Source organism: Cavia porcellus, unplaced genomic scaffold, assembly GCF_034190915.1.
Source record: "Cavia porcellus strain 051 isolate PalLab524CR breed Dunkin Hartley unplaced genomic scaffold, mCavPor4.1 scaffold_30, whole genome shotgun sequence".
In the NCBI taxonomy this organism is placed as follows: domain Eukaryota; kingdom Metazoa; phylum Chordata; class Mammalia; order Rodentia; family Caviidae; genus Cavia; species Cavia porcellus.
The window spans coordinates 18,186,945-18,247,892 of NW_026947513.1; the positions used below are offsets into that span (position 1 = coordinate 18,186,945).

Sequence of the window (60,948 nt, forward strand, 5' to 3'; positions counted from 1 at the left end):
GGGTAAAGTATTAATATCTTGCAAAACCTACACCTAGACAATTAGAGCAGAAAAAAGGAACCTATGGCTGATGTTGCTGGTAACAGTGGAAACACTGGGTTCATTAACTTTGAAAAGCCTTTTACTTCTAAACATAGACTTGACCCTTGAAGTAATATTTAACTTAAGAGAAGAGCATGAGATGGAACTTTATGCACAGAAAGAACGTGCTATTTTACCAAAAGAAAAGCCCCCAATTTAAGAAGATCAGGTGATTGGGCATGAAAAGTTTAAAGTTCAACATTCAGAAGAGGCTAGGAATCATTCATCTAAAGAAATGCATCCCTTGAGAATTCTTAAACTTCAGTATAATCCTGATACTGTCTAGCAAAAGTTTTATGACTTACCTGAAAGAAAGACATGGTTCAATGTAACATTTCTAAAGTAGAACAAATCATATCATATCATATCATATCATATCATGGGGAACATTTGTGGCTCAGAGCAATTTTACCTTGATATTAGAAGATTAAAGAGAAGTTTAGAGAGGTAATTTTGTAACATCTAATGTGTTAGCTGAAGTAATTAACACACAATGCAAGGAAAAAGTGGTGCACAGTGTAAAGAATATTGATAAGGGCATCTAATAAATTTCTACCTATCATAACCAGTGATCAAGAATCTCCCAAAATAGAAATTTTACCATATGTGCCTGATCCAATTAAAGTAACAATTGCAAAAATATTTATTATATGGCTTTAAAGACACAAGAGGTAGAGAAATTATTTCAGATATGATGGAACAGTCCATGCAAGGATACATACCTTTAATATGCCAAAAGCTAATGTCTCCCATTAAGTTAATCAACTCTACATTTAATACTGTTCAGGAAACAGATCGGGTAACTATAAATGGTAGCTAGGAAGATGATACAGTTTCTTCCAGAACTTTCACAGGAAGGTAGCATGTCCAAAATCTGATCATCAACTCAGCACAACCAGCAGTCAGCAGATATTAGTACTCCTAAGATGCTGGGGCCAAACTATAAAGAAAACTAGAAAAACAAAAGAAATTTCTGAGACTTCTGTAAGTGTCTATTATGATGTCAAAGGAAGATCTCAGAAACAGCACACACCTCAAAATTCTCCTACTTTTTGGAAAGAAAGGAATAAAAAAGAAAGTCATGAAGACATGTTAGAAAACGTTAATTCAGTGGAACAAGAAATACAGGTCCAGATAGAGAACCAGAGTTTAAAATCATTTCAGCCATTAACAGTTGCAACTGAGAAAACTTCTTTTAAAAAAGAAATAAAACTTTTGCCTGTTATATGAAAGACTACTAAAACAATTAAAAAATTTGTAGAGTATCAAGGAAGTACTGAAATTATAAATGATCTAAAAGCTTATAAAGTAGCAAATCCTCAGAAGACTATCAAAAGTTTCAGAAAGTCTAATTTAGAAGCTTCTGAAAATACAATGGATTACAAGCTGCCTGTTCAACATAAGAGAAGGATCAAAGAAAGATGTTAGTATTTTGGATATGATAGAAGAGTCTAAATTTGGTGCATCCCCACTAACTCTTCAAGCAGGATTTGATATGCCTGCCAAACTTAGGAAATATGGCAGCCCAAGGAAGATGAAGCCACTGGAAGATGTTGAATCTAAGAATGCAAGATGCAGTCTCAGACCTCCAGTTCCACAGAGAACAAACCCAGAAGACACTGAAATAGAAGACATTGAAATTCACACAACTGAACTTTCTGAAATGCTAGAAACTGAAATAAACCAATAACACCATGAAGGTATTGAAGAAATCAGATCAGAAGTAATATCTCAGGTAGAAAAAAAGAAATGACAAACATTATGAAAGAAATATTGAGACATAGATTAAAAATAGAGACGAATAAGCAAAGTATTAAAACTTTGAATGAACAATATAGGAAAGAATTAGAGTGCATGAAACAGATTCAAAGAGATATTCAAGAAATTAAAAATTCCAGGGAAAGCTGGCAAAACCACTTGAATGAAGCTGAAGATAGACTCTTGAAGACAGGATGGAAGCTAATGATAATGAAAGGAAAGAGTTCTTAAAAATAACAAGGAACCAGGGAACAACAATTCAACAGCTGCAAGATGACATAAAGAAAAACAATATAAGACTGATAAATGTCAATGAAACATCAAGAGTCAACACAAATGACATAAGAAGACTATTTTCAGAAGTAATAGCAGAAAATTTTTCAAGCATGGGGAAAGAATCTGATATACAGATAGTGAGGTATATAGAACTCTTATTAGCCATTACCAAGATAAACCTTCACCCATACATGTAATAATTAAGATTCCAGAAATTCAGCACAAGAGCAGAATACTAAAAGCTGTCAGAGAAAAGAAACAGTCACCTATAAAGGAAAACCTATCAGAATCACAGCAGACTTGTCAATACAAACCATCAAATCAAGAAGAGCTTACAGTGAAGTATTTTAAGTCCTGAAGGAAAACAACTTCTAACCCAGACTGATGTGCCCTGCAAAACTATCTTTCAAAATTGATGGATAAATATGACACTTTCATGACAAAAACAACAGAAGAAATTCATGACCACCAAAGCAACACTACAAAAATTACTGAAAGATATCTAGAAAGAGATAAAGGTGACTACAATTCCAAGCATAGCAGCAGAAAGAAACCACCAAGCAGGGCTAGCACTTAACAGAGAGAATAAGTGGAGAACCAACAGCAGAAAGGTAACATGACAAAGATAAATCAGTACAAATTCATTATAACCATCAAGGTAAATGGCCTCAACTCACTAATCAAAAGAAACAGACTGGCAGAATGGACTAAGAAACAAAATCCAACAGTATTCTCGGTACAAGAAACACATTTAACTTAAAAGGAAATTCATAGACTAAAAGTCAAAGGATGGAAAACAACATTCCATACAATAGGAACCCAGAAAAAAGCAGGGCTAGCTTTGCTGCTTGCAGACAATTTGAACTTCAAGCCAAGAATGATCAAAAGACATAAAGACGGTCACTAAATAATTGTTTGAGGAAAACTTCAAGAGAAATAAATATATATTCACCAAATATGGGAGCACTCAACTATGTAAAACAAACTTAATAGACACGAAAAATCAAATAAGCAATGATACAGTTAGAACACGGGAATTTAACATCCCATTGTCGCAAAGAGACAGATCAACCTGACAAAATAATCAGCAAGGAAATAACAGAACTGAATCAAACATGTGAGCAACTGGACCTAGTAGATGTGTACAGTGTTTCACCTTACAACAGCAGAATACATATTCTTCTAAGGTGTATATAGGTCATTCTCTAAAATAGACCATATAATATTTCATACTACATGCTTCAGTAAATACAAAAGAATTTAAATTATCCCATGCGTATTATCTGACCATAGCACAATAAAATTGGAAATTAATGACAAAAGAAATCACAAAAACTCCATAAACACATGGAAATTAAATAACACTCTCCTCAACAATCAATGGATCACAGAAGAAAGTAAAGAAGAAACTAAGCAATATCTACAATCAATGAAAAAGCAAATATAAATTACTAGAGCCTGTGGGACCCAATGAAAGCAGTCCTCAGAGGGAAATGTATAATGCTAAGTTCTCACATCAGGCAAATGGAAAGGAACACAAATAAACAACTTAATGCTGCACTTCAAACTTCTAGAAAAATTAGAGCAGGTTAATACCAAAGCCCAAAGAAAGGAGGAAATTATAAAGATTAGAGCAGAAATCAATATAATTGAGAATAGAAAGCAATACTAAGAGTTAATTAATGTAAGAGTTAGTTCTTTGAAAGAATAAATAAAATTGATAAGCCTCAAGACAACCTTATCAAAAGGAGGAAAGAAAAAATTCAAATCCACACAATAAGAACTGAAAAGGAGGAAATCCCAACAGACCAAGTGGAAATTCAGAAGATCATAAATACCTACTTTGAAAATTTGTACTCTCATAGGATGGAAAGCATAGAGGAAATGATTCCTGGAAACATGTGAATTACCAAAACTGGATCAAGAAAATAGAAAACTCCTGAATAGTCCAATATCAGTTAGTGAAATTTAAAATGTAATTAAAAACTTACCAACAAAAAACGGCCAGGTCCTGATGGCTTCACAGCTGAATCTTACAAGAAATTTAGGAAAAATTTAACACCAACACTCCTAAAACTCTTTAATGAAATTAAAAAGGAAGCAATTCTCCCTAGCTGACTCTTGGAGGCAAGTATTATCTTGACATCAAAACCAGAGAAAGACCCAATCAAAGAAGAAAACTACAGGCCAATCTCCCTAATAACCATAGATGCAAAAATTCTCAATAACATACTAGCAAACAGAATGCAGCAAACTGTCAAGAAGATTATATACCATGACCAAGGGGAGTTTACTCCAGGAATGCAGGGATGGTTCAACATACACAAATCAATAAACGCAATAAATCACGTTAACAGAGCCAAAAACAAAGATCACATGATCATCTCAATAGATGAAGAAAAAGTTGTTTTTACAAAATCCAACATTCCTTCATGGAAAAAACTCTAGAGAAAATAGGAATAGATGGTCTTTACCTCAATTTGATAAAAGCCATCTATGACAGACCAACAGCCAGCATCATACTAATTGAACAAAAACTGAAAGCTTTCACACTAAATTAGGAACAAGACAAGGATGTCCACTACCACCACTCCTATTCAATATAGTTCTAGAAACATTAGCCAGCACAATTATACAAGAGAGAGAGAAATTAAAGGAATATAGATAGGAAAGGAAAAAGTTAGAGTATCATTATTTGCAGATGACATGATACTTTACATAGAAGAACCCCAAAACTCCACCAACAGACTTCTAATTTAATAAGCAAATTCAGCAGTGTATCTGGGTACAAAATCAACATTGAAAAGTTAATATCATTCCTGTACAAAAATAACAAACTTACAAAAAATTAGGGAAACTACACCCTTAACAAAAGCACCCAAAAATATGAAATACTTAGGAATCAATCTAACAAAAGAAGTAAAAGATTTATACATTGAAAATTACAGTACTGTGAAAAAAGAGGATCTCAGATACTGGAAGGACAGACATTCCTTGCTCATGGATAGGAAGAACCAACATCTTGAAAATGACTACACTCCCAAAATTGTTATACAGATTTAATGCAATCCTGATGAAAATACCACTAACATACCTCACATATCTAGAAAAAACACTCCTAAAATTCATCTGAGACCAGAGGAGACTTAGAACAGAAAAGGCAATCCTGGGCAACAAAGGCAAGGCAGGAGGCATCACAATCCCTGACCTGAAATTAAACTACTAAACTGCTATAATAAAATCAATTGGTACTGGCAAATAAACAGACCTGAGGATCAATTGAAGACGATAGAAGATACAGATACAACTACAAATACACTCAGCCATGTTCTCTTTGACAAAGGGGCCAAATGTGTTCACTGGAAGAAAGATAGACTCTTCAATAAGCGATGCTGGAAAAATTGGCTTTCCACATGCTGAAGACTTAAATTTAGACCCATGTCTATCATCATGCACTAAACTAAAGTAAAAATGGACCAAAGATCTAAATATTAAGACAGAAACACAATTGACTAAATTGTGTTTTAGAAACCATAAACTAAATTGACTGCAAAACAAAGTAGGTAGAAATCTCAAGGACATAGGGTAAGCAGAGAGTTCATGAACAAAACCAACCCACATGGGAAGTACTTCAAATAATCAACAAAAGGGATCTCTTCTTATTAAAAAGTTTTTGCACATCCAAAAAAATCACCAATAGAGTGGAAAAAAACACCACATATTGGGAAAAGATTTTTGCCAACTGTCCCTCAGACAAAGGACATTTATCTAGAATGTATAAAGAATAGAAAAATATCATACCCCCAAATATAAAGACCCAATCCAAAAATGGGCATCTGAGATGAATACACAATGCTTAGAAGAAGAAATTCAAATGGCAAACAAATGTATGAAAAACTGTTCAACATCATTGGTCATTCAAGAAATGCAAATTAAATAACACTGAGATATAATCTCACTCCAGAAAGAATGACTATCATCAAGAAATCACCAGTAACAAATGCTGAGGAAAAAGGAACCCTCTACATTGTTTCTTGGAGTGTGGACTGGTAAAACCACTGTGGAAGTGAGTGTGGAGATTCCTCAAAAAACTAGGGTGAGAGCTTCCATTCAACCCAGCTATCCCTCTTCTGGGTATTTTCCCAGAAGACTTGAAGATATCATACCACAGCAATGTATGTACACCCATGTTATAGCTACACAATTTGAAATAGCCAGATCTTGGAAACAACCTAAATGCCCATCAACTTGAGGAATGGATTTTAAAAATGTGGCCTTTTTATACAATGGATTATTACTCAGCCACAAAAGAGGATCAACTAGAAGCTTTTATAGGTAAAAGGATACAACTAGAGACCATACTCATAAGTGAAATAAATCAGAGTCACATTGTATGGTCTCATTAGTGTAATGAGTGTAAGAAACTGAAAGGAAACAAGATCCGAAAATTTACAATAGATACTATGAAAGGAAAAGAAACTGCTCAAAGGGAATTAAATTGTTTGATCAATTCTGTACACCTGTATCTGATAGTAACTATTTTGAAGATAACAGTAAACAAGATAATATTCATGGTTAAATTCCTATCATCTTGTTTTGAAACCCTGTTATCACCATTGTTTTGTGGTTGTTGTTAATGTTGTTTGGCTTTCATTGTTGCTTTTTTGTTTGTTTTTTGCTTGATTGCATTTTGCTTTTTTGCCCTTCAAAATAAAAAGAAAGAGGGGACAATCAGACAGACATGTACCGCTGCCATAGAGGAGCGCAGGTGTAGCTATGCAGGCCAAGAGAAGAAGTAACCCTGCCTCCACATGCCCATGGCCATCGGGGAAGCCTTGGTGTAGCCATGCAGGTCTGGTGAAGCCTACTCTGTGCCCAACTACCTCCTCAGGAACCAGGTTTTGAGAAACTCAGGTGCCTGGCCCATTCTCCTATACCACAGAGAGGCAGCCAATTCAGGAAGCACCTGGGACCCCACTACTAGCTTGACTGGAGGAACCCAGGAAAATGTGGAGATAAAGGAGCAAAAGACAATTCAGACCTCCAGCCCACACAGAACAAGTCTGGGAGATACAGACATAGAATAAATTGGAAGTCACACACATGAAATTTCTGAAAGGATAGCAACTGACGTTAAAGAATAACTTCACGAGGCTGTAAAGGAATCAATCAGAAATAATATTTCAGGTAAAATAAGAAACTACAAACATAGTGAAAGAATAGCTGAGTATATCTGAAGAAGACAGATTTAAAAAGAGAAGCATAGAAAAATAATGGAAATCTTGAATGTACAATATAGGAAAGAATTACAAAACATGAAACATATTCAAATAGATATCCAGGAAGTTAAAAGCTCCATTGAAAGCTAGCAAAACTGCTTGAAAGAAACTGAAGATAAACTGTCTTGGAAACAGGATTTCAGTTAGTTATCATGAAAGGAAAGATCTCTTAAAAATAACAAGGAACCAGGAAACAACAATTCATTGGCTGCAAGATGATACAAAGAAAAATGATTTAAAACTGATAGGTGTCAGTGAAAAATCAGAAATCAAAACAAATGGCATAAAATGACAATTCAGAGAAGTAATAGCAGAAAACTTTCCAAACATGGGGAAAGGAGCTGGCATACGGATAAGTCAGGTATAAAGATCTCCAAACAGCCATAACCAAAATAAATAAGCATGTAATAAACAAGGTACCAGAAATTCAACACAAGAACAGAATGTTAATGACTGTTAGAGGAAAGAATCAGATCTCCTATAAATGAAAACCTATCTGAATCACAGCAAAGTTCTCAACACAAACCATCAAGTCCAGAAGAGCTTGGAATGTGTGAGTCAACACAATGCACTGGCTGACTGGGGAAAAACCAGACACAGCCCCTTCTGGGGCACAGGCAGGGAGACAAGAAGAGCCAATACTCCCCACCAGCACCCTAAGTGACCAGCTGGCCCCAAGAAGCACACGCTGTGATGATAGCTAATGAGGTAAAATACAACTCAATGCTTGTAGTGTTTAATGTTTCACTCACTTGGCAGGTTTAAAGCCAGTAATCTGATCATGCATTCAGAGAATAACAACGTGCAGTGTAGCACATACAGGAGATCACCTTCTGAAGTTGGTGGCCATTGTTGATTTCCTACTATCTTGTTTAAAAATCCTGTATCATTTTGATTGTTTTGTTTGGTTGAGTTTTACTCTGTTTCATCTTGTTTGACTTTGTTGTATCTGATGGCCTGTGTAGCTATTTTGAAGACAACAAGACATACTGTGGTAGTCATTTTGGATTTACTTTCATCTTGTTTTAGAGTTCTGTGTTACATTCATTGCTTTGTTTTTCCTAGTTCTGTTCTGTTTCTGTTTTGTTTGATTTTACTAGGTCTGAAGGTATAGGCAGCTATTTTGAAGGCAACAAGAAGAAGGATCATCTCTGTTTAGAAGTGCTGTGATACCAGGTAATCCAGGATAGAGTAGTAGGTTGATATAGCAAGATTGGTCATGGTTTGATCATCATTGAGCTGCATGATGGTTACATGGGGATCAATTTTAGTAACTATTCAGAACTGCCCTTAATAAAAAGCTTTGGAAGCACTGTCCCTTGGCTGGATAAAGAATTGCTGATAAGACATTTGGCAATTTCGGGAAGGCTTCCAAGGAAATGAGGACACCCACAGAAGAGGGTCCTCAGGTTGCTTGTGCTGAGGGAATGTGAAAACAAATGAAGTTATTTTGAGCACAGTCTTACATTACCAATGCCAGAGGTGGTCAACATTTGTTTTTCATCAAGTGTCAGTTATTATCACATGGAAACAGGCTACCAGAGTTCATCCCTTTCCTTCTATGAACACATAAAAATAGGCTGAGCGGAACAGGGACTTGAATGTTAGATTAAGCAATCCGGAGACCAGGATGAGAATTCTGACTCTGTCGTTAACCAGTGACATATCTAAAGATAGGCTCAAATTTTCTATGTCAGCAATTTATCATCTATAAAAAAGGAAGTCATAGTTCATCCACTAGATACAATTCTTCCTGGTCCAACCTACTGTTCTGTGTAGACTTCTACCTACGTGATGATAATAATTGTAGGGTCATGTGTGGAAAATTAATGATTTCAGGGCACTGTAATATGACTTTCAGGACCAGAAAGACCTTTAGTGTTGGCATATTTGTTGCAGAACATCCTGATAACTTCTTCTGTGCGTAGAGATTCCTCCAACCCACTTAGAGGGACTGTTTCCCACTCCACATGTAAAGCAGACAGAAGTAATTGATTCTCACGCTTTGCATTACAGCACAGTACCTAAGATCTTGTTGTCTGTGGAAAATTTATTTGCAATTTGGCAAGGTCCTTATTAAAAGTTACTCTTTCTTCTCTAGTAGATAGAAGAGTATTGAGAAGTATGCCTCTTGGTGTTTCTGAGAGAGGTTAAAAAAGCTCAGAATAGACCTCACTGTGGGTACATCATGCTCCATGTATAAAGTGCTCCCCCAGCTTTTGCACCATAGCAGAGACTTGGTGACAACCACCTTGACCACCATGGAGGATCCCATATGAACTCTGAGGCCCAGAAATGCCCATGACATGGAGAATCCACAGCCACCTTGGTACAAATGGAAAGACTCATCTGGAAAAACTGGCATTTAAGAGGAAAACAAGACTGACCAAGATTTGCCTCTTCTCTCACTCCGTGTAGACTACAATTTCTGCCTGATGTGATAAAGGGTTGGTCCGGGCAGAAAAGGGAGTCAACCCAAGTAGGCCAATCACAAACACCTGAAAAATGGGGACCCCACTGCTGCCCACTTGCTATGGTTTAAATGTGCTCCCTCTCAGAGGCACATGTGTTGAAAACATGGTCCCCAAAATCATGTGTACCTTGTTATTGAACTTCTCAGTCTAGGACCACGAGCTAAACAAACTTCTCTTCCTCATAAATTCCCAGAATATGGTGTTCAGCTGTACTGCAGCAGGACAGAGGACAGTATCCTTCCTCTCCTCTTCCCTGAGTCTTCTCTGTGCTCCATTTTCTCTCTGCCTTGTAGTAGGAGGAGGAAGAACAGAGCTATCTAAGGCAGATCTATCTAAGGAGCCTTTGCCAGCTGCCTCCTCATGTTCACCACTGCTGAGGCCCTGGCTCTGCATTCCCTGCACTTGAGTGCTTGGAGAAGCTCCCAGGAGCTGGCACTGGGGCAGCCTAGTTCACCACCCACTCATAGCCCACCTTACTTCCCTTTAGGCAGCTATTGGTTAGAAGTGGGTATTAACTTTTATGTTTTTACAGCTGATGTATATCTCCCTTTACGCTTAAAGCAACAGCACCTGGATATGTATTTTTTTCTTTTTTAAATTGAAGTAGAGCACACAGAAAATACCACATTCATAAAACTGCAGCTTAGTGAATTATAACTATAGGCAAACGCACCTGCAGAAATCCTGCTCAGGCCAAGAACAGGTTCAAAATCCCAAAAGGCAGGTTCTCTGCTTCCTGAAAGAAACCACTTTACTGACATCCATGAGTGATTTTTGTCTCCTTTAAGTTTCTTCTCCTCCTTCTTCTTCTTCTTTTCTTTTTCTTCTTCTTCTTCCTCCTCCTCCTCTTCTTCTTTTGTGAGTGTGAGTGTGTGTGTGTGCAGTACTAAGGATTGAATTCAGGGCCCCTACACTGACCTACATGCCCAAACCTTTTTTTAACATTTTATTTTGAGACAGTCTCCTTCAATTGTCCAGATTGCACTCTACCTCATTATCTTCCTGCCTCATCCTTCCAGGGTTCTTTATAGGTTTTACTCTTAAGACATTTTTTTTAATGCTAGTCATTGAAAGTATGGCCTGGCACTTGCTAAGCAAACACTCTACCACTGAACAACATCCTCAGCTCTTAATCTTAAAACATAAATATTTAAATATAATTTACATACAGTGACATTTACCCTTTGACAGTACAGTTCTGTTTTGTTGTGGCACTCAGGATCATACCCAGGGCTTTCACACTGAGCAACATTCCTGGTATTTATCACTTTTGTTTTGAGGCAAGGTCTTTCTATACAGCCCAGACTGGCTTCCATCTCACTGCGATCCTCCTCTCAGCTTCCGGAGTGCTGGGATTACAGGCGTGAACCACTACATGTGGCAATTTATTTTCAGGCAAGATCTCGCTGAATCACCAAATTCCCCAGTCTGGGCTCAAACCCGTGATCCCCTTGCTTCAGCCTCCCAGAGTGCTGAGATTACAAACCTGGTGCCACCATACCCAGCTCAGTCCTAAATAACTCATGAAGTTGTGCAGCCAAGATCTCAATTGAGACACCTTGCAGTTCCATCACTCCCAGATCTCTTGGTAGTCGACCTTTTCCCCCAGTCCCAGCTCCTGGAAGAAATTCACGATTTGTTTTCTTATAATTTTACCTATTCTGGGATTTCGTGTAAATTGATTGAACCTTGTTCCTCAGCTGGGGCGCCTCGGGGGACCCCTGGGGAAGAGGCCCAGGGCGCCAGGAGCCAGCCACAGCCCCTGAGCGCTCCCGCCCCCAGCGTCCCGCAGCTGGAGCCGCCCCGCGGCCACGTCACTTTCCCGCGGCCCCGCCCACCGGCCCGCCCACGGCCCCGCCCCGCCGGAAGGAGACCCGGCCTCCTCCCATTGGCAGCTGCACTTCGGGATGGCAGCGGCGGGGACCCCGGCGCCGGGCGGCATGGACGCGCGGCTGGAGCAGGAGACGGCCCGGTGGCTGCGCTGGGACAAGGTGAGGAACGCCCGGGGCTGTGAGCCCGCGGAGCGGCGGTGCGCGCGGCCGGGGCAGGGCTGTCCCGGGGCGGAGCCGGCCCCCCGGCCCCCCGGGACTGCAGAGCGGAGCGGGCGGTGGTCGGAGGGCGGCTGCTCCCCGCCGCGTGCCGGGAGCCGCGCGCCCTCGCCGCCCCGAGCCCGCTCGTGCTCTGTAGTCGCCGCGCCGCCCCGGGTCCCCGCGGTCCCGCCCACTTCCGTGCCTGGGTTTATTGCGGAACAGCTTTCCCTTGCATCTGTCAGGGTACCAGTCTCCCCCGAGGGGTGCTACAAACACCTGGGCTCTCGGGTGGGCCTCAGGAGACTCTGCTAAGCAGGTGACGGGGCTTTTGGAGGCACCATCATTGTTTCTCTGCTTACCCCTCGCTGAGATGCCGGGGAAAGAGGCGTCGCACCCAGCTCCGCCAGGGGCTCCCGGCCTCCGGTGCGGGCTCCTGCTTTTCTTTTGCGCGCGCTGTTTTCCCAGAATGTTCCTGCTTGCTCCCTTCTGCTGAGTTTGTTTCCAATACCGTTAGCCCTGTTTTGGGTGAGAATATGACTCACGTAGGCAGGCCTTCCAGGGCTCCTGCCTGCAGTTTATCTTCCCAAATACTGTATGGACAAACTGTCCTTTTCCTTCATAGCTCCTACTGCGACTGGAAAAACAAACAAGAACAACAGAACCCACGAACACGTGTCTGTGTCCAGGTCTGACTTTGTCCCATGCAGCCGGACAAGACCTGTACCCTTACTGGGGCCTGATCTTGATGCTCTGCTGGCCTCTGTTCAGATTCTTAATTGCTAGATAAATATTCCCTCATTTTCATTTTGCAGAGGGCTCCTAAGTACTATTTAGCAAACGCTGCCCGCCCTCACTAACTCTGTGGTCCATTGTGCCTGGTACAGTGCCCAGCACATAGTAGGTATCCGAAACCTTTATTGAATGAATGGAGACTGCAAGCTGTGAGCAGGGGTCCCCCTGGTCCCTTACTTGAATATCAGCCTCTCCCATTTCCAGAAAGCTATTGGCAACTCCTCAGGAACTGATCTTTTCCTAGAAGAATAACTTTGTGATTCTTAAAGGAAGGAAAATGTTTGCTTGCTGATAACTTGGTAACTTGGAGCATGAAGAGTACTTTTAAAGCCAGAGTTAGTAAGATTTTCCCTTTGAGGAAAAAAAAAAATAACTACCGCCAAGATACTACCGTATCTTTGTAGGGATGGTAGCTCTCTGGGTCAGAGAGAAGGGATGTGGTCAGCGTGGGTGCTTTCTTTTCCATTTTTTCTTTGGCTTGAGACAAGTGCTTCTCTGGGAAGGAACCTGTACATCCTCCTATGCTATTCGCAGCAGCGTTGCAGCTGTTAGCTGATTCTCCCCAAGGTTTCCAGCTGCTCCAGCTCTGTTTACCCGTACAACACTTTCTTTGGTCTGGTGCTTCAGTCTGTTTCGGTCACTCCCAGGGCTGCTGCCTTCCCAACTTTTCATTATCTCTGTCTGCTTTGTTTCTCTCAGGCTACTGGGTCTTTCCTACATACCCAAAGCAAATTAGGATTTTCCAACTCTACCTTATGAATCAGAGAATCTGGATACTGGGTGTGACCATGAAATCAACAGATATTTGTTGAACCTCTTTTATGTACCAGATCTGAGCCCTTCCTTGGGGGCACCTGACAATTTGATGGGTAAGACTGTGTCCTGTGATTAGTGTCTATTGCTTTTGGTCAAAAAGGTGTGGTTGTACTTGATTCCTGTTGAATCTGGAACCCTCTGGAAAGATGGGCTTAATTCCAGGAAGTCAAGGTTATTGCAATAGTATTTCAAAGTTTAATTACATGGCCACGTCCTGTCTGAGTGTTCATCTAAATGACTGATGACTATAAGACAGAGGTAAAGTACTACTTCTGTTGGTCCCCTGAATCCCTGAATTGAAAAATCCGATATGGAATTAATGTGGTCATCTACATTACAAAGGGCAATGTGCAATGAATTTAAATGATTCATGCTAGTGTTTGAAGCCATTAATGTAGTAGCAAAGAATCAAGTTAGTGTTTGTCTTGCAGTTGAAGGAAGTCCTTCTGTAGCATAAAACATTACAGACGTTTCCTATCTGTTGTTTGCCTGCCTCGTAGAGTTATTAAAGGATTCAAACCCAACCAGGTGTGCGAATGCCTTGTACAAATTACAAAGCAGGACAAAAACAAGGTTTTGATTTAAATCATGTAATCTGTGGCTCTGGGAAAATGTGACAGCATTAGGGAAGACAGTGAATATGTAATCACAACTAATTGCCAGGCAGGCAGGCACAGACAGGGAGAAGGGGAGAGCGAGACAGATCACATTAATTTCACTTAGAGCCTTAAAAACCATATAAGGGATGTTCTAGATTATTCCCATTTCACAGAGGAAATTGAGAATTCAGGGTGCTTAGATAGCCTGCCCATGCAGATACAGGTTCTGAGCGACGTGCCTAGGATTTCCAGCTAGGTATTGGACCTAGGTATTGGACCTACTCATTCCATTTCTCCAAAAGTACTTCTCTTGGGAGGGAAGAAAATTATAGTCACACTATAATGTCAAGCAGATCCCCCATTTCAGACTTCAAAAGCATCAGAAAACCGATATGTATTTTTTTTTTCCTAGAAGATGAGAATTATTGTGGGATTTTTTTTTTTTTCTGCAAGATTTTTGTTCTCTCACTCACCTGGCTGTATCTGCTATACACCTTTCTGTTTTACAGAATCCTTTAACTTTGGAGTCAGTGAAACAATTAATTGCGGCAGGTACGAAAGAAGAATTACAAGAATGTTTTGGGGCCCGAATGGAGTTTGGGACTGCTGGCCTTCGAGCGCCTATGGGCGCAGGGATTTCTCGTATGAATGACCTGACCATCATCCAGACTACACAGGTACCACGTTTTTATAGTTCTCAGTTACTCACAGTCCAGCCCTTGGCTCCTATTTTATAGACAGATCTAATTTGTTGTAATTATGGCCATGTCTTTGGAGTTGGATGACCACAAGGGAGTCATCACCATTTACTTACTACTCCAGAAAATGAAGAATGTGAAGTTGTTGAAGCAGTTTGGTTTCAAAATTCATAGTCAGCTAACCTTCCAGCCACTCATCATTTAAAATATTTATTGAGCACCTACTCTATGCTGGGCATTGCAGACATGTTATTAATGACTAGAACAGTTCCCTCATAGATATTTTGTCCTAGAAGAAGCTCATCTTATCATCTTTGTCTTGGTCAGATGCTAGTTGAAAAGACATCGCATCACCAAGAACCTGTCCCATTCAATTTTTAAACTGTGGCTATGGACTGAAATTATTACTTGCCTTAGTTTGTGGGTTTTATTGTCAGAGTTGAGACCAAACTTTTAGCAATAGAAATGAAGACAAAACAGATAGGCTACCACTGAGTACTGGGAAAAGTATTTATGAAGGAAATGAACTACAACAACTTAATTTCACAATTGCTGCAACTACTCAGGCTTATTAAAAATGAGCATCCCCTCAATTCTGGAAATGTGCCTAATGATGGCTGCATGATATCCCTGAGTGACAGGTGGAGTTGAGTGTCCTACTGAGACCCCAGTGAGGAAAACTGATATAAGGGTGCATAGTTACTCGGAGCCCTGGCAGTAAATTTAAGCTGCAGGGCTCCCTGGGAGGGAAGGCTGAGAATGGAAGTCTTGGAATCCTGTCCTGGTGTACGGATAGTTCAGGGACGTGCCTCCCAAGGTGACTTTCTGTTTCAGTTACTAGAGCTGTGCAGTAAATCACCCAAAACATGGTGGTTTTACAACTTCCATGTTTGTCTTGTTCGAACACCTGCAATTTGTGTAGAGCTCTGTGGAAACAGCTTATCTCATTCTGCCTGGTATCACCTGGGCAGTTTGGAGATTGGGATCATTTGAAGTCTTGAGCAATCACATGGCTGCAGGTATTGCTGGCTGTTGCCTGGGATCTTACTGGGGCTGAAAAACCTGCAGTGTGACCTGGGGCTTGCACACAGCGTGGTGAATAAGAGAGAGACAGATAGACGAATACAGAGCTGGAGAGAAAGCGTGTGCCAGGTGGAAGCTGCATTGACTTTCATGGCCGAGGATTGAAAGCCACATAAAGTCTCTTGTTTTCACCATATTCTGTTACAAGTCAGTCCCTGAGGCTGCTCATATTCAAAGAGGCAGGAATATAAACACCTGCTTCTCATTAAAAAAACATCAGTGTCATATTAAAAAAACATCAGTGTCATATTATAAGATGCATGACCATCTTTGGGCAATCCAGTTGGTCACAGCTGTTATTCCGCCTAATTATTAGAAGTTTTAAGAAATTTCAGATTAATGTAGGGCCTTTGTCCAGTATTTCTGTCTGCTTTCCAAAAATGAAGAAGTATATCTCTAGGAAGATCTTGCCAATTATTTTGCACACTCACACACACTCTGGAAGAACTGGTCTCTTCTGGTAGTGGGCCCTGTAGCAGTTAAGAATCCTGTAAAACCAAGACAAATAGATGGTTTAGAGGTCCTCTCATCCAGCCAGCCATCGCTGGGGATAATCTCTGCAGTATCCCCTGTCCAGGTGGTCACAAAGCCTCTACTAGGATACTCATTACTATCTCAGAAGTAATTTGACATTGGAGGGTTCCTGAGCTCAGGCCTCCGCCACCTTTGAGGAGCGCTCCCTGGCAGTGCTGACGTGTGACTATGCAGTCACTTATCTCTGTTCTGCTTTAACCGGTGGCGCCCATCCTGGGTATTTGGGTGTGGAGTCTCAACCTACTTTTGTCCTAAACACTGTTTGTCTGTTTTGGTTTAAGAAGCAGGTGTGTGTGAGTCAAGAACATCTTGACAAAACAGGGCGGAGACTGCGGGGAAACTTGGGGATCATTTGCCTCATTGCCAGAGGTTATAATTTGCTTCTGACAATTCAGGCCTATCTCATGCTCCATTTGTGACCCTTGTGTTTATATTACTTAATTTAGACTCCACTTGAAACTCACAGTCCTCCACAACAGCCCATTCTATCTTTACATCATTCTCGTTAAAAGATGTTTCATTACTTTGATCCAAAATCTGTGATTATGGAGCTTTTACATATGGATCTTTGTTGAAGCCATATAAACAGGTTTGCTTCTTGTGTTTTGTAATAATGTTTAGATTTCTAAAAACCTTCCCCACCAACGAATCATAGAGAGTAGGCATTTCCTTCCCTCTGTCAGCAGGCCCTGGAGCTTTTCAGAGAGTGCGGAGCTGGGTGGATTTGGCAAGGGTGCAGGCTTCTTGCCCCCTGCAACATTGGGGGCTCAGTGCAGGGGGTAGCCAGAGAGAGTGAGGGTTAGGGGTACTGGGGTAAGCCATAGAGAACCAGGCATGTGGGTGCCTTTCTGGGAACCCGCAAAATGCTTACAGGTGGGTCTTTATTTCCTTGAGGCTTTACTTTCATTCAGGAGTTCTGTCCAGTGCAGTGTGTCTCTCAGAGAAAAAATAATGGCCTTCTGAGTGAACACAGCTTGGACAACAAGGTTGTAAAGTGTCCCCCTACCAAAAATAACAGTTACACTGTTTATAAGAATCCCTTTAGCCAAAGGGAAATTAAACTCCTCCCTGAGCCACCTCTCGCCAGAAGCGGGTACAAAGCTCTGCTGCTCATGTGCCTGAAACTGGGCAAGCCACCATACCTCTCCGAGCCTCAGCTTTTCCATCCGTAATTTCCATCCATAATTGTGATTTCTTCACAAAGTTGATGTGAGGTGGGAGATAATGCCTGATACAGACAGTAGATAAAGATACTATTTTTTGTTGTTCAGTTTGTTTAATCACTGAGAAATTTTTTCCCTGTGCTATAATGTTGTCCTGTAAAAGCTGAGAAAACAGCATTTTTGCCCCATTTTTCTATGTCACATTTATAAGAGATGTGTTAAAACATAATCTGTTGGGGCTGGGGATTTAGCTCAGCGGCATAAGCGCTTGCCTTGCGAGCAGGCAGTCGTGAGTTCAATCCCTGGTACCAATAAAAATGAAAAAGACAAAAAAAAAATCTGTTTTAACCCCTGGGGTGTTGCAGGGATTTTGCAGGTACCTGGAGGAGCAGTTCAGTGACCTCCGACAGAGGGGTGTCGTGATTAGCTTCGATGCCCGAGCTCACCCCCCCAGTGGAGGCAGCAGCCGAAGGTAAGGGATGGGGACACTTTTAGGGAACAGTTGTTTAGCAGTTTGTTTTGCAAGTTTGTTTTTAGTCACCTTTTCAACGGCTTAACTTTAAATACATTACTTGCTACATTATTTAACTATACACACACAGAAAAAACTGTAAATTCTATTTGGTTCTGCCAAAAATATACTGTTTCTATGTTGATGTGAGAAAATAAGGTAATTTAGGCATTTAAAAGGTAATACTTACCTAAAGGGGAAAGATTTTTTTTTTAAACTGGCAGTATGTCTTGCTACCTTTCGGGTCATTTTTTTCTTCCACTGTTGATAAAATTCATGGTGGCTTCCGATTCTTGAACGCCCATCTGAGGCTGTAGTTTTGTTACATTCCAAGCCCCTTGGCTCCCCGGCATAGCCCTGAGCGGGGACGGGATGGCAGTGATGGTGGGGACAGCAGCAGCGTTGGGGTTGCAATGCAGGCGTTTCTGTGTTCACTGACTTAATCCTCACAACCACCAATGCGGTTTCCAGTCCTCACTTAGTACCCATGGCAGAATGGCTCCAAGACCCTTTCAAATACAAAATCTGTGGGTGTTCAAGTCCCTCGTGTAAAAAGGCATAGTATTTGCGTATACTCCTGTACACATCCTGCTGTGCACTTTAAACGAGTTCTGGGTTACTTACGGTACCTAAAAGATTCAAACAGTATATAAAAATTGTTCCAGGGTATCATTTAGAGAACTATAGTGAGAAAAAAGTTTGGAAACTGAAAGAATGGATATGGCTTTCCGAGGTCTAAACTACATACCAGACCGTCCCCCGTCCCCAAAAAAAGGCCTAATCAGAAAATAAACTCCAGCTCATTGATACCATGGTGATGGCCTAATTGTGCAGATTCTACCTCACTATTCTCTTTTTTGGTGATCACTCAGTAAGGCAGGTAAGCCAAGGGTCAGCCGATTAGAGTTGGCAGTTTGGATCTCTAGTTTTCTATGCTGATTTCCTGTTAGGTCTTATTTTTGGAGAAATATGTTAGAATAAACTAGCAACTCATCCATAGTTAGCTGGCTCTGCTGGTGCAGCACCTGCACGTACAGAGGACTGACTAACTGGACATCATAAGATGAGAGTAGCCACAGTTTATATATAGGAAGTCACCAGAAGTCAGCAGACTTTTCCTCTAAAAGGCAAACAGTTAACATCTTACATACTGTGAACCATATAGCAGCTTTTGACTTCTCTTATACCAGAGACACATTTTGTGAAAGAATTTGGAGTCCGGAAGTCACTTCATGTTGAGTCAAGGCATGCACAACATAGATCCCTCGCATTTGCAGTTCCCAGTAGGATTCGAGCTCCTATGAAACTCTAATGCCCTCCGCGATCTGACAGGAAACAGAGTTGTGGCAGTAACTCTCGTGATGGGGAGTGGCTGTCCATGAAAATTGGTTTCCCTGACTGGCCTCATTGCTCACTTCCTGTGGTGCCACCTGTTCCTGACCTAGCAGTGACCAGTACTGTTGGTCTGTGTTCCCGTCATTGGAGACCCCTGCTATACAGTCTGCATCCCGACTGCTCAGCTCTGCTGCATGCCCTGGAACCTCTGCATAGGCAGTTTGTACCTGGAGGGGCGTGGCAGGGTGTCAGAAAACTGTATACACGCTGCGGGCGCTGGTTTACCAACCGCTGCGCTTCACCGTGTTATATGACCCTCTTTTTCACTTGCATACTCTACTACTGTGACCATTAAAATGTTTTTTTTTAATCATTGCGGACTGTCACTAGTAATAAATTCTTAGATGTGAATGAAAAGCCTTACTATCTTTTCAGTGCTGTATGAATTTATAGAGTCCTGGTCTTGACCCATGTGAGCTTCAAATCTGAGAGAAGCACTGGTAGGGACAAACGTATGGCCACAAAAAAGGAAGCGTGGCCAGGGGAGAAAAGACCAGATGGCGGTCACCCCCAAGTTGAACCCAGGAGGACGCAGGGTTTTGGTCTTTAGCTAGCTTTTTGCTAGCAAGGCTAGAGAAAAGCTGTCACTCCAGAGTAGAGCATACACAAGCTACACAAGAGAGTGGCATAGAATAAGCCATGTTATCAGCTTGTCAGTTTATTATTGGTAATGGCACAGTTAGAACTACATCATGAGCATGTCCTGCCCCAGGGCAGATCATATCCTCAGGCCAGGACAGGCACGGTGTATCCATGTGGCAGAACTTCAGATATCTTGTCAGCGAGGTTAAAGGTACTTCTTGCTTTGGCCATGGAGCCATACTGTTGGCTTGAAGTGCCTGGCATTACTTACAGGTCAAAGACTCAGAGTCTGATAGGATGGGGTGGGGTGAGCTGAGGGCTACTCTATCACATACAAATGTCTCTGCAAGACATTTAGAGGTCATAATATAAATATGAAACCAATACAGAGCAAAACACATGTGACAGATGAATGAACACTTCCTAAAAAGTTTGAAACTATTGCAACATCAAAATTTTACTTAAGGAAATATTTAGTTTTCCAGTCTCCTGACTTCAAGTATTTAGTGGGAAACATAAGCTATAACTATTAAGCATTTGCAGAAAGCACACGGAATAGTTTTGGTGTACTTCGGTAACTACACATGTAGTTAAGGTAAACATATAGAGTGTCTCCTTTGCCAGCTTTCAGATAGGGCCTTGGAGATCACCTAAAGACAACATTTTATGAGGGTAAAGTGATGTGTCTTGTCGGAATTCAATCTGGATTTTATTCAGATTTTTATTAAAGTTATTTTGCTGAATTTTGGTGCCTTTATTTCTTGTCACTATATACAGGCAGATGTTTAACTCTTAAAATCATTTTGATATTTCTAACAACGGTAGAAACTTTAACACCTGTGTTGTTGAAGCAAGGGCAGACATCTTTGTGTTTTGGCCAGCTCATGGAATAGAGTTCACCAAAGCTAGCGCTCAGGAAATATTTGAGGAAGCCAGATGTGTTGGAACACACCTGTAATCCCTGCATTCAGAGCACGGAGGCAACCAAATCATAAGCCAGCCTGGACTATACAGCAAGACCAGTTTCACCAAAAAAAAAAAAAAGATACTTGCTGTGGAAGTTGAGAAAAATGTCTTTTTGAGGGTGCTGTAACCGACCTGTGTATGTGTCCATATGATTGTGTACCTCTGTGTGTGTGTGTGTGTGTGTGTGTGTGTGTGTATGAGTGTGTATACCAATATATCTTAGGTTTCAAATAAAACAACACCTGATCAGATTTTGGTGTATATGATGTGTACTGGATTGTGATGGGTTTAGGCCAGGGTTGTTCAGCGTCTGCATAATGGCATATGACTTCACTCTGGTTGGTTAGTTCTTGGTTGCGGGGGGCTGAACTGCACATCATAGGATGGTTAGCACCATGCCTGGCATCTACCCACTAGCTGCCAATAGGATACTCCCTCTTCATTTCAGATGTCCCATTGGCGGGCAGAATTGCCCAAGCTGTGAACCACTGAAGTCGGTGAGATGGACAGAGAATTTAGGACTTGGGTCAGGCCTGGTCCAGTGCTAAGTGACCCTTGGCAGTGGGGCAAGCTACCTTGCCTTTCTGGCTTTGTTCCCATTTCTGGAAAACAAGAGTAGAAGAAGGTGACCCCTGAGAGTCCTCCAGCTTTAATATTTAAAGCTGATGTAAATATTTGTAACATTTTCCTAACTCTAGTTTGCTGTATTCCAGCCAAAGAATATTCCACACCCATGTGCTACTCTCCATCCCTCATGGTTATGACAGCTGGACACCTTTTCTTTTCTGTCCCCGCATTTCTAGGTTTGCTCGACTCGCTGCAACCACGTTTATCAGCCAGGGGATTCCTGTGCATCTCTTTTCTGATATAACCCCAACTCCTTTTGTGGTAAGTGAGCATTTTCCTTCTCGATCTCCTGTCCTGTGGTCGGGGATGGGACTTGCTGAATTTTACAGGCTTCCACGGTGTTGACATTCAGGTATTTCAGTGACAGAGCTGCTTGGTGTGTCCAGGCTGCCTCATTTCTCTCCAGTTTTACTCACATCCTGGTAATATTCTCCTAGTGCTCAACTTTTGATGCATCAGAACTGATTTTTTGAAAAGTATCATTTTCCTTTTTGCTTACATTCTAATGCTATTTTAGAAAGTTAATAAAATGTTTTGTCAGTTCTTGATGTATTTGTTTTTTAATTTGATGAGTAGAGCTTTTTTTCCCAGCTATTGTAACTAGGAAACTCCTTAGGTGTAAATCTAAATTCACTTGAAGTGCTATATTGAATATTTTTGACAAGTTGGAGTGCCAGTTTTATATAAAAATGTATCATTCAGAATACTCCTGGGTAGCCTTTTATCAAACCTTTAATGAAACAATCTAAAGAAAAGGGAGGGACTGTGGCAGCTGCTCTTTCTGAGTGGACAGAGCTTGTTGAAAGCTGGGCCAGATGCTGAGAATATTTTTCAAAAACGTGACCTGAATGCAGTTACTTACATTGGGCAGAAGCAAGAATGTGTGGAGACAGCAGTGAGTGCCCTGGTCCTGTGTGTGCCGTCTCCAGGCTCTGACACGGTTGTCAGTGACCCGGGACACACTGTGTGTCCCACCCGTATGTAGTTGGGATTTCATTGCTTGGTGGAAAACTCGCATCACCTTCCAGCTTCCTAATTGTCTTCTGCACTGAGTATCCATAGCTGTTACTTTTATATCAGTCTTGAATTCAGGGAGAATCTCCTGATTACTTGCCCATGCCGTCCAGTGGTTCTGCTCTTTTCTTTGCACCAAGACACCCGAGGGGTGAGACATAGGTTCCAAGGAGAGAGGGGATGAAGTGATTCTTGTGGGAGGCTGGAGAGGGACAGATGGGTCAAACCTCAGGTTATCTGTGACTCATCATGTTTTTTGAGACAGGGTCTTGTGGTTTAGTTCACGCTGGCCTTGAACTCACCGTGTAGTCCACGATGGTCTTAACTCATGGTGATCCCCCTGCCTCGGCTTCCCAAGTGCTGGGATTATCCTCTCTTCTATTCTGAGAAGTTTTGTAAAGATGGAAGCTATGTGCAAATTTCAGGGAACTGTCCTTAACCCTGGAATTAGGAGATAATTCCAATAAGTTATGTGTAAAAGCACTCTTCATTTCCTTAACCTTTTGCTTAAAAGTAAACAAAAAGGAAAAAGAGAAAGAAACCCTCTGAAGGCAATCAATTGTGTCTGTTTGGGCCCGTAGCTTTAAAAGAATGGGAAGTGGAGACTTTGAGCATATTTTTGTTTGGAACATTTTCTAGCTTTAGCAAGAAGACAAAATGAGAAGAATGCTCCTAAGAAATGAAAATAGGTATCCTATTGTTTAGGGGAGCCAGTTAGTTCCAGGAAAATAAGTCTCCGGGGATGGGCCAGTGCATTCCAGTACTCCAGTGGATGCCTGAGGCCACGGATAGCACCAAACCCTAGCGATTCTGGTGTTTGCTAAACATACATACCTATGCTAAAGTTTAACTTATATATGAGGCACCATAAAGAATCAACAAGAGTAACTACTAATAAAATGGAATGGTTAAACAAAATAAACTGTAATGGAAGTTAAGAGAGTATTATCTCTCTTCAAAGAGCCAGGACAAATAACAGGATTTTTGAGTAACTGAAACCACCAACAGTAAAACCACAGATGGGGTGGCTATTGGGTGCTCTGTGTGACACAAATAAGTGAGTTAAGTTTGCTATTGGTGTAACACATTAAAATATTGAATGATCAATATGCTACCACATCTGACTATGATACTTACTGTGTTTATTACAAGGGGAACAAGTTGGCACCAGTGTCTACCAATACACAGTGGACACTCTAAGTGTATCTAATTTTTTAAAAAGTGTCCCTCCCTCCTCCCTTCAGCCCTACACTGTGTCGCATTTGAAACTCTGTGCTGGAATCATGATCACCGCCTCTCATAACCCAAAGCAGGACAATGGCTATAAGGTATTTTTCCTTCTTGCTTTACACATTCTTTTATGGAAGAATAGATAATGGCTGGTTGCTTTCCATTGAACTTTTAAAATTTATTTGTGCTGTGCTGGAATTGAACCCACAGCTGTCACACTGACTGATGTCCCCAGTACTTTAAAAAAATAAAATTTTATATGTTTTGGGGCAGGGTCTTGGCAGGTAGGGCTCCAATTTGTGATCCTCCTGCCTCTGCCTCTCAGAGTGCTGGGATGATAGGTGTGCACCACCTAATCCAGCTAACCCTGAATTTTTTTAATGTGTCTCTGGCTTCTCTAGGTCTACTGGGACAATGGGGCCCAGATCATCTCGCCACACGATAAAGGGATTTCTCAAGCTATTGAAGAAAATCTGGAGCCCTGGCCTCAAGCTTGGGATGATTCTTTAATTGATGGCAGTCCACTCCTTCACAACCCTACTGCTTCCATCAATAATGACTACTTTGAAGATCTTAAAAAATACTGTTTTCACAGGTAACCGGATTATGTCTTTGGTGACTTTAAATGAGTTAAGTTTATGACTAGGCCAATTTCTATCAATATAGAGGATTCATGTAGGGACAGTGGGTTGAGTTTGTTCTATTTCTCTGTCTCTGCTCTTTCTCTGTCTGTCTGTCTGTGTCTCTCTCTCTCTCTCTCTCTCTCTCTCTCTCTCTCTCTCATCTTCCTATGAGCTCAGGCTGACTTTTTTTTTTTTTTTTTTTTTTTTGGTCTTTTTTCATTTTTATCGGTACCGGGGATCGAACTCACGACCGCCTGCTTGCAAGGCAGGTGCTTATGCCACTGAGCTAAACCCCCAGCCCCAGGCTGACTTTAAACTTGCAGCCCTCCTGCCTCAATGGCTTGGCCAGTTTTCCTCCAGGGTCAGATAGAAATGTTTCCGGTTTTGCAGGTTACACAGACTCTCATCTTGTCAGTTTAGAAGCTGTAGAATCAAGCAGTCTTGTTGGCCATCAGTGCAGCAGTACTGGGCGGCTGTGTTCGCTAAACACTGTGTACAACAGCACATGGGCCACAGTCGGCTGAGCTGCTGTATATATTTTCATAGATGTGCGTATATGTGTCTCATACCTGTATGTGTGTACATATGTTTATATATGGCGGGTGACGGGTGACAGTGCTGTCCTTCCCAGCTGAACACTAGGTCACACTACTCCCATCTGTCCCCCATCAAGACAGCGTGGAGGGGAAGTTTGTCTGCAGTACTGTATGAGGCCACTTGGTGGCAGCTCCTGGACAGAGTATGACCCCAGTCGCATATGAAGCTGGTGTCATCCCAGCGCAGTGTTCTCTCAGCTGCAACCCGAGTTCCATGCTGCTAGATCCTCGAATTTTTTCCTTCCCAAGAGAACTCTCCTCACACCTCATTGTGGGTGACTATTTTCTCTACTGGCGCATAATCCAAACAAAACACATTTGTTAGGTTTCCCTCTGCTCCCGACTCCATAAAGAGTTGACAGGTTTTTCTTACTCCAAGCAGTACTGGAGCCAAACCCCCATACAGAGTTGTTGGATCTGCATGTGCAGCCCCTTGAAATAACTTTCTGGCATCAGAATAATTGTATGAACATTTTCAAAGTTGACAGAGGCTCACAAATTGCTCTCCAAAAATGTCACTGCAGTTGGCGCTTCCACCTGCACCCCCAAACATTACAACCACACCTTCCTCCTCAGGGGGGTGTTACCCCACTCCCATTTTTCCTGATGTGCTCGCTGAAAGTAATGTCTAACTTTCATTTGCCTTTTTAAGATATGAATAAACTTTTGTTATATTTAACATATTTTCTTATGCATTTGTTCATCCTTTATGTTTTGTAAAACTTCCTTGGTTAGATAGAACCCAGTCTTATTTATTTCAAGTGTTGTTTTCCTTCCTATTGTTACTTTTGTAGTTTTTCATTAAAATTTTTTGTTGCACTTTTAGAATTTTTAAAAAATATTTATTGATCTTTTGATTTATAGCTTCATGTCATGCCTTAAAAGACTTCCTCTGCAACATTATAAGAAAAAAAATTCTTGGGGCTGGAGATTTAGCTCAGCGGCATAAGCGCCTGCCTTGTAAGCAGGCAGTCGTGAGTTCAATCCCTGGTACCGATAAAAACGAAAAAGACAAAAAAAAAAAAAAATTCTTGTTTCTCCTGAACTTTCATGTTTACACTTTGTAAACTTGAATCCTTTGAGTCACTGTAAATTTTCTAATATTTCATGATGTGAGATAAGGCAGTCGTTTATGGTTTTTCTGAAAAGTTTGCAGTTATACCAATATCATAAATTGTGAGATTTTTTTTTCTGACTAAAAATGTCACCTTTAGAAAATAATTTCTAGGGAACCAGGCGCGGTGGCGCATGCCTGTCATCCCAGCACTCAGGAGGCTGAGGCAGGAGGATTCTTGCAAGTTTGAGACCAGCCTGGGCTACAAAGTGAGCTCAAGGCCAGCCTGAACTGCACAGAGAGACCCTGTCTCAAAAAGACAAAAAAAAAAATTCACTAACTAAATGTTTCTTATCAGATATTTGCTTCAGGCTCTTCACCTGTGATCTCATCGTAACCCTGCCAGCAGTGCCTAAAGCAGCAGGTTCTGTGTTTTGTCATTCTGTAGAAGACAAAGCTGGCACAGTGGTTGAGCAACAGCGAATAGTCAGGTAGCCTGTAAATGACAGAGCTCAGAGTTCACACTTAGAGCCGGTCCCGGGGCGTATAGCCACTAAGCTTTGCTGCTTCTCGTAGACATTTCCCATTCCAAATTCGATTTTCTTGGTCTCTATTCTGTCCTCTAATCTGCCTTTTTATATGTAGTGCCATAGCTTTGTAATGGATTTTAATGTCCAGGAGATTTTTTTCAGATTTATCTTCCTTGATCTTGCATATATATTTTTCCAGATAAATCTATTTATGCATATGTGCGTGCAGTACGGGGGACTGAACCCAGAGTACTGAGCTGCATTTCAAACCTTTTTCTTTTTTCCTTTGAGACAAAATCGCCTTAAGTTGTCCAGGCTGGCCTCAAACTCATAATTCTCCTGCTTCAGCCTCCTGAGTAATTGAAATTACAAGAGTGTGTTAGCTCAGAGGCTTTTTTACTCAAACGTGTATTTGTCTTAGATCACTGTTCTTTTAGGACACACTATGTTCATGTATGCATTTCTCCTGGGAGACAAAACACAGAAGTTTTTAAAGCCTTTTGTCTACTTTTCTGTGACTTCTGTTAATTTTTCTTTCTAGGGTTATGCAGCCTACATTGAACCTCTAGGCGATGGTGCTTTGTCAGGCAGGATTGTTACTTAACAAAGAAAGAATTTATTTGTTTCTCTATGTATCCATACATAGACTAATTCATCACAGTTTTCACCATTTTGAAAGTCATTTCTGAAGCTAATAAAGAGTTCGCCCCCAGCCCTGGAGCTCAGCTCAGGCGCTGCTGGCAGCAGCACCCATGGTACAGCTGTGGGTCTTATCCTGGAAGCTGAGCCCGCATGGCTTTGCTGAGTTCCACTTTAGGTGCCAGGAGTGTATCCTGAGACACACCTGCAGCTAAGCAGATTTGCTGAAAGTAACTGTGGGGTAAAACTGAACACTTGCATGTATGGAAGGGAAGCAAAAACATTTTGGGGCCAAGTTTTCTTTCTCTCTTTTTTCCTTTCTCTTTTAAAATGAAACTAGAAAGATACTCAGTTTTCTCATATATTCTTATTCCATTAGCTCCTTCTAGCCTTAAGAATCTGATTCTCTGATATTTTGCAAGCCTTCCCGTTCTCACCCCTCACCGTGCCTTCCATGGTGTGTCACTGCAGGAGCGTGAACAGGGAGACGCAGGAGAAATTCGTGCACACCTCTGTCCACGGGGTGGCGCATGACTTCGTGCAGGCAGCATTCAAGGCTTTTAGCCTGGCTCCTCCGGAGGCCGTGCCTCAACAGAAAGACCCAGATCCTGAGTTTCCAACTGTCAAATACCCGAATCCTGAAGAGGGCAAAGGAGTCTTGGTAATCTACATTTTTAAAATTAAAAATCTGCCTTGACTATAATGTCAGAACTTACTCTCAAAGGAAGTATTTCCTGTGTTTTTTGTTTTGGAGAGAAATGGCTTTCTTCCTTGGAAATGTGTATGTTGGTTAGTCATCATATCTAACATCAGGGTGCAAGAGCCAAGATCTAAATAATGCTTTCAATCAATTTCATTTAATTAAAATTTAACTTGCTGTGTTTAATACCAAAGCTAGCAGTAAGAGAATGGAGTTTTTTTTTTTTAATATTATGACATTTATTCCTTTATTGTCACTTTTCTGATATGAAGGAGTGTTACTAAAATTATAGATAGTTCTCATAATATTTTTTACGGTTGGATAACATGTGATACTGAGAGAGTTATTTTTGTTTGTTTGTGAGGTTGGTCACACAGCAGTGCCTAGAAATACCGGTCCATCTACACATAGTCACATGTGTGTATAATCACAGGGCAGGTATGGGCCGTGCCCTGACGCCTCCTTAGCTAACCTCTGGCTTAGAAAGATATCTGACGAAATAAGACCAGCTCCAGAAGTAAAATCTATGCTTCGTTTGAAGAAAATCCTTGTTTAGCTTTTAAAAATCTGAACTGTTTAAAAGTCTGCAATATACTCCATTCTTGATTTAAATAATCTTTTATTTTCATGCTCTTTTCCAGACTTTATCTTTTGCTTTGGCTGACAAAATCAAAGCCAAAATTGTGTTAGCAAATGACCCAGATGCCGACAGACTTGCTGTGGCAGAAAAACAAGACAGGTGAAATTAATTGTAATTCTATAATGGAAAATATAAAGGATGACATCTTTGGCAGTAACATATTTGCAGGCAGGCTGAGCCCATGTGGAAACATTTTTCTCTAAGTTTACATTTATTTTGCAAAGCATTTCAACAGACCTTCTCTGGAATCTCTAACAGAGCAAGCTGTTGATCTGAAGGATAGAAGCACTGCGTCATTGGCAAGCATTCGTAGACTAAATCAACCCACTGTGTATTTGGAATTGAAATTACTTTTTGTGATCCTCCCTCATGTTTTAATGGATTTTAATAAAAATAATATCTCACTGCTACACAAGCCCAAAACTCTTTGCTTGGTGCTGGCTTTGCAGTTCAGTGTTTGCTGGTGGATTTGTTAAGGAGCCAGATCTTCAGAGAAATGCAGGGTTAGGTGGCCGACAGAGAACACCCCTGAGGTATTGGCACAATGGCCAAGACAAGTTCCAATCATAGAGTTTATACGAAGGAGTGTTTTAAAATGAAAGCCTTTACCAAGGGTTAAAATGAAAGCATTCCATGTCATCCTTGATATTCTTCTTTTACACAAAATTCAAAGACAGAGTGTATGCCCAGGCAAACTGACCCATACATAGTTGCTACTTAAATATTTGTGAAGTGGCAGCTTATTTCTGGCCAGTGTTGAAAGATAAGATGAGAACAGTTTTGTAGAAAGTACGACGTGCCTTGTCTGCTTAGTTGTCCTGTTGCTGATGCCTCCCTGAAGATCACTGAGATGAATGGGCTGTGTTTCTTTCAGTGGCGAATGGAGAGTGTTTTCAGGCAATGAGCTAGGGGCCCTCTTGGGCTGGTGGCTCTTCACTTCTTGGAAAGAAAAGAACCAAGATCGAAGTGCCCTCAGAGACACATATATGCTGTCCAGCACCGTCTCATCCAAAATCTTGCGTGCCATTGCTCTGAAGGAAGGGTTTCATTTTGAGGTAAGGTATTTGTGGGACTTGTACGTTTTCCTTTCTTTTGCGCTGTAGAAGACCTCAGGTGTTTCTTTTTCATTTGTGTTACCCCTATAGGAAACACTAACTGGATTTAAATGGATGGGAAACAGAGCCAAACAACTCATAGACCAGGGGAAGACAGTCTTATTTGCATTTGAAGAGGCTATTGGTAAGAAGTGAAAATGAGGATCATAGAATCTGTTAATGTATCGGATATAAACAAGTAAGAGAAAGATTTAGCTTGAGTTCAGCAGATCCACAGTGAAACAAGAGCTCACGGTTTACTTTGCTTCTCTGTTTCTTGGGCATTAACCATTGAACTGTCCTACTCCAAAATTGGCATCTCATATTTATTTCAGCAAAATGGAGCGGTCTTTGTGAATAATCAGGCCACCCACAGATGACTAAACACAGTGACACTGAGCACATGGCTGCTTGTAGCTTGAGAAGCCATATTTTAGGGAAGTTGTGATGTTTCTTTCCCTGTGGTGTTAAGTATCCAAACCTGATAAGAATCTGCCTGCCCCAGAAGTGCTAATGAGGATCTTGCTCAGGGGAGAGAAGTTGCAGCTGTGATGCCCTCAGCAAGGTCATGGTCATAGAAGGGACAGTCTGAGTCCAGCCGAACAGTTGAAAAAGTCTTGTCCTAAATGGTTCATCACTAGATGAGCAAAAAGAAGAGATGTGGAATTCAGATATTTGTGCCAGAAATTGTTTAATGGCTAACTTAGTAAAAGCAACTTACTAAAAACTATTGTGCCTTGACTTTATGTTCATCTGTATAGTGCCTGCAGCATATGTGTATCATTTGTTTAACTAATCGAGTGAAGTGTAATAGCTCAGTTTGCTTTTCTGTTGTCAGATTTGGCAAAATTACCCTCCTATAGTTTTTTATTTAAAAAAAAAATTATACACGTTTTTCTCAACTATTAGTCAAATATCTGCTACTCTGTGACTCTGGAAGAATCGGATCACACTGATCTTGACCTACAGCTGCTTATAATAGATCTAGCTAAGTAACCCGAAAAAGTGTAGAGGCCATATCTTAGTTACCTTTTACTCATTGCTGAGACAAAGTACCTGATGCCTAAAGTTAAGGAAGGAAAAGTTTATTTCTTACAGTTCTTGGAGGTTTCAGTCCATACTCAGTTGGTTCCAAGGCAGTGTGGCATGGTGGGACCGCAGTTCATGGCAGCCACAAACAGCAAGGCAGAAACTGGCGAGAGAGAGAAAGAGACAGACAGACAGACAGACAGAGGCACACCTTCCCGCCATTATGTGATATTCTGGCTCCACCCCTAGGCAGGTGTAGCACTCACACCACCAATCCGAGCGCTAGACAATACATCAGTCACAAACGCATAATTGCATGAGGCTTGGGGACCACTGACATACATGACAGGCCAGGTGCCAAGATGAATCATGTAACTTCCAGAACAATCTGTTTCGGAGAAGAAAGACATTGATGTGGATTAAAGCAATTGGAACCAATTTCATATGAGTTGGAATGAGTCTGCATAGTCAGAGAGCATCATGTAACCTAAAGAGAGAAACCGCCTCATGGGTTGTTTAGGAAGCTTGTTGAAGGCTTGCTCTGTTGTAGGCACTGGGCTGAATTCTCAAAACATATGATGGTTACTGGGAACCATGCATATGCTCAATACTTCTCCACTCCTAATGTACAAGAGGGTGCATGCACACATATGCCTGTTGCTGTGTAGGCACTGTGAATCTACTCCTAAAGGTGTGTGTATGACGCATGTTTCTGCAGGGTATATGTGCTGTCCTTTTGTTCTGGACAAAGATGGAGTCAGTGCAGCTGTCATAAGTGCAGAGCTGGCTAGCTTTCTAGCAACCAAGAATTTGTCTTTGTCTCAGCAGCTAAAGGCCATCTATGTGGAGTAAGTTTCTACAGATTCTATTTGATTGAAGTAATATTTTTAAATGTTTTATTATGTTCTTATACATGGCATACTAATATTACTTCTGATGCTCTTGCTTGGGTGATGGATTTTGTTTCTTGTGAAAAATAAGATCATATTTTCCTTTTGATGCTTAACCATTTATTAGTTAATACCATTTGCAGGTGCTTACCTCTTAACAAGCAAGAATGTTAGTTGTAGAAATGGCTGATTAAAGAATAAGATTTTAGATACCCGATGACAGCTCAGAGTATGCATGTGAAGTGTCTCCGTTCCAATAAAAATTTAATTTATACCTACATGCTGAAGGCCAGTTCATCATTTGCTGATCCTTGGGATGAACTGTTAGACCTCTTTTTTAATGCTGTTATTCTTTCGAAGCTATTTATGGTTATTTGTTTAGAATATACTAGTTAATATACCCTGTGTACACTCTGCAGACTTATTGTATTGCTCATTTTGCATGCATTTCTATTTTTTGATAGGTATGGCTATCATATTACCAAAGCTTCATATTTTATCTGCCATGATCAAGGCATCATTAAAAAGTTGTTTGAAAACCTAAGAAACTATGATGGGAAGAATCACTATCCAAAAACTTGTGGCAAATTTGAAATTTCTGCTATCCGGGATCTTACAACTGGCTATGATGATAGCCAACCTGATAAAAAAGCTGTAAGTAATGCTTATTTTGTCAGCCAAACTCTTTTCTGTTTACCTTTTTTATAATTTGAGTAGATTCACTTATTCAGTCATATGATTAGGTGAAGCTGATTTTTAGGCATTTAAGCATAGTGATAAGCTTTAAAATAAATGGGAAATTAAACATCATAGACTAGAACTAAAAGGTACTCGTTATTCATCTTAGCCCATGCCATCCTTTAACACGTAAGGAAATTAGCACTCAGAAATGTAAAGCCTGTGTGTGACCACACAGCCATGAGGTGATGGTTGTCTTAGTACTTTGTCATTGTGGAGACATAATACCTGACACTTTGCAAACTAAAAGAAGTTTGTTTTGGTACACAGTTTGTAGAGTTTCAGTCCACCATTGGCTGGCTCAAAGGCAGGGGTAGCATAGCAGAGGGACATCGTGGAGGAGAAAGAGCTCCTGATGTGGCAGCCAGGAAGCAGGAAGAGGTCAAGGGAGGAGAGGGAGATACCTGCTTCCAAGCCACACTCCCAGTCACCCATCTCCTCCAACCAGGCCTCACCTTCCAATGTCACACCACTGTGATCCATTCAAAAGCCCCACCTCTGAGTGCATGAGGCTTTACAGGAGCATCTAGACATACACCACAACGGTGGTCCAGGACAATCTGGTCTCGTAACGTTGGATCCAGTGTTCCCTTTCTGTCCTCCTCCCTTATCAACTGCGTCAGAATCACACAGAGGGCTGGACAACACGAGGAGTGCTGCAGTCCACCCTGGAGTTTCTGACTGAGTAGCTGTAGGGTTGGGATTGAGAATTTACTTTCTAACAAGTTTCCAGGTGCCCAGATGCTGATACAACTGGTCCAGCCTTTGAGAACCAGTGCTTACTCTGCAGTTCATCACATTATTCTTTCAGTGTTTGGGAGCTGCTCGCTATAAACCATGGTTTGCATTCTGTACACTGTGTGGACCCCTTACTGGGGCCAAAGGTGGCAGAATTATTGCTTACCTGGCAGTGGGTTAGGAAGAGAGTAATGCTTATGAAATGTTAGATCTTTTGTATTTACCATTTTGCATTTTTATTTTCACCTACACACAATATATTTTTGAGGAATAAATAGTATTAAAAGGATTCCAATGTCCCCATTGGCGTGCTGAGACAACCACACCCTCGTAATTGTTTCTTCAAGTGTTTACTGCAAAAGTTCTCAATAATGTGCTCCTATGGTGATGTTTTGACTCATCAGGGTTCAGAAATGATTAATTTTCTATCATGGAAAATTAATAAATTAATAAGCTATAAGTATTAGGTTCTTATACTTCCTCTATTCAGTACTCACTATTTCTGCCCTTGCACATTCTGAGCTTTTGTGACTAAGTAACTGTTGTGGCCTGCATAGCTAAGTAGTGGGTTTTCTGCTAGACATCCTTAATTTGTATAAAAAAATGTAACTGTCACTACTTCCTCCCAAGTACCTCTCCATAGAGCTTCCACAGAGTCCAAGTATCCAGCTGGTCTGTGGGTTCCATTTTGGGACAGTGGTCCCTTCTTGGTCCCTCCATCCAGGCCAGGTCAGCTGTTCTCAGAACTGAATACATAGCTGGCACCCTGGAAATGCCCTTGGCCAGAATTGAGACCCTTGCTGCTGCCATCAGGGCTTCCTCTTTCTATATTTATTTTCCTGAATCACATTGTCTAAAAAAAGTGAATGGGAGGTAAATTTTTAGAGGTTTTTAGGTCTGAAAATGCCCCACTCTGCCCTCACACTTTATTAACTCAGTTGTGAAAGCGATGCTTACGTATTGTTCAGTTCTCAGAGTCACATGAAGTATCCACTCATTCTCTCCTCCAGCTAACAGGCCGGTGTGTGTGTGTGTGTGTGTGTGTGTACAAGACTGTGAAAGTCACACTTAGTCACTGCCTTGCACTTGACTTTCCTGTCTGAGAAGATTTGGGGAATTTTAACTTTAATCTCATGTTCTGAGATTGCTCAGTGATGACATTCCTCTGTATCTCTTTTTAGTCATTTTTTTGGGGGACTTTGTGGGTCTTGTTTGACCTGTGAATCCTTTAATGCAGAGTTTACTTGGGTATGTGTCAAGGAAGGGACTGGTTGAATTTTAAAATAATTTCTCCTTCTTAAGGAGGTCCTAGGAAGAGGCTGGCTTTGTAAGACTGACACTCTACTTTTACTGTTTTATGTTATTCTTTCCTGTTCATCTCTGTCTTCTACTTTGGGGAAGATTTCTTCCACTAATTTTCATGTTTCTATTGACTCTATTTCAGCCTTTACTAAGTTATTAAAAATGGCACCGTATCCTTATTGTGTATATATGTATTATATCTTACCTCTCTAAGATATTAGTTATACCTTTAAAAAATATAGATCTCACTAAGCTGATGACACACACCTTTAATCCTAACACTCATAGGCTAAGGCAAAAGAATCACCAGTTCAAAGCCAGTTTGAGGTCCTGTCTGAAAAAAAAATAAAGAGAGGGAATTTCTTCTCTCTTGGTTCTGGACTTTTTCATTTGTTCACTGTCTTTCCCCAGAAGGCTGACCATCGCTAATTATCCTTTACATATTTTATTTTTGGTTTGTTGTGTTGTTGGGCAGTACTGAGGATTGAACTCAGGACCTACACACTAAACTATATCCCCAACTCCTCTTAAATTTTTTTATTATGACGCAGGCCTTTGCTAAATTGCTCAAACTGGGCTTCAACTTCAGATCCTCCTGAATTAACCTTCCAAAGTGCTGGGATTACAGGCATGTGCCCAGCTTCCTTTGTATGCTTTGATTGGAAGGTCTCTGCATCGGTGTGAGTCAGATAAGAGACTTCACTTGGATATTGGGTCGCAAGTCCATGTCTTAAGGGGGACTCTCATTTAGAGCTGTTGGGCTGCTCCAAAAAAACCTAAGCCTAGCCACGGGCAAGAAGCTGGGGTGCCAAGGCCCTGCAAACATGCCTGCGGGCAGGGAAGTGCAGTCCCATTCTTCACCCTCCTGTGCCCGCCCTGGTGCCTGGTATTCTAGCTCTGCAGCCTTTCTGGCTGTCACTGGAGAGCTGAAGCAGCACCTGCACAGATGGAACCGAGCTGGCTCCCTGACTGTTGGCCGAACCAAGCCTGTGTGTTACCCCTGCCACACATGAGCCTTTGTGTACCTGCTGCCTGCGGTTCGTTAGCCTGGCGGGATTCTGCAGCTCACACGGACTGGCTCCTGCTCAGCCACTAAGATCCCGTCGTTACAAGTCCCATCGTAGCAGTTCTTCTGCGCCATCTGTTCTAACTTCTGTGTTCACCCACAACCCTATCACCTGATTCGTCCTCTTTTTTTTAATTTGCATTGTGTTCATTCTTGTGAAAATATTTCTAGTATAATTTTAGTGGAGCTTTTTTGGGGGGGCTATCAACTATAAATACATCTATCATTGCCAGAAGCTTTACATTTTTTAAAAAGTCCTATGGATTCTTTGGGGCTAAGTTTCATTGTACAACAAGATACTATCAAAAAAAAATTGGTTTTTTTTTTGAGCCCGTTATGTTGGTGCATGCCTATGATCTCAGCATCCTGGAGGCCGAGGCAGGCAAGGCCAGCCTGAACTACATAGTGAGACCCTGTTTTAAACAACAACCAAAAAAATTAGTAGTGTTATTAACCTATTTGTCAGTTTTTTGTAAAATGATGTCTTTTAATTTGAATAAAACTATAGTAGCTTTAATAGATCTAGGAAGACAAAAAAACCTGTTTATTAAGTTACTTAATGTTCATAAATTGACATCGCCACTGAGTCGTTCGTTCACATGGAGACCATTTTCTGATCTCCGTAAAATTGTTACTGTCTTACCATTGTATCTGTTGGGTAGTTTTTATTTGCTCATCCAAGGGGAGATAATAGGCCAGAACAGTTTGTGGTACCATTTAAATGCATGACACATGTAAATTAATTCCTAGGTGCTTCCCACTAGTAAAAGCAGCCAAATGATCACCTTCACCTTTGCTAATGGAGGCGTGGCCACCATGCGGACCAGCGGGACAGAGCCCAAAATCAAGTACTACGCGGAGCTGTGTGCCCCTCCTGGGAACAGGTATGATGGCACCGCAGCTGGCGTGACTTGCATTCTCCAGACTTCCACTTGGCTGTGTTCAAGTGCCGAGCACAAATGTTCATCTTTCCAGGGTGTAGTTTAATTGGAAACTGTGTTAGTGTCGTAAAATAAACAACTGTGTGAGCACCCAGGGAAGAGTGCTTCATTCTTCCCTTCTCCTTTTCTACCCGTGTTTGGGTGGGAAAAGTACATTCCTAATTTCAGTAATAATGCTAAAGCTTCCCTTTTTCGAGTATTCTTTTGGAAGCAAGTGTCTGAATTTTTTGCCTTTCAACCTGCAGCCTTCTCGGGTCACTGATAAAATAAATTAAAATCCCTGTCATGTGTACTCGTAAACATCTTTGATGTCTACACAGGTCTGAGTTGGGTCTCAGGGAGGACAAAGAGCTACCTCAGAAAGAGTCCATGCCACCAGAGAGTGGATGAGCTGGTAGCTTCAGGGTCATGTCTGTCTCTGTGCTCTTGGCAAAATACACGAGCTGGTCACCTTCTACAGTCATAATGCTTTAAATTTTAACAATGGCCCTGAGATCGCTGTCCTCACCCGATATAAATGCAATACTGCATACCTGTTGGATACTAAGCTAACTGTCACTCCCCAAGGTATGCTGAGAATCAGGGCAGTGTTTTCAAAAGGTGTCCAACAGCAATCAGACTTCAAACGTGAGGCTGTGATTTCAATCCTCAGTATAGGAAAAAAAAATCAAATGCAAGCCATATACACAACTTAAAATTGTTTACTAACCACATTTTTTAAGAAGGGCAAACAAGTGAAATTAATTTCAGTAATATTTTCTGTAACTTAAGACACAACATACAAAACATTACCATGACATATTTTTTAAAATTGTAAAAAATTATGAGCTATTATATAAAAAAATTTCTAATCCTTCAAAATCTTTTCTGTGTATATATTGACAGCATGTCTCAATTTGAATGCTAATTTTTATTGGATATGGATGATCTGTATTTACATTTTATAAAGTTTACAGTAAAAGAAAGTACAGATTTTGATGTCCAAATTATTCTAAAATGAGGTCAAGTATCAGTTTTTAAATTTACATCTTGGGGCAAGAGCTCAACCAGCAGACAGATGCATAAAGCACACATTTTTTAAGAATTCTGCATTACCAGCAGTTTATTTTAATACTATAAATAGGGATAAAAATAATTATAATAATAGCTACATTTATTGAGGCCTTTGTATCTGGTTCTGTGCTAATTATTTTATATCTCAGTCTATACAACAGCTCTCTTGAGAAGGTAAAGAGCTAGTGTGTAGCAGAGCCAGAATTAATGTCTGTAACAAAATTGATTGCTCTGGTTGTATCAAAATTTCCATATGGTTAAATACTCAGCTGTTATGATGTTGAGTGTGACTTTCCATAGGCATTTTCACTTAGTATTTTTATATTTCTGTACATCATTCTTTGAAAAACAAATGTACATCAGTCCAGTTTAAATATATTTTCTCTGTATCTCTGTCCTTTTTAATACGCTGTTAAATGTATCAAATATTTTAGAAATTTTCCTTTATAATAATAACCCTAAGTTAAAAGCTTTATGCGATTTAAATTTTTCCGTAACTTATTGAATGAATATTCAATTCAAATGTTTGTTTGTAGATTGCTAAAAAAGGGGCCAGGAGTATAGATCAGCAGCTCAGTGCCTGCATGGCAAGCACAGGGACCTAAGTGCAATTCCTAGTACCGAAAAAGAAAACAGTTGGGGGGAGAAAAAAACAGAGAGAAAACAAGAAAAAAAAAAAAAAGGACCCATTATTAATTGCTGGGAAAAAAAAACTTTGAAAAGTTGTACTTATATTGCTTTTATTGAAATGTTGCTTCCGTCTAGTAAGTAGAGTATTAGGTTCAGGGTTGGTCAGTGGGTATAATGTACTCGTTCAGAAAAGGCACCAGTGTCCCTACCATGCAGTGATGAAGACATGACTTAAGATAAATTTAAATGTTATTAATATATTTTATATTGTGGATTTAATTTATTAATGGAATTCCACAACCTACTGGTCATTTAGAACAGAAAATCTTCTGCAAATATAAGTCCTACTGTTTAAAAGTATTTTTGTTGGAGGAACTGTCTTTAATTTTGTCCAACATTTTGCTTTAAAAAGTTTCAAACATGTTGAAATATTAAAATAGTAATGCAGTGAACCCACATGCCCTTCACCCCATGGGTTGGCAATTTTTTTCCTGTAAGGAGCCAGGTAGTAAATATCTTAGGGTTTGCAGACCGTGTGGTTTTTGTTGAAACTGCTTAGCTCTGCCATTATAGTGCAAAAGTAGCCATATACTTAAAGGAATGGGGGTGGTTATATCCCAATAAAATTTTATTTCTGAAAACAGATCATGAGGTATTATTTGCTGATACCACTTTAATCATTGCAGCATTTTGCAATGTTTGCTCTCAAAAACTGCATTTTTTCCCCTTAAGTATTTGAAAGTAAGGTGCAGATTCCATGATACCTTACTACTAAAGACTTCTATGCAGCAGCGGAGATCAAGGGTCTTCCCTGGTTACCTCAGTTTTATTAACGAATAGCTATATCAAGGCAGGGTTCCAACAGAGAAAGCAGAGCCAGCAGAATGTATATAGTAAGAGATTTATTACAAAGGATTGGCAGTGACTATGGGACTGGCTGCAAGTCTGAGGTTTGTAGCGCAGGCTGCCCGAGGGAGGCTGGAGTTCTCGGGCCTGGGGTGAAGCTGCAGGACACGGGTTACATTGGTCAGGACAACCTCAATTCTGCCTAGTTAATGTCTTTCAGTATCTGACCTGACCAGATCATCTAGAAAGCTTCCTTCACTTAAAGTCAAGTGATGATAAGTATTAATGAGATTACAGGTTCCCAGTGACACCAAGATTAGAATTTGAATAGCTGGGGACTGTAGCCTCATCAAATTGATGTAAACTCCAGCTTGCCTGAAAATCCTCCAAAGAGCTCTTTTCTTCCAACCCAGAATCAAACTGAGTGTCCTGCATAGCATTTAGTTCCTACGTAGATCATGTGGTTTTTCAAGATGGATACATGTAATACTTTGCTATATGTTTCCTTAAAATGATCCACCTAGATTTTCAGAAACAAGAATTCCTAAACTGATGAGTCTGTCTTGTTTTTTAAAGTGTTAAAAAATATTCTCATACTTTAATATAAAAATGGAGCATGTTAGTGATTAAAATGGGGGCAAGTAAGACAGAACATTAATTTTAGAAATTATTACCTGAGTAAACCACATACAATAGTACTGATTTTTGTCTGCATGTAAGAAGCACAATGTCAGAAACATTAAATCAATCATTATATAAAAAGGAATCAACATGCATATTGCTGGGGTTAAAAGCCAAACTTGATTAATAAATGAGTTGATAATGAGGTTTTAGTTTGAAGATTTTTAAAAAATAATTATGGAGAACTGTTATTTTCTTCAAGGCACAAATACGGAGCAGGAAAAAAGACTAAAAGATTAGTGTAATTGATACATACTTATGAAGTGTAATTTCTATATAGGTTGCCAATAGGTATAAAAATAATTATAATGATAGCTACATTTATTGAGGTCCTTGTATCTGGGTATGTGCTAATTATTTTCTATCAGTCTGTATAACAGCTCTCTTGACAAGATAAAGTCTTTACCCCAATTCTGCAGATGAGGAATCTGGGCCTCTAGGAGCCAAGCCACTTGCCCAAGGGCTCTGAGCTAGTGTGTAGCAGAGTCAGAATTAATGTCTGTAACAAAATTGATTGCTCTGGTTGTACTGTTTAGCTCTTGCAATGTACAAACAATCTTAACTAATTATAGGGCTTGTCATTTTCTATTCAAAGAAATTTTGCAAATGAACTTTGCAGATGGTTGAGCATGAAGTAATGGAAAGAATGGTGGATTTAGCTTTTCAAATATTGTTTTAGGTATTTATAATAACTCACACTAGTAACCTGTTTAGCAGCAAGTCAGTTTTATCTGTTACTTACTTTCTGATTGTTTGAATATAAATAACTTTTTTTAATCCTTAAAAATTTGTTTTCCCTAGAGAGATCAGTCTGCCTACATTTATGTTTAAACTTTACATGGTTGTGGCAGTTTTTTTCTGGAGGTAGATCAATAAAGATAAAGTGCTGGGGAGTCCCATTTCCTGGTGCTTGACTGCCCAGGTGTGTGAGGGAGTCCCCAGCCATATCCACTCTAGATGGCAGCTTAAGGACAAACCTCATTGGAAACAGTCATAGTTTAGCAATCTCAGGATTTTACACAGACGTTGTTGGTCAAAATTCAGCAGGTTTTAATGGCAGTGCTATTGTGTTTCTTTAAAAATCCTTATGAGAAGAACTGGGATCATTTTATTCATAGTGGGGAAGCTGGAAAAAGCTTCAGGGAAAATAACACTTACCTCGTGGGATTTTTTTTTTTCCTAAATCAACAAATGTGTTCCCATGCCTAAGTCACTGAAGTTCTATTTTTTCTTATTTTGTTGTTGTCCTCTTGAGGTTAAATTTCAGTGTCACTTAGTGAATAGAGGAAGCATTTAAAATGTGCTCTAGAATAATACATTCCTCTGGATTTTTTCCCCCTTTATTTTCCAGTGATCCTGAGCATCTGAAGAAGGAGCTGAATGAACTGGTCGATGCTATTGAAGAAAATTTTTTCCAGCCTCAGAAATATAATCTGCAGCCAAAGGCAGAGTAAAATATTCCAGCGTGAAACATACCATCAGTGAAGGTGAACTTTTTTTTTTAAGAAATTTTTTGAGGGCCTAGTGGTTTAATTTATCACTACTATAAGTATTTATGTATTTTAAATAGATCTACATTTTTCATTGCTTTATATTTGTTCTTCAAGGTTACTAAAGATGGCTAAACCTAACAAACCAACATGACTGTTAAAATGTTAAGCCTGACCTTTACGTTTTTTAAATGAAGATGTACAAGAAACTAACTTTCAAAAACAGATTGTAATTAACATGCCTTAAGTTTCATAGATGTATGTTTACTGTATTCTTTTTACATATAGTTGAAATAGTCAGGAAACCTATATAGTTACTGAATTCTGGGCCACATATGTAGATAGCTTCTCTTTAACTATATGTACATTTATATTTCTATCAGTTACTTACAAAGTGAAATAAATGAATGCATCAAATGTTGTATTCATGTTTGGGGGAAAATACAATTCACAGGAACTGTAAAATGGAATAAAAGGTGCTTTAAAAAGATATTGTTTTGACCCCATTAGCTCTAATAATGCTGAGAGTTGTACATATGCTAGGAAACAAATCAGCATAGCTGTCTTTGTTCAATGTGTGGAAGTTCATTTTATCTCTTTAAATCAGTTAGGTATTTGCAACTTACAGAATAGCTTACTGTTCCTTCTACCTCTTCATGGCTCATGCCCATATAACCTTTCAGAATTCTTCTACTCAAAGAGCTGGGCATGGTGGAGCATGTCTGTAATCCCAGCACTCAACAGGCTGAAGCAAGAGGATCACTAAGTTCAAGGCCCGCCTGGGCTACATAGACCTTGTCTCAAAAAATAACAACAAAAACAAAAAACAGAATTATTCTGCTTGAGCGTGCACGAGTTAAGACCGAAGTTTTCTTGATGTATTTTACGTATTTTATATGGATTTGCTGTTTGTTTGGTTTTTTAGTGCTGGTGTTTGAACCCAGAGCCTCACAAATCCCAGGCAGGTGTTCTACCAAAGAGCTCCCAGGCTCTTTTCTATTTTTAAAGCAAGTCATTACCAATGTTGTTACTGCAGTCAACCTAAATGGTTATTAGCAAGTTTGGAAACATGAAGATTTACAATGTTTCTAGCATTTATTTGTCAAGAGTAAAGGAAAAATTTATTTTTATACCTTCAGGATACACCGTTTGTGTCCTACTAGAATTTTTTAAGATTGTCTCTCTACGTGGCCCAGGCTGCCCTTGAACTCTCAGTCCTCCTGCCTCAGTTCTGTGATGTTGGCCAAAGTGCTTACAATTCTGTCTTTTGTGTTTTGAAAAAAGACTAATTTTTTAAAGACAGTTTTAGTTTTCCAGCAAAATGAAGAAGGTACAGAGATATTTGTACAGCCCTCAACCCACACATGCATAGGCTTTCCCATTCATCCTACCAGAGTGTACATTTGTGACAGATAGGAGGTGGACTTACACCCATCATAATCACACAAACTATAAAGAACAGCAAAAAGATCCTGGCCAGCAGCCAGGAGGAGGGTGGGATAAATGAGCAGAGCACCAAGGATTTTTAGGGCAGAGAGGGTACCACTCTTTTCTACAATGGTAGACACATGTCACTGCTCATTTGTCCAGACTCATAGGACATGCAACACCGAGTGAGCCCTAATATGAGCTACAAACTGTGTGTGATAATTTTACTATTTTTAAAATGAGAAAATTTCACTGCATGATCTTGGAGGTCCTTTTATGCCGTAGGTCTTTAAATTATCTAGAAAAATCCATAAAAGACAACTATCAGCAACAATTAATCATCAGCAGTTCTGTTTGGCAGAATGCTTAGTTAGCTTTTGTCTAAGATCTAATAGCTCACTGAGGGGGGTAAGATTTTCTGCCACATAGGGCAGATTCCAGCTCGGATGTTGCTTTGCCTTGACACCTGAAGGAGATGGAGGCTGAAACTGGCCACAAGCAAAACAGGACTTCATGGCATGAAAACGCTGGAAGTGTTGCAGATGTGTGGCCACGGTCATCAGACTGTCGCAGGTGCCCCATCTGCATCCTAATTACTGTACCTCATCATCTAGTTTGAGTGTAGAGATGGCAGTCCATTTTCTTGATACCCAGAAAGAACAAATCCCACTTAAAATCTGAGGCTTGACTTGCAGGAGGAAATGCAAGCCAACTTTTACTTTTTTTGTTTGTGGTTACAGAAAAAAACCGCCGTTCCTCTTTGCAGTAACCATTGAGAGGACATTAGTTATCTCATTGCTCTGTCTCAATCATGATGCTGTTAAGGGAAAATATTGTTATTTCATTAACATTGGAAGTTCCTGTGATTTTAAAAATACATCCTTCAAATGACAGGAAAAATATGTATGTCCTACTTTGAGCATATAAATCATATTTATTATTTCTGCATCCTAGAAGACAGCATTCTCAGAGCTATTTGTGCATTCATTCGTATGTTCACTAGTTAGGTCATATTTGAATTCTGCCAGGGCCCAGGCACTTTTTTAGATAATAATAAAAAGTGTAGGGTCTTAATCTCAAATGTAATCTAGTATAGCTGGGTATGGTGATTCATGCTTGTAATCCCAGATACTTGGGAGGCTGAGACAGGAAGACAGTGAGTTTGAGGCCAGTCTAAGGCACCTAGTGACACCCTGAACTTTAAAACAAACAAAAAATCAGTGACCTAGCAAGAGTAATATATAGGCATATAGATAATACTCACATAACACATATTTTATGTGTACTATTACAGTGCACAAACGTGCTGCATTTAATAGTAAAACATTTGAAGTGAGGCAAATTCTATAATTTTCCATTTTCAAGTTCAGACTCCTAACACGTGTTTAAAACAAAATGACTCTTTGAGACCATTTGTATCTTCCTGTCTCATTCCTTTGTCCCATTCTTAACGCAAGATATGTATACTCACTGAAAGGCAGACATCACACCACTGGCAGATGGAAATCAAAGTTTAACATCAACTCTTCTATAGACTTCTCCATGTAAGCAATGCAAGCTAAATAGTCCGATTAGTTGAAGAAGAAGGAGGAGGAGGAGAAGGGGAGAGGAAGGGGGAGGAGGAGGAGGAGGAAAGGGAGGTCACCAACACAATCATGATTTTGGTCATGGTCTTCAGGATGTAATGTAATATTGAGGATTGTAAATTTTTTCAAACTGCCTCTCTTAGCTCCCAAAATAAAATTTGAAGGGGAAAAAAACTTGTCAGCCATCTCTTGCTTGAGTCTAGTTAAGAGTTTTAGAATTTGACCAAACCCTGGGACAGAATGGAGTTGAACACACAGAACAAAGAACCAGCAGTAGGTCTGACTACCTTTTGAAACAATTTCAAAATTGCATTGTGCAACTTCCAAAGGGAAGTTAGGGTTGCAAGTTGCAGATGACTGAACCTGATTATATCCTTAAAATATACTGACTGGGCGTGATAGCGCATGCCTGTAATCCCCACACTCAGGAGGCTGAGGCAGGAGGATCCCCATCAGTTCAAAGCCAGACTGTATTACATAGTGAGACCCTGTCTCAAAACAAAATAAAACTACACTGTTCTGAACTCTGTTACCTTAACTAGAAAAGAACAATTTTTTAAAAAGTGAAAACATAAAACTGTGGCAAGAGTGAACAGCTCCCTACCTAACAGGAATACCTCTGGTTTAATAAAACAAAAGTGAGCTGCAGGCAGTGGCTTAGGCTATTTATCTCTTCTGTGGGCTCTGCAGGATTCCTTTAGTTCCTTTCCTGACCTTGAAGTGATTCATCTTCATCCCCTTTTTCCTTTTCCTAGTAATTTATTCCAAACTACTGAGTCTGTCCTGTAGGGTTTCCCACATTTTGGGTTCTGCTCCCTCCTGTCGATGGTATATTTAACATCTTTCTCTGTGGTCTGCATTTCCTGTCAACCTGTGCAGTTAGACAGAGTGCAGTCTATTTCTGGCTTGACTTTTCTTAGCACGAATAGTTGATGGAGAAGTATGAGACGCTTTTGTAGTTCACAGATTAGGTATCCCCAGCCAGACCAGGTAAGTGGCCATGGTATTCAGTTGAAAAACTAGATGAATCAGCATGCCCAGTGTCTCACATACAGCACACAATATACCGGGGACTGACGTAAGAGGGCCAAAGAGGTGATGCATTTCTTTTTCTTTTTGGGGACTGACTCCACAGCCTTCATGCTGAGCTAAATTTTATTTTTCTTCCTCTTATTATTATTGTTGTTATTATTATTATTTTAAGTAAACAAGATCCAGCTAAGTTGCTAAATTGCTCAGGCTGAGCTTGAACCATTGATTTTCCTACTTTAGTGTCCCAGAACACACACACACACACACACACACACACACACACACACAGCCTGATGAACCATGCATACAGGACTAGTAATCTATGCCAAACTCAATGAAAGGGTATTGATGCTTTTGGAGAGTTCTATTAGGCTTCAATCATTCCAAGAGGTTGATATGTCCCACCTGTTATTAGTGACTCTTTTTCATTGATAGCACCTTTCTTTATTCTAGAAGAAAATTAGATTTAGTTGTTACTGTGAAAACCAACATACAAAGGAAAAAATGTGAGTATATGGAGAATCCACTGAGACCTGGTGCAGTACTTGCTTGAGTGGATCAGCTACATCTTGAATATAGCCAGAGGAAAGATGAGAGTTGTTATGGTTTGTTATGGCTTGTGTCTAAATGTCTCCCCAAAGGCTCATGCAGTCATAAGTAGGGATTTTTGGGGGGCGGAGCTAAGATGGCAGATAGATAACAGCCAGCTACAGTGGCTCCATGAGATAGTCAACTTAGAACTCAACATAGTATGACATGGGGAATCCTGATCAGAGGGAGAGGAATTCTCTCCTCCCAAGAAGAAACTAAGGTGAAAAAAATGAATCAAACATACACTCCTGCCTGTCTGTGCCACTGTGCAGCCCTGAGAGCCTCCAGGTCACTGGTGAGACAGGCAATCCCTGCGCTACCACCTCCAGTTGCCTCCTCTGACTGTCACCAGGGGCCCGACAGAAGCAGGGGAGTAAAAGGACTTGGCAACCACCAGCTGCCCCCGCTCCCGCCACCACCACCACTTCCCTGGATCTGGGCCTTATCTAGGAGGGCGTGAGGAAGAGGGCGGGTTCCGCCACTCAGGACCAGACCTGCTAGGACGCATTACCACCTTCGCACTCGCCACTCGAGCAAGGACCCGAGCCCACCACACAGGCACTGAGCAGGCCCCCGCCACTAGAGCGCCTCCAAGTTCCCTGGGTGGGCAAGTATGTCTTCATCACCACCAGGCCCATGCAGCCGGAGCCCCACGGAGCCGCTGCTGCAAATGGAGCCCAGAGAAGCTGCTTCTGAAAACACCTCTTCAGACAATAATCAAAAATACAGAACCAGAACTTTCCGGTTTCCTGCTGTGATCCACCAGCTTCAGGGAATTGAGCCTACCAGCCTGCACACTGAACTCTGGACTGGGTGGCCTGAGGTGAGTGTCCCCGCACCATCCCAAGGCCCTGGGAGGGAGTTTAAGGTACTCAGGTAACAGCAATTTGGGGAGGGCAGCAAACCCCCAGTCAGCATGCTTTGGAAAGACCCTAAGCAATCCAGAGAGGGCCAGAGATCCCCCCAGACCTGTCTGAAGGAAACCAGGACCATGACAAGAGATAGAAAAAAAAAACCTCTAGCTGCTGACCCTGGAAAAATAAGCCCAGGAGAGATAAATACAGAAGAGAACCAGTGCAGTAATCATGCAATATTAGATACAGCATCAGCGGACATAAAGAAATACTTTCATGCCCTCATAGACAAATTTAAAACTGTACTTCTGATCCAAGTGAGGCAAGATATAAAAAGATAAATTAAACAAATGATAAGCCCCTCCCAAGTGGAAGAATGGAGGAACTCAGAAAAGGAAGAGAAAGCTTTCATGAAGAATATAAACAAAATCTAGAATACGTGAAACAGATCCAAAGAGATTACCAGGAAACTAAAAACTCCATTGAAAACGGGCAAAATGCCTTGACAGAAACTAAAGTTACCCTTTTGAAACTTGCAGAGAGATTTATGGTGTGTGATCACGAAAAAAAAGATCTCTTAAAAATAACAAGGAACCAGGAAGAAACAATACAAAGGCTAGAAGATGACAAGAGGATTTATAACTTAAGAATAAAAAATGTGAGCAAAGAAGCAGGAGAAACTACAAATGAACTACAAAGAATATTCACAGATATAATTAAGGAAAACTTCCCAAGCATAAGAAAAAGAAATGATATCCAGATAAATGAGGCATACAGAACTCCAGGCACCTACAACCAAACAGATCTACACTCAGACATATAAGATTCCAGAAATCCACCACAAGAACAGAGTATTAAAAGCAGCTGGAGAAAAGAAGCAGATTATCTACAATGGGAAAATTACCAAAATAACGACAGACTTATCAACATAAACTCTTAAACTGAGAAGAGCCTGAGGGGAAATAGTCCAAGCTCTGAAAGAAAATAATCTGCAACTGAGACTGATGTACCCAGAAAAACTCTCTCTCAAAATTAGTGGAGAAATAAGATATTTCCTAGACAAGAAGGAACTGTGGGAGTTAATGGCCACCAACCCAACCCTACAAAAAATACTGAAGGACATTCCAGAGAGAGAGAGAGGAAAAAATACCAGGATTCCAGCAACAGTGACAGAGAGGCCTCAGTGAACAGGGCAGACAGTGGAATGAGGGAGTAAAGTGGACAGATAGTGACAGAAGAATAAAATAGCAGAAATGAGGCAGAGATGGTAAGCTATAATCTTTAATATAGATAGCTCTGATACACTAACAAAAAAAGAAACACAGGCAGAGTAGACTAGGAGGCAGGATCCATCGAGATGCTCTGAATAGGAGATACACTCAACCTGAAAGAGGGTTAATAAACTGAGAGTCAAAGATGAGAAAACAATGCTGTATGTGACAGGAAACCAGAGAGAAATAGGGACAACTCGTCCAGCAGCCTCAGATAGACTGGAAAGCTATGCAGCTGGAAGGAAGGACAACCTTGTGGCTTTAGTAGGTAAAGGAGCACAGCTCAAGATCAAGCTCAGGGGTAAAAAGGTTCAGCAACACTCAGATAACAGGCTGCCCCCCTAATCTAAAACTAAAAGAGCTAGTAGGACCCAAACTACACAAAGCACCTTGAGAAAGGGAAAAGGGAGGAACTGTATAAAAAAGGAAGGCAGAGGACATTGTTAATAGTGTATCAGGATTTAAAAGTCATAGTAGTCTTATTGCTCTGTTTAGTTTGGTTATATTTTGTTTCAGTCTGTCTACGCATTTGAGGGCACAGACAGCTAACCCAAAAATAGCAGGTTATAGCACAGTAACTATCCTTAATTTCCTATTACTTACACTGAAACCCTGTATTACTTACATTGTCTTACTATGACTGATCTTATTTGAAGCTGGTTTGTTAGACCGCTGTTTAGCCTCAACTGATTTCACTCGAATATGGTATCCTTGATAGTATTAAGTCTGGGAGTGACTTTATGTGCTTCAATTTTGTAACTTGAACAACTATTTCTAAGATGAGAATATGTAATCTATTAACTAGTGATTTCTTACTGTTTATTTTTTCAATTTTATATTACTTGTACCCTTTTTCTGTTGTTTTTTTTTTTTTTTCCTTTTTCTCCTTAAATAAAAAAAAATTTTTAAAAAAAGTCTGGGAGTGGAGACAACTACTCTGAAGATGACAAGATGTAAAAGATATCCATTCTGGTTTTGATTATTAACTGCTTTCAAGTCCTACAATATCTTCAAAGTTGTATTTTTAATAAAGTAGCTATGTAATGTTATGTTCAATTATATTATGCCTGATGATGTGGACAATTCTATTGAAAATAACAAGAGAAAGCATAGTAACTACTGTAGATAACCTAATATTGTGGCCCTATATGTCTTTTTCATTTCATGTTTTTCTAGGAATTTATTTTGTTGCTGGTTTTGATCTCTTTTTCCCTATAATACAGAAAGGATAGATATACATGTCTCACATGGGAAGAATTTCTAAACTATTTACGGGAACAGATTATATAATACATGATGTAATGAATGGATGCTCTGAAGAAGAAGAGACACTAAGAAACCCAGTGCTAATTCTGTAGCGTTATCATATGAAATCTAGCAATACTGTCATTCACTGTTCAGAGTGATATTAGTCTAGTGTCTTATGTTCAATTTCAGCATATGTAAAGATAAAGACAGCTACTTACAAAGAGACTGAGAAACATTATGGTAAACATTATTGATTTCCCCAAAATCAGGTCTTGAAGACCTAAAAAGCCTTCATTATCCAGTAATGATCTGCTACGGAGTAAGTTCTATAATGCCCAGTATATATTCAATGTGTGTGAAGATGGGGACAACTATTTGGAAGAAAACTAGAGACAATAAGATAGACAGTGAAGACCTCCAGTGGACTTGCTTTGAAATCTGTGTTTCTTTAAATTGTTTCCTTATAAACTATTTTGTTCTGTTTTGCTGTTTAATCTTACCCTCTTTAAGATAAAAAACAAGTGTGTATGACTGATAACCATATTACTGAGTTCTTGTTGGATCATTGAGCAGAACTGTTTGCAGTGTCATTGTTTGAATATCACTTTGTATGCTTTAATTTTGTAACTTGAGCAACTATTTCTAAGATGACGTTATGTAACTTATCAACTGGTGATTTCTTACTGTTTATTTTTCCGAAATTCTATATTGTTTCTACCCTTTTTATCTATTTTTTTTCTTTAAATAAAAAAAATAAGTGGGGATTTTTCAGTGGTGGCTGGATCTAGAGTATATAAGGCTAAAATTGATTCTGGAGTTGATTCATGAAGCAATGCTAGGAGTAACGATATAAGTGTTAACTGTCCTAAGTTGTCTGGATAAAATAAAAGAAGATGCTGTTAAGTGAAATCCGTGTTGCTTTTGCTATCTTCCACCTGCCATGAACTGTTACCCCTCTGCCAGGAGCTGCTCTGCCTTGGAGCCAGCCAATTATGGACTGAAATTTCTACAAGCTGTAAGCCAAATAAACCTTTCCTCCTTTAACTCTGGATGTTGGGTATTTTGTCTCAGCAATGAGAGAAAAGTAACTAACACATGTTTTATATGTAGAACCGCTGCCAACCCTGACCTCAGGACATGACAGATGGGGACCTTCAGAAACTGATTGGATTTGAAAGACACTACAGCTGACATCTGTGAAGAGGGTGGGCTGGTCAGAAGATGCAGGTCACTGTGGGATTGACCTGGAAGACCATGCACCCTTCCTGGCTCTTCCCGTGGCGCTCTCTGCTTCCTGTCCACCATGCTGGGTGCAGCTTTTTTGTAGCGTGGCCATGTGCCATACTGTCCTGCTTAGAGCCAGTGCATGATGGACAGAAACCCCTACAAGCTGTGAGTCAAAATAAATCTCTCCTCTTCTAATTTATGATTAGTGGGTATTTTGTCTTAACAACAAGAGAAACAACTAAGATAGTCTTTCTTCAGAGAGTCTGTGCTCTGATGTGAGTCCCAAAATTATTTTTTTAATACATCTTTTTTGAGACAGGGTTTTGTTCTGCAGTTCAGGCTGCCTTTGAACTTACTCTGTAGCTGAGGCTGGCATCAAACTTGTGGCAGTACACCTGCCTCAGCCTCCTGAGTGCTGGGATTATAGGCAAGTCCACCATGCCCAGCCCAGAGTTGTTGATGAAGCACAGAGAGACTTAAATGAAGACGGGTTTGTGCTGCCTTCTACAAAGAGTGGACTTGTTTGAAATCTACACATGGTGTCTTATCAGAACAGAGATCAACCACATTTTGTGGAAAGGCTAAATCACATGATGACCATAAACTTTGTCCTGGATTATGAATTCTGTGGCAAGCAACAGCCTGGTTGGAGTTCACCAAATAATACAAAGGAAAAATGTTTGGAAAGAAGTCTATGAAATGTACGAAGATCTTGGTCAGTTTTATTCTCTGTCATTTGTTCTGTGTTGCATCATCTGTCACCTGTGACAAACAGCTGAAGGTTTATTTCTTTGACAATCTACAGCAAGGAGCACAAGTCTGAAGCTGGCAGATGTGGGAAACCTGGAAGAAAGAAATGCACTGACAGCCAAATAAACTGACAGAGAGTGAGATAAATTCTGAACTCACAGCCAACGTATATATTTTATCTTGACCACCCCAAGGATGCCATTTTTTGAATTTGAAAAACTCAAGGATGAAGAAATTGAAATATGCATGTGTTCACAAGAGGTAGCTCCTTACACACCCCGGGCCACCACTGCTGATAGCTCCCTAGTTAAAGGACGAACATCCCAGTTTCCCATCTTTTACTAATGTAATGTTGCCATAAATGATAATAGGTGCAAGTCATTCTAGTGTAGAATCAATGCTGAAGCAGTAGTGTAAATATGTATTTGTTGAGAGCTGGACATGGTAGTGCACACCTTTAATTCCAGCCTCAGGAGACAGGCAGACTGCTCCCAGCAAGCCCAATGCCAGCATGAGCTACACAGTGAGTTCAAGGCCAGTCTGAACTACAAGTAAGAACCAGCCTCAAAATATCCAAAACAAATAAGTAGGTAAGTAGCTATCTTTGTTGAAAGAATAGTAAGAGTTAATCTATGTGAAAACTCTTGTAAATTTCCAAGGGTTAAATATTAAATCATTGGATAGGTGAGCTGCAAATTATGTTTCATAATTACCCATTTAGTGTATGTAGTTCTGCTTTAGAAAGTGTTTTTACTGTCCTGTATCCCAGATAAATGTAACATTAACCTATATCATTTTTAATATTTGCAAATCACATATCCGAGAAAGGGTTAACATCCAAAATATATAAGGAAGACATACCAAAAAAATCAATTTTAAAAATGAGTGAGGATGGGGCTGGGGATTTAGCTCAGTGACATAAGCGCCTGCTTTGCAAGCATGTGGTCGTGAGTTCGATCCCTGGTACCGGTAAAAATACAAAAAAAAAGAGCAAAGACTGTGAATAGCCCTTTTTAAAAAGATATGCGAATAGTCAAAAGATATATAAAAAGACACTCATGATCACTAATCATCAGGGAAATGCAAACCAAAATAGCAGTAACATATTACTGTACACCTCTCAGGATAAATAACAGCTATCAAAAAATAAGATAAATGTTGATGAGGGTGTGGAGAAAAGGGAATTTTCATACACTCCTGGTGGGGATGTAAGATGGTCTGATCACTAAAGAAAACTTACAGGCTTTCCTCAATAAATTGAAAACAGAATGACCTTTTGGCTGTGGGTGGCTGAGCGTGTCTTCTGGATGTGCAGAGGTGCCTTGGTTTATGAACGCAACTGTTTCCACGATTCTGATCACAAACCAACATGGACAAGAACCGAATCCCATTTCTCCATAAGGTCAACATTGAACCTAACCGTTGAATTTGATTTGGTTCCTGTGCAACTGGATTTGCAACAGAATCATGGGAACAGTCAACTTTGGGGAGCTAGGAACTACTGTATATCTGAAGAAAATACAGTTGGTATCTAGAACAGTTACTCGCATTCCTGTGGTTATTGCAGCACCATACTCAATAGAAGCAACCTCAATAGACATAGAGGCAACCTTGCTGTACATTAACAGGTGAATGGACAAAGAAATTGTGGTATATCTCCTTATACAATGGAATAAAAAGAAGGAAATTGTGTCATCCATGACAGTACAGGTGAACCTAGAGAACAGTGTGCACACTGATAGCAGCCAGATGCTAAAAGACGACTACTGTATGATACCACCTATGAGAGGTGATCGAAATATACAGTGATTATTCATATGTTAAAAATGGAAAAGACATTGCCATTAATTCTCCTCAGAATAGTTCTGCCTGCTTTGAAAACATTATCCCATCATCCTTGAGACTTTCTGGAGCGGCTCTGGAAGTCCTCTTTTGTGAATGTCTTTTACAAGGTGTGGTCAGAGAGCTTAGTGAGTGGTGCTGCTGGGTACCGGGCAGCAGAGACAGCCTTGTAAACATGTGCGGTGTCCGCATCCACTTTACTCACAAACCTGGGCCCATGCAACTCCTTCCCAAGTCAAAATGACGAGAAAGGTAAAAATTTCGAATGAATTCAGGACATTGAGACTGCCAAACAGTGCAACTAAACACACTGATATCTAAAAAAAGGGGGCAATCATAGAGAAAATTCACAAGAAAAGAAGCAGAAATTTTAACACATTTAAAATATAAAATCATAAATAAATACATATATGTTAAGTGTTCAAAAATTTTTTCTAACCCCTCTAGTTTCCTAGGACATTTTAGTTTTTGTTTGTTTTTGTTACTCTTAAAGTCTTAGAATCAATATTTGTTTAATCAGGTTCACCTAAACAAAACATGAATTTAATTTTTGCTTACGTAACACATTCAAATGGCTTAAGACTCAGAAAGTACAAAGAATATATAGTAAAATCCCTCTAATCCATCCTTACTCACAACTTCCCAGTTCCCATATCCTTGTACTAAGATCACCATCTTACTGGGGATGGTGCACACCTATAAACTCAGCACTCAGGAGGCTGAGGCAGGGGGATTGCTTCGAATTCAAGGTCATTTGGGGTTACAAAGCAAGACCCTGTCTAAAGGAGAAGAAAAAGCCAGTTTCAAGTATATTCTTCTTGAGCTCTTAAATATAAAACAACTATGTAATGGATTCTTTTGTCTTCATCTATTTTATCCAAGTAGTAAGACACTGTACCCACTCTTTTATACTCTATTTTTCCTTTGGTGATCGTGAAATGCTTAATGTTTGCCATTATTCCCTTTTCCTTTGGGGTAGATGGAGTATACTGAGAAATCCATGTTCACAGCTTATGCACAGTTAAGCTTGCGAGCTGCCTGGCGGGCCATGAAGCGCACTCTGGGGACATCTGAGTGGGTCACAGAGGCTCACACTGGGGCTCTCTCTGACGCCTGGCCCTTCCTGTCTGGTGCTCTCCTGTGGTTTTGCACCACAGCAACATGGTATGAGCAGGTTTGCTGCCACCACACCTTCCTGCCATGACCTTTTTGCCATGGGCGGCTGAGCATGGATGGAAAACTTTTTTGTGTTTGTTTTTTTGTTTTTTAGGGCAGGGTCTTGCTTAGTAGGTACGGACTGGCCTTGAACTCCCGCTGTAGATCAGGCTGGTCTCAAACCTGAGGAATCATCCTCTCTCAGCCTCCCAAATGCTGGGATGACAACTCTTCCTTCTCTAAATTGGGTCTATCCAGTATCTGGTGCTAGCAATGAAAAGTTAATTCTGTATGAGTCAAAAATGTCTGACTCATACAGAAATACATTCTGAATCATAACTCGAGTAAGTTTCCTTCCTAATAAATATTGAAGTTATTCCAGTTTGCATAATTTCAGGCAATTCTACAGTAAATAATTTTGTCATGTACTATCTCATGTCTTTTGTATGGACGTGTGTCTTTGTGTATATACACACACATGTGTACAGCACTATCATTTTAAAAGCCCCTCAAGTGTTGGGATATAGCTCAACAGCATAAGTGCCTGCCTAGCAAGTGCAAGGTCCTGAGTTCAATTCCCAGCACCAAAAAAACAAAAAAAAAGCCCCTCAAAATCACTTGTTTTGAAAGTTACTGCTTACGTAGATTTATCGCCTGTTTGCTATTATTGATTCCCTTGTTGTATACCTTCTTGCTGAAGCATATATTTTAAGGTTGTTTTAATCTCGAAAATGTCTTTAGTCACCATCATTCATTAATCCTAGTCCTGTTAGGTAAAAAGATTCTAAACTGTTTATTTTCCGTCAGCACTTCGATGTTACTGTGGAATTTTATTCTGAGCTTTTTCTTACCAAAAGTGCACTGCTAATCCCTTTTATTTCTGATTACTATATATATATATATTTTTTTGAGTATGAGGGACCAAACCTAGAGACTCACGTGTGATAACCAAGCACTCAATCACTGAACTGCATCCCCAGCCCTCTTCATTTCTTAGCTAGTTTGTTTGTTGAGACAGAGTCTTGCTACACAGCTTAGGCATGCCTGCCTCAAAGGCACCCACTACGGACCTCAGATTATTTTTATAAAACTTTTTTTTAAAAAGTATTAACCAAATGTGGTAGCACACACCTGTAGAGACTGCCTGTAACTCCAGCACTTGGGAGGCTGAGGCAGGAAGATCGCCATGAGTTCAAAGCCAACCTGTGCTACATAGTGAGTTTAAGACCAGCCTGAACAATATATCAAGATTCTATCTCAAAAAATACAGCAACACAAAAAGTATTTTGAGGTGTAATACAAGGTGCACAGAATCTTAAGTGTACACCTCCATGACTTTTTACCTATCTACCCAGCCAGTAATCATGAAGATACGATGGTTCCTATTATCCCAAAGAATACCCTTGTGACTCAGGCCGGTTAGAATCTTCTGCCTGCCTGTCAGAGGTAACAACTATTCTCTCAGCTAACACTGTAGATTAGTTTGGAACCTCATATACTTGAATTTGAGCTGTTTACTCATTCTCCGTGCTTTTTGGTTTGTGTTTGTCTTTGATGTTTTGCAGTTTTACTAGGATGTGGAGTACACATTTAAGATTTGCATTTCTTTATCTCTGGGCAGATTGTTTTCTGGTGTTCATAAGTTTTCTTGTTCTTTTATCTTTTGCAGAGGTTGTTTGGCCTTTTAGATTAGTGACAGTCTTTTGTGGGCTGCACGGTATAAATGATATTAAAAAGCAATTTTGTGTTTGTTTCTGGAGGGCCCGAAGCCTTTGCTCTTCTTGCTTTGTCTTTTTGTTTGTTCTAATTTCTTGTTTTGTTTTGCAGTCTTTTTTAAATCAGTTGATTGTATACTTACAATTATGAATGATAACATGTATTATTTAAACGCATTGTTGTAAATAATGCATGTTCAAATGATTTAACGTGCCCAGGAGAATAAAACAGTGTTTCTCTGGAGTGAAGGACGGATAAGCTTGCTGGTGTGTTCAGAGATTCCTAAGCATGGGTTCCCTTCCTGCGGGTGCAAACTTGGTCGCAGCCCTGCACGGTGCACACGGGACTTGAGCCCGAGGGTAACCACAGTGAACGCGCAGGCTCCTCTCTTTCCCTCAGGCTCAGCAGCCTCACAGCTTTTGCTGTACCCATGAAACAGTGGAAGACCTGTTAGCTTGCAGAAGGATACAATCTGAGGCCCTCACAGCCCTTAATAAGAAGAGGGTGATTGCATGGCCTCATGGCAAGATTTAAGATGGATGGAAAAATAAAAGGAAGAATAAATAGGCACATAGACATAAAAGGAAATGCTATATGACAAAACACCATCACAGGTCTGTAGAGAAAGAGGAACTCTTGAATAAAGTCAGGTGCAATCAGCTATCAAAATGTGACAGCTAAAATTAGATCGTTGCCTCAAACCCTATCCTAGACCAACCATATCCAAAAGTAAATACCAATGGGATTCAGGATCTACATGTGAACATAATAAAACTTGAAATAATTGACAACAAGCTGTCAAAGAGCTCATCTTTCTGATATCATGGTAGAGAAGAATTTTCTGTTTGTTTGGGCTTTTTGTGGATGTGTTTGTTTTTCTATGCTGGAGACCTAACACAGGTCCTTGCACATATTAGGCAAGTAGCTAAGAATCACACCCCCAATCCTTAAGAACAATTTCTAAACATAAAAAAGTCAAATCACAAATCTAAAGATAGAGCCATGTTAATTTTTTTTTTTTTTTTTTTGGACCAAACTCGTGACCTCCTGCTTGCCAGGCAGGCACTGATTTTTTTTTTTTTTTAATTTTAAACTTAATTTAAATTTAAGTAAGAAATAACAAAAAAATGTTTCAAAGCAGGATATTACACTGTGACTATAACAATACACATTTCATGTGGTTACATTCACAGTAGTTGTTCAGGGTACAAGATATAGGCATGAAATGTTGCCCAGAAAATTACTAATGCAAAATTTTCTCCTCCACAAACCAAAAGGAAACCAACTGTGTTAACACCTTAACTGTCTTGTATTTATATTTTCTTCTTATCCTTCCCTCAGTTGACAGGCATTTGGGTTGTTCCCAAGATTTATCTATTACAAACTGTGCTGCTATAAACATAGGCACACATATATCACTGTGGTGTGATGTATTTAATTATTTGGGGGAAGATATCCAGAAGAGGAACAGTGAGGTCAAATGAGACCTCTAATCCTAGCTTTTAAAAGAAATCTCCACACTCATCCACAGTACTTGCACCAGTCTATACTCTCACCAGCCGTGGTGAAGGGTTCCTTTTTTCCCACAGCCCCAGCGGCATTTGTTATTGGTTGATTTCTTGATGATAGCCATTCTTTTTGGAGTAAGATGATATCTCAGTGTTGTTTTAATTTGTATTTCTTGAATGACCAATGAGGTTGAACATTTTTTCATGTATTTATTTGCCATTTTAATTTCTTCACCTGAGAACTGTAGTCTTCTCAGATGCCCATTTTTGAATTGAGTCATTAAATTTGGGGGCCTGATATTTTTATATTCGTTATACATTCTAGATAAAAATCCTTTGTCCAAGGGACAGTTGATGAAAACCTTTTCCCAATCTATGGGTTTTCTTTTCACCCTGTTGCTGGTGTCTTTAGATGTACAAAAACTTTTATTAAGATGAGATCCCATTTATTGATTCTGTGAAATACTTTGCCTGCAGTTTGGTTTTTGTTCATGAACTCTCTGCCTACTCGTATGCCCTTGAGATTTCTACCTGCTTTATTTTGCAGTAGATTTAGTATTTCTGTCTTAATATTTAGATCTTTGATCCATATTGAATTTAGTTGATGGTGATAGACATGGGTCTAGTTTAAGTCTTCAGCATATGGAAAGCCAATTTTTCTAAAATCACTTATTAAAGAAGCTATCTTTCTTCCAGTGAACATGTTTGACCCCTTTGTCAAAGATGAGGTGGCTGAGTGTGTTTGTAGTTGTGTCTGTATCTTCAGTTCTTTTCCCTTGATCCTGAGGTCTGCTTATTTGCCAGTACCATGCTGATTTTATTATAGCGGCTTTGTAGTATAATTTCAGGTCAGGGATTGTGATGCCTCCTGCCTTGCCTTTGTTGCCCAGAATTACATTTGCTATTCTAGATCTCTTTTGTTTCCAAATGAATTTCAGGAATGTTTTCTCTAGTTCTGTGAGGTATGTTAGTGGTGTTTTCATCAGGATTGCATTAAATCTGCATAACAATTTTGGGAATATGGCCATTTTCACTATGTTGGTTCTTTCTATCAATGAGAAAGTGATATCTTTCCATTTTCTGATACCTTCCTCAGTCTGCTTTTTGAGAATCCTATAATTTTCAACGTATAGATCTTTTACATCTTTTGTTAGATTGATTCCTAAGTATTTCATAGTTTTGGATGCTGTTGTAAAGGGTGTGATTTCCCTGATTTCTCTATCTGTGAGTTTGTTGCTTGGAATCACGTTAGAATTAAAATCTTTCATACAAAGAAAGAAACAGTTAATACACAATTGAGAACCAGGGAGAAGCTGTTTGTAACTTTTTTGACTTTTTAGGTCACAGTTCTTAGGAGCAGCAGTTATGAGCAGAGGCTGATCCTCCCGTGTGACCCAGACTTAGAGTTTTCACCCCTTTCGTGGATGCTCCCCAGCTTCCCCCCTAGGTTAGCCCCAGCTCCATCCCTAGCCCTGAGGCTCAGCCACACTACAAGTTTCTGTGACCCTGTGTAAGAAAGAAGCGTTTTCTAGATCCTTTTTCTTTCTTGTTTTTGTTTGGGTTGGCTGTTTTGAGACAGCATCTTGGTATGTAGCTCAGGCTGGCCTGGAGCTCACTGTGCAGCCTAAGCGGGCTTCACGCTCGTGGTCTCCCCTTACAGAACACAGGTGGGAGCCACCACATCCTGTCTTAAAAAGTGGCAGCACATTCAGGTTTCTGAGATTCCAAGGGACAGGCCAGGGCATCAGAGATGAGGATAAGAGGCTTGAAAGAGAAAGCATAGCACCGAGTAGAATACTCACAGGAGAAAAACAAAACAGAATTGTCCCAGCTGCCTGCTTTTTAGCAGCCCCAGGTATCTCCAGCAGGCAGCTGCCCAGCACCCTGGAGTCCACACCTGCTGCTCCCACCTCCAGGCCGGGAACTTCAGCTGGGCCATCAGCCCTTCACAGCATTTTGAGTTGAAACTCTGTCCTGGGACTTCTCCATTCCTTTCTTTTGAAATCCAACTACATACATATTTTAAAGCATTTGTTCTATTTTATCCTGCTCTGAGGTCCATTTGAACTCTGAGCCTGTCCATGCTTGTACTTGACAGAACCACCCACTCCTGACGGCTGTTCGCTCCCAACAGACTCACATCCCAGGGAACGGGCCTGGAAAGACAGCTTCAATTAGGAATTTTTTTTTTAAGATGATGGAGATGAAATCCAGGAGCACTGAACTATATCCCTGGCCCTTTTTGTTGTTATTGTTGTTGTGGCTGTTGTTATTGTTATTGTTATTGTTGTTGTTGTTGTTGTTGTTGATGGTGATGGTGATGATGATGATGGTGATGATGATGATGATGATGAGATGGAGCAGTGTCTTGTTAAGTTCTCCCTACTGGGTTGGGACTCTAAATCCTGACCCCTGAGTCATTGCAATTACAGGTGTGTCCCCCCTCACCTGACTACATTGTTAAAGTGTAACTAGAGAACAGTTAGTGGCTGGATAAGGGGCGCTCTGGCTGGGATTCAAGGGGACAGGGTGCGGCTGTGGTGCTCAGTGGCTGAGCATTTGTTTACCACACAGGCAGCCCTGGGTTCAGCCGCCAGCACAGCAGAAACAGAGAAATAAAATCGCTCAAGGGAGAAGGTTATTTCAAATGTCTTGTAGCAATCGGGCAGTACAGCTGCTTAATTCCAGAAGCCTCCTTTTCCAAAAGATTGGAGTTATTTTAATATTCACTGAAAGAGGGGCTGGGGATTTGGCTCTGTGGCATAAGCACCTGCCTTTGCAAGCAGGCGGTTGTGAGTTCAATCCCCGGCACCAATAAAAAAAAAAAAAGCAAGAAAGAAAAAAAAGTTCACTGAAAGAAAGCCCCTTGGGTTGGCCCGCAGTTGTGTCTGTAGAGATAAAAGAGAAAAGGCTATGTCAGGGACAAGCGCCAGAGGAGAAAGGGACAAGATTTGTATCCTTGCATAGTGGTGACACTAGCACGGTGTTCCACGTCGCAGATGCTGCTCAGAGTATTCCACTAATGCCCTCACCCAGCAGCAGCACTGCAGGTGGACGCGGTAATGTTTCACAAGTGGGCACGCTTGCAGCAGAAGTCGATGCCTGGCTCAAGTGTGCTGTCACGGAGTGGTCCCTGACAGCTGGATGCTGGACAGTGGGGCAGGTGTGGCTTTTTCCTTTCAGGGAGTGTTCTAAGGAGTGTTCAATGCAAAGGGGGCTTTACCCTCTTGTAGCTCTGGAACATTAAGAAATTCAGTGCTGTGTGGAGTCCTGTCACTACCTTTTTTAGGTTTTCAAAAATTTCCTCATGGCTCTCTGCATAAGAATCAAAAGGGTCAGATAACTTGAATAAACAAAATGTATTTTTAAAATGTATTTTTAAAGTTACTTCTAGAGTTCTTATCACAATTTAGATTTTTTCCATTATGAATATATGTTTTAAAAACCCCACAACATTATCAGCCCCTGTAATGTTGTCACTGATAGAAATGATAGCTCTTGTCGTATTTCAGTTATAACAGATATCTCAAAATATACAACCTTGTGTGTCTC

General features: G+C 40.3%; 1 protein-coding gene across 5 annotated transcripts; it reads left to right on the forward strand.

Moving 5' to 3' along the window:
- The first annotated feature begins 11,704 nt into the window (after positions 1-11,704).
- Positions 11,705-50,624, forward strand: Pgm2 (phosphoglucomutase 2). 5 transcript variants are annotated; one of them, XM_063240651.1, is made up of 15 exons: positions 11,705-11,859; positions 14,615-14,782; positions 17,949-18,055; positions 21,841-21,925; positions 23,923-24,006; positions 24,310-24,503; positions 27,822-28,011; positions 28,692-28,789; positions 29,565-29,745; positions 29,836-29,929; positions 31,532-31,661; positions 32,168-32,357; positions 36,298-36,431; positions 41,050-41,185; positions 50,309-50,624. In XM_063240651.1, the coding sequence occupies exons 1-14, from the start codon at positions 11,776-11,778 to the stop codon at positions 41,150-41,152; spliced, it is 1,842 nt and encodes a 613-aa protein (XP_063096721.1). In that variant the 5' UTR covers positions 11,705-11,775; the 3' UTR covers positions 41,153-41,185; positions 50,309-50,624. The 5 variants fall into 5 exon arrangements, with proteins under 5 accessions (XP_063096721.1, XP_063096722.1, XP_063096723.1 ...); XM_063240652.1 differs by lacking the exon at positions 50,309-50,624 and adding an exon at positions 48,866-50,242; XM_063240653.1 differs by lacking the exon at positions 50,309-50,624 and adding an exon at positions 49,468-50,242.
- The last annotated feature ends 10,324 nt before the right edge of the window (positions 50,625-60,948 follow it).

What these genes read in the sequence shown, in the direction of transcription:
- Pgm2 (XM_063240651.1), top strand. Translation starts at nt 11,776, where the DNA reads ATGGCAGCGGCGGGGACCCCGGCGCCGGGCGGCATGGACGCGCGGCTG. An exon ending in GGTGGCTGCGCTGGGACAAG is followed by an intron (nt 11,860 to 14,614) that starts GTGAGGAACGCC and finishes TCTGTTTTACAG; the next exon opens with AATCCTTTAACTTTGGAGTC. An exon ending in CTAAAGGCCATCTATGTGGA is followed by an intron (nt 31,662 to 32,167) that starts GTAAGTTTCTAC and finishes ATTTTTTGATAG; the next exon opens with GTATGGCTATCATATTACCA.